This window comes from Aegilops tauschii, chromosome 6 (genome assembly GCF_002575655.3).
Source record: "Aegilops tauschii subsp. strangulata cultivar AL8/78 chromosome 6, Aet v6.0, whole genome shotgun sequence".
Taxonomy (NCBI): Eukaryota; Viridiplantae; Streptophyta; class Magnoliopsida; order Poales; family Poaceae; genus Aegilops; species Aegilops tauschii.
The window spans coordinates 157,989,497-158,061,585 of record NC_053040.3 but is presented as its reverse complement, the minus strand read 5'-3'; the positions used below and the strand labels follow the sequence as shown (position 1 = coordinate 158,061,585).

At 50.5% G+C, this 72,089-nt stretch overlaps 1 long non-coding RNA gene across 3 annotated transcripts; it reads right to left on the bottom strand.

The window, feature by feature from the left end:
* Positions 1-19,053: 19,053 nt before the first annotated feature.
* On the bottom strand, positions 19,054-23,728 carry LOC109770617 (uncharacterized). 3 transcript variants are annotated; one of them, XR_012187472.1, is made up of 4 exons: positions 23,124-23,635; positions 20,379-22,174; positions 19,501-19,688; positions 19,054-19,375 (listed from the first exon to the last, which is right to left on the bottom strand). It is a non-coding gene; the product is annotated as an uncharacterized lncRNA (long non-coding RNA). The 3 variants fall into 3 exon arrangements; XR_002234646.4 differs by lacking the exons at positions 19,054-19,375; positions 19,501-19,688 and having other exon boundaries at positions 20,262-20,611; positions 22,047-22,174; positions 23,124-23,632; XR_012187471.1 differs by lacking the exons at positions 19,054-19,375; positions 19,501-19,688 and having other exon boundaries at positions 20,262-22,174; positions 23,124-23,728.
* Positions 23,729-72,089: the final 48,361 nt, after the last annotated feature.

Genomic DNA, 72,089 nt, shown 5'->3' with positions numbered 1-72,089 from the left:
TGAGTCTGGGCGTCCAGAGCCGCCCGTTCTGCAGCCATCCTGATTCCTTCCGCTGCCAGATCTTCCTTGGCCTGCGCTATATCCAGCTTTAACTGTGCCACTTCTGCATCATGTTGAGCTTGATCCGCTGGGACGACCGTGGCGGTTAACAGGGCAGTCATCTTATCCGTGAGATCCATCAGCACCTGAGCCGGCGAGTGCATAGGGCCTCCTGCCCCAGCGGCGGAGTTTTGAACAGGTTGCGTGCCGCCCATGAAGATTCCAACCCGGCTTGGCGGCTCAAAAGGGTCCGGAATACTGTCGCCATCGGAACAACCCCCGAGTCTGCCGTCTTGAAGTTGATACAACGAGTCCGTCTCACCTGTGGACGATTCACCATCAGAGCAGATGGCCGTCTCATCGCCAGATCTAGATCCTTCAAAGAGTCCTCCGTGGATGCATCCCACGAAAGCACGCTTCAGGGCAGGCAGAGTTTGGGCGGGTCTCGCATGCTGAGCCGTCTCGATGAGGTCGACGCAGATGTCCGGCTCAGGGCCCGGCTCGCCGATCTTGCCAATGAAAACGTGGATTCCGCCGAAGGGGACCCGGTACCCGTACTCGATTGAGCCGGCGTCGGGGCCCCAGCCTGCGTCGTCGATGTAGAGCTTGCCGCGACGACTCTTGGTCATCCGGCCCACATCGTATCCCTTGAGCCCTTCGAAGCTGCCCTTCAAGAACTCAAATCCACCGTGCGCTGGCCCCACGGTGGGCGCCAACTGTCGTGGAATAGTCACGGCAGATGTCCTCGTGAAAGGACTTAGTCGTGGAGCCATCGCAACTAGGAAGCTTAAAGGGGTTAAAGCGGGACAAAGGACACGAGGGTTATACTGGTTCGGCCCCTTACGGTGAAGGTAAAAGCCTACTCCAGTTGAGGTGGAATTACTAGGGTTTCGATGACCAGGGAGCGAATCCGCTATGCCTGACTACCGATTTGATGTTACTTGCCCTAAGCCGCCGGCGGGTCGTCCCCTTATATACACGGGTTGACGCCCCGCGGCCTACAGAGTCCCGGCCGTCTCATAAACAGTGTCCGGCTCGGTGACTAGTTAATCTTGCCTTACAACACAAGTCATGCCATTACGGCGGTTTATCACTACGGGCCTTAAGTAGCCTACGGGCTTTAGGCCCTTTATTGAACCGCCATCTTCAAGCTTGATATTGGGCTTCATATGATGAATTGCCATAGCGTAACCCGGCCCCTCCTGGGCGGGTTACACTAGTAGTTATATCCCCAACACTACTATATTCTTTTCCTTGATCTTTTTTGACTTTGCCATGTCAAGGCATACCCACAACACAAAAGAATAAAATCGTTCTTCAGAAGTCATTGATGCATGATACAGACAAGCAATACTTTGATGTAAGACAACCGTATGAGGATGAAATATGTAAAAAAACAGGACGGCATGACATATGGACAGCTACGATGTGTAAACTAAGCAGAAGGATTGATACAGGGCTAACCCGGTGTAGGCCGATCTTTCACGATTGGAGTGGGTTCCCTCGAAGAACACGATGAACACGGGGAAGAACGGAGAGAAATCACAAGGGGAAACACTCAAGAACAAGTCCAATCACACATCCACTAGACAATCAAACACACAAGATCCACAAGGTACATGAACAACAAAGGGAAAGATACAAGGTAAAGTTCATCTCCATGAGGAGGTCTTGAAGGGGGCCACCCAAGAGGGGGTCTTGATGATATATCCCGCAGGATCTTCTCCTAGATGGAGGTCTTGGCCTCCAAAAGGAGTAGTAGTCTCTCTCTCTCAAGAGTAGAGTGGTACAAGGAGCAAAGCTCTCTATCAAATGAGCTATCACTTTGCTAACCCTAGAATGGAGGAGGGGGTGGTCTATTTATAGTCTAAGCCACGAAAGGGTAAGTGGGAAAGGGATACATGGGCCTCTGGCCCGACTCTGCACGCAGGAAGGCGCCGGATGTCCGGGCTGGGGGCCGGATGTCCGGGCTCTCGTGAGACGCCGGATGTCCGGGGCGGTTGGCCGGATGTCCGGCCCGAGCGGGGTGATCTTCTGTTGGCTTCTGTTGTTGATGCCGAATTTCTGGGAGGGATGCCGGATGTCTGGGCTATCAGGAGGCGCCGGATGTCCGGGCTGGCCGCCGAATGTCCGGCCGCTGATGCTCTTGGTCGTCTGTTGGGCAGCTCCTGCGCGGCTGCCCAGGCGCCGGATGTCCAGCCTTTGGCCCGGATGTCCGGCCGCTGTAGCTTCAGCAGCTCCGTCTTCTTCCGTCGTCGCTTCCAGGCTTCCCTCGTGGATGGTGTAGTTGTTCCTTGGCGCTCGCACTCCTCCTCGTCGTCCGTAGTGTTCCAACAATACCTATGCATGCACACGAGTGGAGTGTCAAGTAGTATACCATCCTCGAAGGGGTCAAGTGAGCACGTGTAAAGGAGATGATTCACCTTTGTGTATGTGAAGTAGATGTCGCACGTGTCACTCGCCAAACGGACTCTTGACTTGGTGATGTCCATAGGATGCTCCGCATCATCTCCCCTCCCTTGGGAAAGATCCGACCTCGGATCGAAAACCAAATCACCATGGGAAAGAGATGGCTTCGTCGTGTAGAAGTGGACGTTCACCAAGTACTTGTCATCTTGAAGCTCGAAATGGGCACTCTCCAATGTCGCACCGTCTTGTGATTCCTTCAAAAGGAGTAAGGACAACAAACACTTGGAAAAACAAATGTGGTTAGCGTTAGTGCAAAACCAAGCATTCAAGAGGTGAGTCACCAAACAAGTGTTGTCATCATGCAAAGAATATGGTGTGACAAAGGATTGTGACATGGCATGTAAGCATATCAATCGAGCACAAACAAAGATATCATGGGGACAAGCACGTAAATGTGAGGTAGTGATGCAAATATGTGTGTCAAGAGAATAAGCATCTGCCCCAAAGTCAAAGCAAGCATTCACAAATTGCTCAATGAAAGGTCTATGGTAGGCATATGAATCATTCACAACACCAAATAGAATGAAGTGTCTAAACACATGGTTCAAGTGCAAGACAATCCAAGCATAATGTGCATGGGGTGTAGTGAATATCGTGTGGCACTCAACACAATGGAAAGAGCAATTGTTCATCATGTGTGAGGCAATCAAGTCAATCATGTGACAAGCAATGGGACATGGCATATGTGAAGTGATGACATTGTTGCAACCAATCATATTATAGGAGCAAGTAATCCAAGAATTGGATGCAACACACAAGGCATATATATCATGATGCATGGAATGGTGAAAATGACAAGTCGAAGCAAGATCTCTAACATGTGTGCAAGCAAGTGATCTAAGATGAACAATAAGTCTCATGGTGCAAGCAACACAAGTAGTATGATCCACAATATCCATGCTCATGGTTTGGAGGTTCTCAAAAGAGAAGGATATCACCTTGAAAACATGTCCTTGTGCGTCCTTCACAATGCCGAAGCACAAGCAAGTGCGATGTAGAAGTGAGTCGTGGTCGAATGTATGAGGCTCGCTCTCGAGAGCTCGAATGGTCAACTCACGTGAAGCGGAAGTCGACACAAAGTTCAAGTATCCTACACATGCACAAAAGAAAGCAAAGAATGTATGCGCATGGTAGATAAACACATCATCCATCATGATGGTTCTCTTCTCTTGCACATAACCATTAGAAGCACAAGTGCATGAATAATATGATGCAACAATGGCTATATTCATGGCACTAGGTATATGGTGCAAAGAGGTAAGACAAACATGCTTCACGAGGAATATGTCAAAATCTCCAATTATATGTGAGAAAGCTATGGGGGCAAACTCATTATCAAGACTAAGGGCATTGTTGCACTCAATACATGTCAAATCATCTAGCATGAGAGAGGCAACACATGGAGATAAATGACAAGAAGCAATAACAATCATGTGCAAAGCATGGAAATGGTTGTCATCAACCGCATGAAGTGAGCAAGTATGAATCATCGGTGATGCAACATAAGCAAGCATAGTAATCAAGTCGTGCAAGCTAGTAGTGCGAAGGTGCAACATACTAGAGAAATCATGGCAATCATGTCATGTGAGCAAGTAATAGGCATAGACAATGCACATAACATATCGGAAGCACGAACACAAAGCAAGATGAAAGTATCATCATAGGAATGGTGCACAAAGCAAACATGGCAATAAAAATTTATATCTCCACCAAGCTTGCAAATACACATACAAGTAGTAGAATCAATCATCATGTGTAGTGCAAAGCATGGGTCACAAATGCGTGGCAAAGGCATAGGAATGAGCATATCATGCAAAGTGAACATGGCAAGATGGGCATAGAATGTGTAATGGACAATAACCCATAGCCAAGTGAGGGACATGTAGAAGAGATGCGCGAAGACTTCGCGTGAAGAGAGCGGTGGGGAAGGCAATCCATGGGATCCCAAGTCATCATTGCTCTCTAGAGCTCATTTTGTCAGCTCGTGGGATTGCGAGGTTGACAAGTATTCATGGGTACCTACACAACAAATACACAAACAAAAGAAATTGTGTGTGTGGTAAATGTACACATCATCCATCATGATGTGTATGTGCATGTGTGAGTTAGCACAAGATAAGCATCACTCAAAGAAATTTAATGCATGGTATAAGAACATGTCATCCATCATGAAAGAATAGTTTTTGTGTATGACACGATGGGAATGCAAATTTAGCATAGAAGTATATGGCACATCAATAGCATGTATATTCATGGGAAGCATATTGTGCACACAAGTATTGGGATCATGCAATGGATAGGATGAATCAAAATCTCCTAACATGTATGAGGAAACTATGGGGGTCTCCTCGTGAGCAATATTGGAAACATCATATGGAGAAAATGGACAACATCCAACACAATGCATATCCTAAGCTAGGTGGCCATGGCATGGCATATGAGATAAATGATGCAAAGGAAGCATATCAATATCAGCACAAGAAAAACAAATGCCAATAACCATGGGCTTGTCATCTATGCCATAAGTGCAAATTGGGTTAATTTTAATGGCATATGCATAGTCACTAAGATGAGATTGCAAATATGACATATTGTTGATCTCATGCATAGCATATGACAAGTCAAGCGGATTGTCAAACATGATGTGACCTAAAGAATTGTCACAAGAAATCCTATGTAACATGGCTTCACAACTAAGAGACTCCACATGGCAATCATCATACTCATCATAAATGGGTAAATCATCGCATGGGGAAATCATACTAGCATGAAGCATGGTAATAGGTTGATCAACATCATGCAAGCAATCAATGTTAAGAATGTCCACTAGTGGGACTAGAGCATCATCTTCACCTATGTTACCGTTCTCATTCCACTCAAGTGGTGTAGGTGAGGTGGCAAAGACCAAAGGGTGGTCATCTTCATCTTGATGGAACCATGTGGGGGGTGCATCATATTCCACCATGGCCATCGTCTTGTCCAAAGGAAGGACGTAGTCGTCGCGAATCGGCGCGTCATCATATATGGGACCTAGCACCAAATGAGAAGACACAATAGAGGTAGAGGTTAAGTCGTTAGAAATCGAAGTGGCCTCACTCTCTCTATGTGGTGGTTCACTCACTCCCTCAAGGTAGGTGCACTCAAAGTCACATATGGTGGAGTCACTCATCTCACTCAAGTGGTGGGGGTTGTGGCTCTCCTCACATGGGAATTGGGGCAACTCGTCATATATGGGGCTAGTGGTGAAGACACTCTCACTCTCAATATGGTGGCACAAGTCACTCAAGTCATCATACGTCACCGTGGTCGAAGGGAAAATCCCATGCTCAACCATCTCGTCGTTGTCACCGTGGATGAAGGCCGAAGATGGCACATCATCACTCTCGCCTCCTAAGATGGAAGCATCATCCTTGCTCGTCACCATGTCGCTCGCCTCCAAAGCATGGTCCTTGAAGGTCTCCATAGTCGAACTCGTCGCCGCACCATCTTGAAAAAGAGTCGTGGAGGACTCGGCATCATCAATGCCACAAAGAGGGATGGCGGTGAAGTCGTACTTGGGAGCATCGTCTTGGAGCTCATCGGGCTTGGACATCTTGGTGGTACTAGCCTCATGCTCGTCGTCTTTGAGCTTGGTCTTCGAGAAGTGTGCTTGGGGTGGAGAAGCCTTGGCCTTCATGAGTTCTTGTTCCGCCTTGAGAGCACCAATGTAGTTGTCGTCGAGGGACTTGTAGTTCTCGAGGAAGATAGTCTTGGAGATATCGTTGTTCAATCCCATCATGAAGTGGAACTTCATTGACATGGGGTCGTCCACGCTGGCTCGTCGCAAGGCATGCTTCATCTCCTTGAAGTACTCTTCGATGGACTTGGATCCTTGGATGGTGTTCTCCAGTTGGCGTAGAAGTTGTTCCGTGTAGGTTGGAGGCATGAACTCTCGCCGCAAAGCTTTCTTCGTCTTGGGCCAACTCATGTCGTAGCTCTCCGAAGGTGTGTGAAACCACCATGTTGAGGCGTAGTCGTGGAAGTTTCTTGTGGCGCACTTCACTTGATCTTCGGGAGGAACTTGATGTAGCTTGAGGTAGTCGTCCATTAGGTGCTCCCACTCGAGATACTCCTCGGGTTCTTGAGTCCCATAGAAAGGAATCTCATGGTCGGTGTCGAGGTCGTAGTAGCTCGTGGAGGTCGCGGACTTGAGCTTGGGGAGCTTCTCTTGAGCGTAGTCTTGAGGTGCTTGTTGGCGAAGATGCCGTATATCCGAAGGCGAAGATGCCTTGAAGTCACTTGGCGAAGATGCCAAGGGAGATGGTGAAGTCGTTGAGTGGTTGTTGGTGTTGAGCTCTTGACCTTCATGTTCGTGGTGGTGATGGTGTCGATGCCGATGTGACCTTGCCGGAGATGGTAGCTCGGAAGCATGTGCTCTTGAGCGTCTTCTCGAAGATGAGGAAGATCGCTTGTAGGACTTGATGAGGGCTTTGATCTCCTCCATTTGAGTGTTCATCTTGGCGTCATTGGAGTTGTTCGTGGCATCGAACTCGTTGTTGTTGTTGTAGACCGTGGGTGAAATTCCTTGCCTATCCATCACAAGACTCGAGTAGAGGTGAGTAGGAAATGAGATAAACAATACCAAGTTACCTTTTCCCAAAGTTGAGGATGTATCCCGTTTCACTCAATGTGAGATGAAAGAATAGTGGAATTGGTACCGGACTTGTTCACTCACACCTACAAACTAAAGCTTATGGAGTAGCTCAGTGAGGATAGTGGCACAAAAATTTAATGCAAAATGTTAGCAAGAGTCAATAATGTTGAAAGAGATTCACAAATTCGCAAGCGAAACAAGTAGACCAATAGCAATGAATGGCACACGGATAGATAAATGGGGTCGTGCAACCAAGGAATGAGCACAAAATGTGGAATCCACGGAAAACTCTCGTGTTGCACAACTCAAGAGAGACGCTAGCACGATTGCTCTATAGGCGGATACGACACTTGTGCACAACCTATAAGATGCAAAATGGATAAACTTTCTATCCCAAGTATGCTATGTATGTATGGTTCCCGGTGTTTCTCACACAATGATCCAAGATGATCAAGTATGATACCATATGATATATTGTAATGCACTATGATACGATGCTATGGTGCTTGCTTACAAGCTCTTTGTTCACTCTTTTTCTTTGCTTAAAAGCTTATTCTTTTTTTTTGGATAGCCACTATGCGAAATGCACAAACCAAGATAGCAATTGTGTATATGCGGGAACAATCTTGTGACACAAGTATGATGATACCAATATTATATGGTATGTATGCAATGGAAGGTGTGGATCACTAATGTGCACAAGTAACGTTGCCGGCAATACTCAAATGGCTAGTCTCGATAGGCAAGTGACGCAAAATGGGCTAGGGGTTATCAATGCAATTGCAAGGGGAATATACAATGGTGTCGTCGAGGTTACCATCCGTGTCGATGATGAGAGGCGGTGTTGTCTATGTGAACCCGTTCCTAATTAGCCGAAACACCTTAGGAAACGGAAAAACCACAACTCAAAATCTCAAGGACAAAAGTCAAATGTTGGTAGCGGGAATGCGGTGGTGGTTTTGCGGAAGCTCAATGGGATTACGAAAATGCAATGATGGGTTTTAGGACGCAATGCGGAAGTCGAGGGTGACTATACATGGTGTCGGAGTTGGAATCACGGTCCCTAAGTAGCCGAAACACCTTAGGAGACACAACTCACAACACAAACAAAATTGGGTTAGGTTGGGTTGGCGGAAGTGTATGGTGGGCAAGCCTATGCGGAAGTTATGGTGGTGGTTGATGAAGAAGCAATCGTCCCTAAGTATCCTAAACACCTTAGGAGACTCAAATCACAACTCAAACAACCACTAATGCTATAAGGAACGAAATGGGTTAGGTTGCGGAAGTCGGTGGTGGTTATGCGGATGATATGGTGGGAGCCCTAGGCAAAGATGCCAAAGTAACAAAAATTATATGGAGTCAAATGGTGATGAAACCTATCTATATGGATGGGGGATGTCAATAGCTACTCAACGAGCTAAAGAACGCGAAAATCGGACTCCGGATGTGAAAGTTATGGGCAAAACGGTGAAACACAGGAGGCTGATTTCTACAGGGGTCGGACATCCGGGGTTGGGTCCGGATTTCCGGGGGTGTATGTCCAGAACCGTGCAGATTTGGTGCTCCAGGAGCCAGATGTCCGGCTTGGGGCCCCGATGTCCGGCCGATGGCCCGGATGTCCGGCCTGAGGCCCGGATGTCCGGCCCGACGATTCCAGATCGGGATTTGGACTTCGAAACTCGATTTGGGGCGGAAATGGATGATTTCGGGGGCAAAATTTGCTGGATTTTGTGGATGGAAAGGGGGAAAAGATGGGGGAAAGCTATATCCACTTGAAACCAAGCAAATACATGGATCAAAATCAACAAAACATCATCAAACCAACAAATCACAAAAAAAATTGGGGGCTATTTTTGGTGGGGATTTTTGAATTTAGGACGAAATCAAGCAAAAGAAGGCTAGAAAACGGTGGGAGGGACTCCAAATACGTGATCAACGTGGCTCATGATACCATATGATACGGGGCTAACCCGGTGTAGGCCGATCTTTCACGATTGGAGTGGGTTCCCTCGAGGAACACGATGAACACGGGGAAGAACGGAGAGAAATCACAAGGGGAACCACTCAAGAACAAGTCCAATCACACATCCACTAGACAATCAAACACACAAGATCCACAAGGTACATGAACAACAAAGGGAAAGATACAAGTTAAGTTCATCTCCATGAGGAGGTCTTGAAGGGGCCACCCAAGAGGGGGTCTTGATGATATATCCCGCATGATCTTCTCCTAGATGGAGGTCTTGGACTCCAAAAGGAGTAGTAGTCTCTCTCTCAAGAGTAGAGTGATACAAGGAGCAAAGCTCTCTATCAAATGAGTTATCACTTTGCTAACCCTAGAATGGAGGAGGGGGTGGTCTATTTATGGTCTAAGCCACGAAAGGGTAAGTGGGAAAGGGATACATGGGCCTCTGGCCCGACTCTGCACGCAGGCAGGCACCGGATGTCCGAGCGAGGGGCCGGATGTCCGGGCTCTCGTGAGACGCCGGATGTCCAGGGCGGTTAGCCGGATGTCCGGCCCGAGCGGGGTGATCTTCTGTTGTTGATGCCGGATTTCCGGGAGGGATGCCGGATGTCCGGGTTATCAGGAGGCGCCGGATGTCCGGCCGCTGATGCTCTTGGTCGTCTGTTGGGCAGCTCCTGCGCGGCTGCCCAGGCGCCGGATGTCCGGCCGCTGTAGCTTCAGCAGCTCCGTCTTCTTCCGTCGTCGCTTCCAGGCTTCCCTCGCGGATTGTGTAGTTGTTCCTTGGCGCTCGCACTCCTCCTCGTTGTCCGTAGTGTTCCAACAATACCTATGCATGCACACGAGTGGAGTGTCAAGTAGTATACCATCCTCGAAGGGGTCAGGTGAGCACGTGTAAAGGACATGATTCACCTTTGTGTATGTGAAGTAGATGTCGCACGTGTCACTCGCCAAACGGACTCTTGACATGGTGATGTCCATAGGATGCTCCGCATCAAGGATTTTCAAGAAAATAGAAGTAATGCAAGCTAGACACCATATGAAAGATGCAACCAATATCACTCTGCCTAGTTAAAAGTGTCTTGTCATAAGTGGCATTTCAAAAAATTAGAAGCAGTACAACGTAGAAATCAATGCAGGATGCAACCACTATCAAACTGCCATGTTAAAAGCGTCCAATCGTGAGTGACTGATGCGGGATACACAATGTGACACCCAATTTTTTTTGGATTTTTCAAAAGATTTTATTTGACTTGAGGGAGGTGAATTAAAAAATTTCTTCAAAAGGACCCTCCCTTTCAAATATTTTTCTCATGACAAGAGTTTTATTTGGATTCACCCAAGACTTGCTTTGGTCTTAGAGGTCCTTGCCTTTTTATTTGAACTCAAGACAAAATACTTTTCACTTGAGAAAAATGCCTTTTGAAAATCTCTTTGAAAATGCACTATGGCTTTTGGATAAATCCTTTGCCACTTTCAACATTTCTCTCTTGCCATGGCCTTAGTGAAAATCCACTCTCCTAAACCTTCCCTCACCTTTGGATCATGATTTGCATCAAATCCAGCAAGTTGAACCTCCCCATATGATTATTTTTCCATTTAAATCATGTTCAAACAAATTTCTGTCTTCTATTCTAGCCATTGGTGATTTACAAAGGAACTCCACTTTCTGTTTTGATTTTTGCCCCCAAACCTTTTTCCCTTCCTAGTCCCTTGAACCCTCAACCAAGATCCATGAAGACCCACTGGTCTTCAGTTCAAATTTTTCAAACTACACTTGCTGCAAGTTTGGACCAGATTTGTCAAATTTGGTGAAGTTCATTCAAATCTTTCTCCAAAAATTCCAAGTAAAATCAGGCAGCCTCTGGGTGCATTGAGTGGTCACCTCACCAAGTCCCAGCCCCAGGAAATTTTTTCTCATTGCCAAATTATTCTGTCGAACACCTGCAGTGCATTGTCAAAATCAGGTTCAGTAAAGTTCAGAGAACATTTCAGTGCACTGTCGTTTTCTTCAGAACACGACGTCGATCTCGCCAGTGCCGCTGTGTCGCCGTGTTCCCTGTCCCCTCCCCCTTGTCCCCTGCACCGCACGAGCATCTGGCACCTTGCGGACGTCGGCGACGAGCAGCAGAAGGTGCGCCGCCCCGTGACCGACGCCAGCGGCGGCTTTGCGGCCGCCAGAGAGAGGCGCGGCGCTGACGGCGCCACCCAGCGCCGCCCAAGCCACCGGAGCTCGCCGCATGGCCTTCCACTCCCCAGAACACGCTGCCACTCTCATCGTGAACCGCAGGGCGCGGAGCGCGCTCTCTGCCGCCGTCGTGCCCGTGCGGCCACCCCACCGTGGACCGGCGCCGTTACGCCAAGACCAGCCGGGATTAGCGGGGGAACGACACCAGTAACTTCCACTGATGCTGCCTGGCCACTCAAACCTCCTGCCAATCCACTGCATCGCCGTAATTGCTCGCCGGAGATTCTCCGTTCATGGCCACCCCGTCGATCCACCTATAAATAGAGGCCCCGAGCTTCAACTCGAACCCACACCACCTCTGCACTCCACCTTGAGCACGCCTAGCCACTAGAAGAGCCCCGAGGAGGTCTCCTTCCTCAACTCCGGCCGCCGCGACCCGCCACGGGATCCAGCTCGATTCGCTCCCGTGCGTGCGCCTCTGCCTCCCATCTCTTGCCAGTAGCTTCACTATGCATCCCTCCTTCTGACCCGCGCTTCAATTCGAAGTTTGCAGCCCTCCACCGGAGTTCTCCACCATCACCCGAGCCGCCGTCCGCCGGAGAAAGTGTCGCCGTCGACGTGGTGCTCCCCGTTGGTTGAGTCCACCACCCAGCGACGCGGAAGAACACGCTGAAGCTCTTGGTACCCTCCGATCTTCCTGACTCGCCGTGGTTCGATGCCGGCGTCCACCGCAGTCTTCGGGCGCCGGCGAGCTTTTTGAACCTGACATGTGGACCCCCCATGTCAGCCTCTGTTCTATTCTCCCTCGAACCGTTTTTTGTTCGCGCCTTCGGGCAAAATACGCTTTCCCTCTTTAGCTAGCGCATTTCTTTCCGAAGCGTTTTCTGGTTTCTCAGTTTAAACCCTGGAACTTTTCTGTTTCATTACAGATGAGTCCCTGGACAGAAACCTTTATAACTTTTTAATAAAAAGGGATTTTTGAGTGATTCTTTTTCTGACAGTCTTAAAATTTTGTCTAGTTTTTTATGAGATTTATTTGGAAAAATTTTGGAGAGATTTTTATGCACGCGTTGGTTTTCACGTTAGTGCCCGTTTTCGTTATTGCCGTAGGTTCCGGAAGAGGTGACGGAGCCGCGAACTTCACCGAGCTAGACTCCGACTTCTCTGAACCAGGCAAGCATGTTTGAACCTTTGATATGATAGGTGTTTTGCATGTTTGCGTGAATGTTTGTGCGTGGCATATGAGTATCGGTGAGTTCCCCGTTGCTTGCGAGGCAACTACCCGTATGTTCCAAAGTTGCGATGATCTCTGGTGAGAGATGGCCTAATCATGTGGTGACATGAAGGGCAGCAAGGTGGTACTGTTGTAGCATACCAGCCTTGCGTCATCCGACAAATCCCGACGTTAACGTGGACGGAGCCACGTTATCGTTCTTTTCCCTTCCGTGCTACCACATGTTTCTTTTGCCAGGATGCGGTTTAGTAAGTTGGTAACCTCTTTCCGTGTACACACCAAACAGAGGGGCCGGGATGATGGTACCTTGGCCCAGGATTAAAGCCAGTCATCCGGTCAGGGGGCATGGGTGTTTCCGGTTGGGACCGAGAGGGGGGGCACCCCCTTAGAGCGCGCGTATAGAAATTTGATCCCATGCTACGCGAGGTTGTAGCCTCCCCGTCTCAAGGTTTTTCTTGAACGTTGCCGAGGGTGATCCCTGGCTTCGGAAGATTGAAAGGGTGTGTACTGGTTAGACGTGTTTCTTCCAAACACCGTAAACGGAACTAGTCCCTGTGACTACTGAAATCCGTTGGCTGTGGTTAAGTACAAACTCTGCAGAGTCAAATTCTTCCAAGTCATCGTATCCATGATCAAGTAGTGAAGTCAGTATATCCCTATCTATCCGCGTGGAAAACTTGTCTCCCGGTGAACAAGCTCAAGTGGTGAATCCAATTTAATTATTATTACTGTGGATGGACTAACCTTATATTTGTCTCGTACTTGTAATAATTTATAATCCCGAGCTACCGAATTATTGAGCTACAATATAAGCCCTTTATGTGATGTCGCTCAGACGTCCGACTGTGGTGTGTTTTTGTTTCTTACTTTAAATATAAGCCCTTTATGTGATGTCGTTCAGACGTCCGACTGTGGCACGCATTGCCTTTATTTTCTGTTATAAGCCCTTTATGTGGTGTCGCCCCGACGCCCGACTGCGGCATTATTATTCTTGCAGTTTCCTCTCGATGAGTCATTCAGACCCTCGTTTGGCACCAGTATTACTATTCTTGCAGTTTCCTCTCGAGGAGTCATTCAGACCCTCGTTTGGCACCCAGTATTTATTATCTCTATGCCTGAACGCACTGGTTAATCTGTACATATGCTCCATGTTTACATTTGTTATATCTTATGTCCGAACTGTCTTGCGAGTACTTTCATAGTACTCACCTGGCTTGTTGTTTTGGCCAGATGTTGACGAAGGCGATCTCTTGGATGAAGGGTTTGATAGTACGTCCGACGCCTAGAGGAGTCCCAGTCAGTCCTGTGCGATCCCGGATATTGGTCACTTGTATTATATACGCTTCCGCCACCCGTAATAAGTCTCCTCGAGCCTCACTCCGACGCTCGAAGAGCTGTAGTCTTCATGAGTCATATCACTCGCTTCGCGGTGATATTTCCGCCTCCGTTATTATCGTGAGTTAGTAGTTATGCCACCCTATCCGTCGTCTTGTTTTATCGGCGTGCATGTAATAAATTGTTGGGCAGTCTCCGCTCAACCTTGTATTATATTTCAGTACTCCTGATATTTTTCTTCTGTGACCAAGATATTGTCTACCAGTGAGAAGGAATTCTTCCTTACTGGTCCGTAAAAGGGATTGGTCTCTCAATAATTATTTTATTGAAAAACCGGTCGTGACACACAACAGTAGTACTTTGATGTAAGAACATGGTATGATTGATAGATGCAGTGTATTCTAGACACAGAGAGGCATGTCATATGCACATGTATAACGTATAAACTCAGCAGGTGCAATTTAATCAAAATAGAAGAAATACAGGCTAGACAACATATGCAACACGAAACCAATTATCACACTGTCAACTTAGAGCAAGCACCTGCGATGGTGGAGTACGGGAGATGAACTCATCATGTAGACTTGGGACTTCAACTTCATTAGCAGTGGCAGCGGCAAATCTAGAGAGTCTCTGTTTGCGTCGGTTCGGAGGACCACCAACATCCCCTAACTTACTATTTTCCTTCCTATTTTCTGATATTGCCTTATGAAGTCAAAACCAAAAGAAGATGAATAAAATTAGCTCTGCATAACTGGTTGATGCATGATACAGACGAACACTACTTTGATGTAAGGCAAGCGCAGGATAGGAGGATGGAATATATACAAAAAGAAGACAGCATTGCATATTCAGACATACGATAGGAGGAGGGAATATGTATGAAAAATAGTAAGCAGAAGGCATTTCCACAAAATTAGAAGAAATGAAAGCTAGGCACCATATGAACATGCAACCAATATCACTCTATCAGGTAAAAAGTGTCTCGTCGTAAGTGCCATTTCAAGAAATTAGAAGCAGTACAACCTAGAAGACAATGCAAGATGCAACCTACATCACACTCCCAAGTTAAATGTGTCTTATGGGTAAGTGATCGTTGTAGGTATAAGTTGTAAGCTACGCAGATGCAATTCAACAAAATCAGAAGCAATACAAACTAGACATCATATGGAACACACAACCACATATAACAGTTCCAAGTTAGAGCAAGCACCTGTGATGGTAGAGTAGGGGAGATGTGCTCATCATCTACACGTATGTTCTAGAAACAGGAACATGTGCCATATTCACAGGCATTATGTGTAAAGTAAGCAGATGCAATTCAAAAAAGTTAGAAGCAATACAAGCTAGACATCATACGCAACATGCAACCACATATAATAGTGCCAAGTTAGAGCAAGCACCTGTGATGGTGGAGTAGGGGAGATGTGCTCATCATCTACACAGCTATGTTGACTGTCCAGCCTTGTGTTGTCTTGTGAATCTTGTTGGTAGGATGGCATAGTAGAATCTGTAGAGACCCTCCGTTTTAGTTGCTCGGAAGGACCACCATCATCCAATGCCTTACCAATTTCCTTCCGCTTTATTGATTTTGCATTGTGAGGTCAAACCGATAAGAAAAAGGAATAAAATTCGCTCTTCAGAACTCATTCATGCATGATACTGACGAAAACTACTCGGATGAAAGGCAAACACATGATACGAGGATGGAATATGTACGAAAAACAGGACGGCGTGACATATTCACACCTATGATGTGGTAACTAAGAAGAAGGACTTTCAACAAATTAGAAGCACTGCAAGCTAGACACCATATGAAAGGTGCAACCAATATCACTCTGCCAAGTTCAAACTATCTGGCGTTTCAACAAATTAGAAGCAGTACATGCTAGAAATCATATGCAAGACACAACCAATATCACAGTGGCGACTTAAAGGTGCCTTATCATAAGTGACTGATGCGGGATATGCAAGAACAATAGTCTGATGTAAGAACATGATGTGATCAGATATAGTATGTTCTAGAAACAGGAACATGTGTCATATTCACAGGCATTATGTGTAAAGTAAGCAGATGCAATTCAGCAAAGTTAGAAGCAATACAAGCTAGACATCATACGCAACATGCAACCACATATAATAGCGCCAAGTTAGAGCAAGCACCTGTGATGGTGGAGTAGGGGAGATGTGCTCATCATCTACAAATCTACGTTGACTGTCTAGCCTTGTGTTGTCTTGCGAATCTTGTTGGGAGGATGGCGGAGTAGAATCTGTAGAGACCCTCCGTTTTAGTTGCTCGGAAGGACCACCATCATCCAATGCCTTACCAATTTCCTTCCGCTTTATTGATTTTGCATTGTGAGGTCAAACCGACAAAAAAAAGGAATACAATTCGCTCTTTAGAACTCATTCATGCATGATACTGACAAACACTACTCTGATGAAAGGCAAAGTCATGATACGAGGATGGAATATGTATGAAAAACTGGATGGCTTGACATATTCACACCTATGATGTGGTAACTAAGCAGAAGGCACTTCAACAAATTAGAAGCACTGCAAGCTAGACACCAAATGGAAGGTGCAATCAATATCACTCTGCCAAGTTAAAACTGTCTCGTCATAGGTGACGTTCATCAAACTAGAAGCACTACATGCTAGAAATCATATTCAAGACGCAAACCAATATCACACTGCCAACTTAAAGGTGTCCCATCATATGTGACTGACGCAGGATACACAAGAAGAGTAGTTTCATGTAAGAACATGGTGTGATAGACAGATATAGTATGTACCAAAAACAGGAAAGTGTGTCATATTCACACGTATCATGTGTAAGCTAAGCAGATGCAGTTTACACTAATTAGGAGCAATACAAGCTAGACACCATATGCAACACCTTAGATGGTGGAGTAGGGGAGCGGAGACTTGGAACTTGTAATGCACTAGCAGTACAAGGAGAACCCGTACAGATGCTCCGTTTACGTTGCTGCAGAGGACTACCATCATCGCCTTTCTTACTCTTATCCTTCCTCGATTTTGCCTTGTCAAGTCAAACCCACAAGAAAAAGGAATAAAATTTGCTCTTCAGAACTCATTGATGCATGATACTGATGAGCACTACTTTCAGTAAGACAGACGCATGATGGGAGGATGGAATATGTATGAAAAACAGGATGGCATGACATATTGACATGTATGATGTATAAAGTGTAAACTAAGCACAAGGTGTTTGAACTGGTTAGAAGCAATGCAAGCTATAAACCATATGAAAGATGAAACCAATATCACTCTGCCAAATTAAAGGGTGGCCTAACAAATGTATTTGACCAAATTAGAAGCAATACATTGCAATAGGCTAGAAATAATATGCAATATGCAACGAATAAAGGTGTCTCATCGTAAGTGATTGATGCATGATACAGAAGAGAGGTAGTTTCATGTAAGAACATGGTTAACACATAGATGTAGTGTGTACCAAAAATAGGAAGGCATGTCATATTCACAGGTATAATGTGTAAACTAAGCAGATGCAATTTACCCTAATTAGAAGCATTACAAGCTAGACACCGTATGCAACATGCAACCACATATCACACTGCGAAGTTAGAGCAAGCACCTGCGATGGTGGTGTAGGGGAAGTGCGGTCTTCAAGTACAGAGCTACGTTCAATATCTTCAATTAGGCTTGCTGTTTCTTGAGAATCATGTGGTGAGGATGAAACTGCACTCTTTATAAGAGTAGCGCGTCTCATACTAACCCACGGGCGTGACTGTCTCATCATAAGCGATAGATGCAGGATACACAAGAACAGTAGTTTGATGTAAGAACATGGTGTGATAGGCAGATTTAGTATGTACCAAAAATAGGAAGGCGTGTCATATTCACATGTATAATGTGTAAGCCAAGGAGATGCAATTTAACAAATTAGGAGCAATACAGGCTAGGCACCATATGCAACATGCAACCAGATATCACACTGCCATGTTAGAGCCAGCACCTGGGGTTGTGGAGTAGGGGAGATGAGATTTGGAACTTGCACTGCAGTAGGAGTAGCAAGGGAATCTGCAGAGATCATCTGTTTCGGTTGCTCCAGAGGACCACCATCATTCCGTGCCTTCGTCCTTTTAGATTTTGCCTTGTCAAGTAAACACACAAGAAAAAGGAATGAAATTCGCACTTCCAAATTCGTTGATGCATGATACTGATGAACACAACTTTTATGTATGGCAACCACATTGTAGGAGGATGGAATGTGTACGAAAAACACCAAGTAGAAGGCATTTCAACAAATTGGAAGCAATGCAATCTAGACACCATATGAAAGATCCAACCAAAATCACTCTACCAAGTTAGATGTGTCTTATTATAAGTGGCACTTCAACAAATTAGAGGCAATACATGTTTGAAATGATATGCAAGATGCAACCAATATTACATTGTCAACTTGAAGGTGTCTCGTCAGAAGTGATTGATGAGGGATACACAAGAAAAGTATTTTGATTAAGAACATGGTTAATACAAAGACGTAATATGTACCAAAAACAGGAACGCATGTCATATTCACAGGTATAATATGTTAACTAAGCAGATGCAATTTACCCTAATTAGAAGCACTAGTCGTCAACCCGTGCATTCGCACGGCTAGTCAATAAGTTGTATGTAATTATTTTGTTGAATGAAAACATATAGCATGAAGGGGAAAAGAGTGAAACGCCCATCCATCCAGTGAAATTGCAAGCACATATGATGTGTCTCATTTTTTTATTACTTTAATTATAAGTGACTTAAAAGGAGTCAAATAATTATTTTAACACTTCTGATTTTATTTTATTTCATTATCCTTGCTTTTATGTATATCCGATATGTGCCCGATAGGATCGATTTTTATAATTGTTTTCAGTGATAAACTCATTCCATAATATAGAAACTTGAAGCAAGAGAACATATGTGGCCGAAAAGAGTGATTGATTAGTTGAATTTAAGTTACATGAAAGGATCCAAAGAATTTCTTCTAACATTTCAGATTTTCTTTTTTTTCATTAACCTTGCTTCTATGTATATTGGTTATGTGCCCCACAAAACATTCCATAACATATTTTGAAGCAAGAAAACATAAGAGACCAAAAGAGAGAAGATTTATTGAAAATCAGTGTTTTGAGGCTCGTATAAACTACTTGTAGAAATATATATCAGGATGATATAAATCCCTATATAATCTGGTCGATCAATGACATTGTTTCCTATTGCACCAAAGAAGCATGACATATGAACATGGAACTATTGTAGAAAAATCATCTATTTATTAAAAAGACAGAATGCCAAATACTTGTCAGCCTATATATTCTAGACCTATGAAATAAATCATTTCTCTAGTTAGTACACAGTTTATTTAGTGCCATTCCTATAGTCATGGGATCCTTCCATCCCCTAAGGATTGTTGGGCCATCAACCATGTATCCTCGCCATGAATGGGCTCCAGCAACGACACGCGTGAGGCCGATACATGAATATCTGCAATTTTGCCACAAGCATGAACAGACAAAGAGAAAACAGAGATCAACTCTAAATAAATAGAAAAAGGAAATTATAGATCGATGAGTAGATAAAAACATTGGCGTAAATGTTGCTACAATAACCTGGTCTCCACGCATCAATGGATGGTAGTCCACACGTTCATGTGTTTGCATCACGACAAAATGAAGACCAAATGCTCATTAGAATTAATTTTAAGTTGGCTTCAAGTTGATCCTGCTTCCTAGCCCCCATAGTAGCCCGCATCAATGTTTGGCTCGTGAATTGAGTGCCCGCACCGAGAAAAATTTCTCTAGAGTTCAAGTCATACACAATTTATGCAATTAAATTAAAATGTGAAATTGAACATGTGCATCTACAATATGACAATATTCACCAGTTTTTTCATACGCCTATTGACTTATTGGATCTCAGTATGCCCTAGTTTATTATTTAACATGCCTTACTCTAAAAATAATTATTATATTTTCATCACAAAATATACTATCTTTCTCCTTTATTAACGGTGTGATTCAAAATCTTGTGTGCTTACCAAATCCACGATCTAGAACTCTGTGACATTAATATATCATGATATATCATGATATTTCGTGAAAACCCTGAATGGTGCGTTCTTGAAGTTTCAGAAAAATTATACATGTTGATTTGTACGGTCTACCTTTAAACGTTATTATAAAATCCTTTTTTTGTATGTCACATTCAAAGACCAATGTGTGCATCACTTTTATTTACTGTTTGCTATTTCAGATCCAGAGATAAGTATTTTTTGTCTCGGCAGCAGAATATTTGCACTCGATAGCAATCAACCACACCAATTACCTTGGAAAGAAACTAAGAAAAAGATCTGATGGACAATGTTACCATCTTTAAGAAAATAGTAGTGGTAAAATTCATAGATGAGGCATGCATGTAACATAGTTAGGTTTCATCCATAAAAAGCTACAGAGATCAAAATGCAAATCTATTAAGAAAGAGCGGGCACCTATGGTGATTGTCAACAAAATAATAGACATGGATGATATCATCGCTGGACAAAACGGTGCGACTGTTGCCATTGTTTCTCCGGCAATAGGACATCAATCCTAGCAGCAGTCATTGGAAAAATATGGCTTATCCCTGGCCGCCATGTGTGCTTGCCGACCGCTTGTACGTCCCAATAAACAGGGTTTAACTTCAGCAGCACAATGGTGCCATCTCAGTATCCAGCCAAAAAACCTGGAGAAGATCATCATAGTTAGTTAGTTGCAGTAGTAGAGAGAGAGAGAGCTGACTTAGCGGATGTGGTCATTAAGAGGCAAACATGACAGGCTTTGCATGAAAACAATCTGGATCAACGTGCAAAGCCATTGACGAAGCTAGTCACATAGCATCGATGGATAAGACGGCACCACCATCTCGTCGACAACGTGGCAGCATGGTGTGCACTGGTCGACCCATGCGACGTCACTGCCAATCTCATCGACAACGGCAGCAATAAGAAACGGTGGCGGCGTGGCATGCACTGATAGATCCATGCAGCGGCACCACCGTCTAGTCGACAACGGCTGCTGCGTGTCATGTGTGCGCTGCTTTACCCTTTATATCAAGAACAGTAGTATATATCGACTAAAAGACGGACGCGGCTAATCTGCACCCGAGCTCAAATGAGCTCGGGTGAACAGTAAAATCGAAAAAAAATCGAAAAAAATTCAAAAAATTCCAAAATTTTTTTGAGAGAAACATTGACAAAAGTTCTAAGTGCCTGCAAAAATTCGTCATGAAATCACATTCCTAGAAGGCGTGGCAAAAAAAAACAAAAACAGTACTCTGAAAAAGCTACTTTCAAACGCATTTTGAAGCACTGAATTTGTTTTTTTTTGCCACGCCTTACGGGAATGTGATTTCATGATGAATTTTTGCAGGCACTTAGAACTTTTGTCAATGTTTCTCTCAAAAAAAATTTGGAATTTTTTGAATTTTTTTCGATTTTTTTTCGATTTTACTGTTCATGCGGGAGCATATGAGCTCGGGTGCAGAATGTATATATGTACCGACTAAATAAAGTAGTATACTGGTTCACAAAAAAGGTGTTATATATTGCCTTACAAAAAATGATGTATATACTGCCGTGCACAAAGAGCAGTGCACATACTACTTGGTTGTAGATGTATATAGACAAAATATAGTACAATAGTATATACTTGAAATTAGTACCTTACATACTCCCTCTGATGGTAGCATATACCACAAGGAAGATAAAAAAGGCGTCAGCTATTCTAACCAGTTCAAAAATGCAGTATAGAGTCCATGGCAAAAATGTGGTAAACACTCCATTATCACTAAGTTAGTATATACAATACCACAAAAATATTGTCCTGGTATATACTGCTTATTGACACCATACTCTGTCCCAAGCTCCCCAAGTTCACGGAAAAAACAGTAAAAAGACCGCATATTTTCAAGATTTTGCAATATAAGCTAACATTTCAAAATCCTTTCTATATACTATATGGTTGGTTTAGCACACACAGTTTAGTAAGACATCATATAGAAAATCACAAATGTATTTAGAACTGAAAGTAAATATAAGAAGCATGACCGTATTGTTGGAGATTATAAATCCATGTCATGTAGGAAAGAAATCTCAATGAAGTAGTGTGGTGGCCTTAACTATGGTTGAAGGGATAAATCTGATTGAGCAAACTATCAAATACATGCAGGTCCATATGGCTGATGCCATGAGTTCAACAGGAGCCTGAACCCCTATCTGGCGTTGATGATGAACATCCGGCACAAGCTCTGCATCGACAGCTAAAATCATAAGCCTGCTTGGTAAGAAGAAATTCTTCAAACAACACCAATCATATGGCACACACATCAGGTTGTGGAATTTCCTTATTAAGAATTCTTCAAACAACACTAATCCTATGGCACACACATCAGATTGTGGTCACATGGATGCTTTCAGATTAGTAAAAATCAAATGTCATGCTATGTCAAGCAGCTTTGAAGCCGCATTAATGATCACATCCTAAAGTGGTCCTCAAGAATCAGGATTAGATATCGATGCTCATAGTCATCGGAGCAATAGTATTTCTTTAGTGAATTAACATGCTTTTGTAGTCATCGGAGCAGTAGTATTTCTTGAGTGAATTAACATGCTTTTGCCAAAAGATGCTAATCATCCATGTGACCATGTCTCTGCACCATAAACAGATGAAGCATCAATGATCAGAAATAAATACATGGACGTGGAATTAATTACTCCTTGTGGGAATTAGGACAGACGTTTTCATGGCAAAGAAAGCTCAAGTTCTGCATATTAAATTGTAGTACACTGGGCAACAAAAAGCAATGCATTGGGTGTTATTCATGAGCGACAATTCACACAACTATACTGTAGTAAGCTAAATAGCAGTTGAGACCATGAACCATTTTTTTAACTAACTAAACCACCAATTATACAAAATTGTATTGTCCTCCACAGAATTGAATCTTATCGATCACTATGGACTATTAGTCCTAACTGAAGCACCTGTTAAGAAACTAACTAAACCACCATGATTGTAAAAAAACTATCTAAATCACCATTGCAAAGCCGAAGGACAATAGTATTGACTCGGTTCCTTGCCAAACCAAAATTTGTGTGTACTGCCCACTAACATGGCAATCCAGTGGCACTCCACCTAACACACCCGTGAATCCATTCCACCAAGTTGCATGAGAGAACTTCAGAGAAGAAAATTACCTTGCCGAGCAGCCACTTAGAACACGGACGAATTTGCTAAGCGGAGCGCGATCTTCTCTGCGTACTTCCGTGCATCAGCGGTCCGAAGAGTGGAGGGGCACAAAAGGACATTGTTGTCGCCATACGCATCGTTGCCGCAGGTAAGCAGAGCGCCTGTCGCAGACATGACGATCGGTGGGAGAGGAGGAATTGGAGCTGGAGGAAGATCAATGAATGGGACACAGTCCGCCTCACCCTTGTTCCACGACCAGCCGCATCACCACCACGCGACCGGAAGCATCCGTCACCGCATGTTGATCCAAGAGAGGACCAAGGAGAGAGATGGTCCACGGTGGCTATGGAGGTGCTGGGATGCAACAGAGGGTGAATGCGGTGAGCAGCGGCGGTGGATGGGGCAGAGCGCGGCGGCGGATGGTCGGGATCAGGGCGGCGGCGGATCCATTGCAGGCGATGGGTGGGATGGTGGGGATGAGGTTAGGGATACGGGAGGGCTATTTTTTTAGCAGATCGGGAGGAGGGCTTCTATTTCTACAACGGCGGGCGTTTTGAGTTTTTTTCGTGGTTAATCTCCACTGTAATAACTTGGTCCCATCAGATGAACGGCTCGTAAATTCTAATTAACATGGTAATTTTTAGAGAGTCTGTAATTAGTATAGGTAGGTATAGATAGATAGATTACAATGTAGACACCATATGCAACATGCAACCACATATCACACTGCCAAGTAAGAGCAATCACCCGCGATGGTGGTGTGGGGGAATTGCGGTCATCAACTAGAGAGCTACTTTGACTATCTTCATTTAGCCTTACTGTTTCTTGAGAGCATTAGTTTGATGTACGAACATGGTTAATAGACATATGTAGTATGTATCAAAAACAGGAAGGCATGTCATTATCAAAGGTATAATGTGTAAAGTAAGCTGATGCAATTTAACCAAATTGGAAGCAATACAAGCTAGACACCATATGCAACATGCAACCACATTTGACAGCGTGAAGTTAAAGCAAGCACCTGGGATGTGTGTGTGGCAATTGAGGTCATCAACTGCAGAGCTACGTTTACTGTCTCCATCTGCTGGCACTGCACCCTTTAGAGCGCTGAGACGCTTAGTGCTTATCTTTGAATTACACTGGAGCGACTTCTGTCTTTTCTTTTTTGTATTCATCAACACTGCGTCAGAGTCTGAAATACCCATGCATAAAAAACAATAGTGTGAGTATGGGTGAAGTGTGTGCACAAGTAGTACAGTGTAAAGGTAGCAGAAAGCAAGTCGGTGAGAAATAAATGACGGGAGACATATGATAGCTCTACAACATGCATGGCACACAAAATTACTAGATTCTAGGATTTTGAAATATGAGCACAGGGATGGCTGGTAAATGCAGATGCTCCTCCGGCACACCACAAGGTGTGGTCCTATGAAAATAACAGTTGACTGAAAACAAATAGGTTAGTCCATTTTTTCTGCACCGTCCGATGTTCAAAGAATGGGCAGATCGCCTTCATCTACCTCCACCCAGTCAGTGTTACGATCTTCCTCGAAACACCAGCGACCACCGGCCCAGTCCCCTGCCTCCGCCCTTCCCTCGACCTCACCGCACCGTCGTGCTTGGCACCGCGCCGGCCACCCCTTCAAGCCCCGCCGACCTCCAGATCGGGCGCAAGCAGCTCCTGCGCCCCACACCCCTATGATAGACACCGATGCGCCGCTTCCCCGGTGAACAGGCGGGCTAGGTGCTCCGCGCGCCTAAGTGGGTGCTGCTTCTTTTAATTGCGATTTGACTGACCCTGAATTGAAATCCAGGTAGGCTACTGACCTCTAGCAAAGGTGAAATAGTAAATGGGAGGAAACCTTGTGCATTTAGTATCACGAAGAAGATGCAGTACGAAGCGCTCAACTAGTTTCTTTCGTGGGATGAATACGGTGTGAGCAGAGACGTAAGATTTGCACGAATATGGGAAGAGGAGTACCTCTTTCTGCTGGCAGTGCTGTGTCCTCCTTCTGTTTTTCCAATGATCTTCTTGTGGTTCGCTGGAAACGAGAAGTTGTGGAGGACGGTGGAGCCTTGGACGAACCCATGGCCAAGTTGTTGAGTGTGGTGCGGTGGCTGTCTGTCGGCGGCGGGGAACCAGATCCGAGGCGGCGAACGACGACGTAGCGGGAACAACTCCGGTGCTGTGGACGGTTGCGACAGTGGAGCGGCAGCAGTGAGGCGCAGGACGGCGTGGTCGAAGTGGTTCTGGTCCGGCGCACGTCGGCGTGGGCGTCGTGGAGGCAGCTCTGCCTCGGCTTCAGCTGCTAAGTCCTTGAGGGCGTTGCGGTTGCGGTTGCGTTAGACGACGACGTCGGGGTACCGGCTCCGGCGTGATGGAGGAGGGCGGCGGTGGATTGGGCGTGATGGGGTGGAGGATGGAGGAGGCTGGGGTTTCGCGGCTGGTGGAGAGGGCGTTTTGGCGCCCACGGAGTATGAATGGGGAAATGGAGGGAGGGGGAACTAAGGGTGAACAATGTTTCGGTTTGGGACACGCTTGTTTGAAATTTGGGGAAAGTTACAAACTTTGCCTCCATCTAAAATTTTGGACATATTGTGGGTTGGGGGTAGGACAGTAATCTCAGGTGTCCCAACTGGTGGGCGGGATAGATTTTGGCCGAGCGCATGGGTGTTTAGGCGCCCACGGCGTATGAATGCTTCTAGGAGGCGGTTGAGACTGGCATGTTGGTGAAGTTACAAACCTACCCCGGTTTAGACCTTTGGACATCGGGCCGATAGGCTACACGTGCCAGAGTCAGGATAGTAATTTCCTACCACCAAACATTAGTCTCGCGCGGTTTCGGGTGACCAGAGGCTTATTTGGCGCTTCGTTCAATATTTGGGAACAGAAGCATTAACGTTTTCGGTTCTCTTGAATTGAACTTTCAGGATTTGTCAAACTTCACAAATCTTTACTCTTGAAAGTCCTAAAACTACGATTATTTTCGAATGGATGGGGTACATTTGAATATACATTGTACACGAGTATATATTAAAAAAATATGCAACTTACCTCAGTTCATGCATGGTTCCAGATATAATCTCCTTGGTTGCAAAAAAATAGTTAGACATGCGTATGAATATATAGCATGTTCAAACGCACAACAAAGATTGATGCCCCCTTTTAGATCTGATTTACAAATGCCATTATCTCGGGTTCAAATAGATGAATGCACTTCCTATGAATTCGAATCTTCGAAACCCCCTTTATGTTGAATTCAACATGTATTCTATTTCATAGCTAGCAATTTGGAATGTATCCATGTAAGTTACAAATGTATAAAGTGCTTCACACTAACAATATGGAGTGCACTAATTAATGTTTACATATGAATTGCAAAAGCAATGCATTGCCTGTATTTCAAACCGCTCTCACTCTATGGATCGATAATATGAAATAAACACATGCACATGTTAGAATTCAATAGAGTATGGGTGTCTGATAGACCAATTTTCATTCATACGCAAATTGCAAAATTCATGATCTCATCCAAAAATAATAATGCCATTTATATTTTAATTTAATGCGTAGAACCGCCTTTTACACGTAGATGCACTATGCCTCGGCCCGTTCTCACAAACGTGATATATATCTCTCTATCTAACGCATAAGTGCACACACTTTATATACATCGGCATTTCTCTTTCACACATGCTCACAATCTCTCCCGGGGTGTCTCATGCACACACTCTCTCTGTATCTCTCTCTCTCTCTCTCTCTCTCTCTTTCTGACTACTATGTACCACTCTTTTCACTAATCTCAGTTGGAAAACACTATTTCTCTCACATGCATATATACACACGCACGGTCTCTACTAGCCCTCTATACGCACATATATGTGCCTACGTGTCTCCCGCACGCACATTATCTTTAGGCCTCTCTCGCACACATCCCCCCCCCCACAGACACACCTCTCTCTTAGTAGTTGGCAGATATGATTCCATCAGATCATTCGGTAGGATATCCCTGACTGTTAGGCTGGATGGTAATACGAGGCAAGGTTTTACCCAAGTTCAGACCCTTGCAGTTGAGGAAAAAGCCTACTCCTGGTACTGTATATTAGTGATAGGGGTGTGTACAAAGTACATGTGAATACCAGGCATTGTGCGTGTGTGTATACTATTGACGAACTAGCCCCCAGGCTTCTATAACATACTCGGGGCCTAGGGTTACAAATCATATATAGTCGGCTTATCACCAGTGGGGATAGAGTCCTCACGACTCTGGTAGCTTCGTGTTGTACGCCGAGTCCTCCACATGGGTCTTCGTTGGCGCAGGATGGAACCGACCCATGAGTCCTCATGTTGACCCACCACAACTAGAAATGATGTGCCCACCCCAACTAGAAATGATGTGCCCACCACACCACACACGCAATCGGCCACTAATACATGAAAGTTAATTGCATGGTGCATCCAAAAATATTTGTTCTGCATTATGAATGTTTATATTTTCTCCTAAAATATTAGTCACGGGAAAGAGAAACGAAGGGCATATCTCTCCTTGTCTCCACCGGACACCCCCTCTTTCTACACCACTTTCACGTACGCACACAAACTATCTCTCGGCCCTCTAAAAGTATGCATGCCCAATGACACATTCACGCGTGACGGTCCCTATATTTCAAGCAAAAGCACTATACGGTCGGTGGACTTCAGAATATGCTCATTACGGTCACAGTATATATTCTCGTGGTGATCATACGGTATCTAGCTCACGACACGTCTCCGTATTTTGTTGATGACACTGACATACATTGTATTTGATGCGTGCTCCGTATTTTGTTGACGACACTTACGGTCATTGTATTTGAAGCGAAAGCACGATATGGTCACTGGACTTCAGAATAAGCTCATCACGGTCAGCACATACATTTTGTGGTGCTAACCAACCTTTGGTTGGATCGTTAGGAGGACAGTGGTTTCTCGAGCCCACCAGGGTTAAAGTCCTGGTGCTCGCATTTATCCAGGGTTAATTTCAGTATTTTTCCGGCGATATGCGTTCAGTGGGAGGAGACGTTCCACTCGACTACGAGGCACCTATGGTGACTTCGTAAAATCTCAAGATCATATGCTGGCTCGCTCTCTCGAAGGTGCTCATAGGGGTAGGGTCTGCGTGTGTGCACTTATAGCGGTGAGTGCTTGCGCGTATATATGAGCGCTTTGCGTCTGTACCGTGTTAAAAAAATACATGTCGTGATTATACGGTCACTGGCTCACCCGTACAACTCCGTATTTTGTTGATGACACAATCAATTGACCATTCAAACGTTCCACGTGGCGCAACTAGTGTTGCACCATCGGGGCGCGTAACCGTGGGGCCCACCTGTCAGCGCGTATATGAAAGAAAGAAATGGTAGTTTGAGTCTGTACTGTGTTAATAAAATACATTTTAGGGTGATCATACGGTCACTGGCTCACCATACAGCTCCGTAATTTGTTGATGACACGATCAATTGACCAGTCAAACGGTCCACATTCAGCAGCGCACATTACCATAGGGCCCACCCGTCAGCGCGTATATGAAGGACAGAAATGGTAATAAATTACTGGTCGGTGGGGATTCGAAGTCGCGAGACCTCTGGTTGGCAGTCGCCGACGGTGGGGGGGCGGTGATTGGGCGACGGCGTGGGGATTGCCGGAGAAAAAGCTCGGCGCGGGGGGGGGGGCTAGAGGGATGGCCGGGGCGGCGGCGGACCAGTGGTGGGGAGTGGTTTCAGGGCGGGTGGGGCGGCGTGGCTGGCGGCTCAGGGGGTGGAGGTTGAAGATAAACTGCAGGCCCTTGATTTCGTATCCAACGGCTAGAAAATCTACTGACCAGAGATGAAAAAGTCAGTCGACTGACGTGTAGCCTCACCCCGCATGTACACATGCACGCACGCAACACTCGCACGAACACATGCACGCATGCAGGCGTGCAACACCGAGACGTACACATAACGAACACACGCACGCATGCAGGCGTGCAACACTGACACGTACACATGCACTCACGAACACACACACGTACGCACACATGCATGCAACACTGAAACGTACACATGCACGCATGCAACACTCGCACGCCTGCATGCACACCGGCGACACCGCACACGACGCAAGACACACCCTCAACCTATACGTGCATGCACCCTTTGTTAAGGACATGGATTGTTACGGGTATTAATCAATCTTATATTTTTTTGCAAGATTTAATCAATCTTGTCTGTGATAAGCAGAACATTGATGTTTGCAGCGGTCTTTATGAATCATAACGTATCGAACGGGCTATCAACGTATATATCAAAATTTTAAAATTCTATTACATTATATAGTAGGCTTATCTAGATGAAATAGATGACGTCACACTCAATGAACAATCATCGGTTTATGAAATGCCCGCTTCTGACCGCCCTGGTCCACCAAAAGTTCCTCTGCCGTGCGCTGCCTGCGTTGGGTCACTGACATGCAGGCCATGTACCCGAAGAGCCCACACGTCAGTGGAAGAACGGCGCGGTGTCGTACGTCAGAGTCGAGGGCGCCACTTGATGCACGCCCGGCTGAACACGCCTCCTTGCCGCATTCAAATGCCTCCATGAAACCCGTGTGGAAGCCGAGAAACCCACTCTGGACACACGTCCATTCATGACCAGGCCGGCATTAAACGCAACACCGGCCGAGCTCCTCCCGTCTGCCGTCTATTTAATCTCCTATTTAAACGAGGCCAAACGAGGCTGCAATGCTTTCCATGTCTGGAGAAGTTGTATATAAAGGTGATAATTTCACGCACATTGGAAGCCCGCATATAGTGTACTAGAATTAACCGTTCAGCTGTTGCTCTTTCCACACTGTTTTTTTAGACCTTAACTGTTTTCAATCTTCATGTCTATTTAGGAAGCAGGATGGGGTAAGAAAGTTATAACCAATCGGTGGATTCGTAAGCACCGGGATTTTCTCACTTCTCATGACATTCGATTGAAGACAATAACGCTAGAACGATATGTAGCCAACCATGCAAACACTAGATTTGTCACATTCTTCCTGCTGAATGCGAGGTTACTATTGTCCATCAGGCTTAAGTTTATCAGCAGCATGGTTTTGACGGATGGGTATGTTGAAGAGCAAAAAAGGAGTTTCAGGTGGGCAAAAGAGATTCTGAACATGTCGGGCTTCTATTTACAACATATTGTGGTCATAATCCAGTAAATTTTACGACCCAAGATGTTCATTCTATGGACCTGACCGATCCATTTGATTATGACTGCCGAAAACAGTGCTGGAGTTAGATGTTGTTGCCCTTTTCAACCTGGGTTTTGTCTAAACCTGATGAACAATTAACCCTCGTGCTTTTGTATAGTTTGTAAGTTGGAGTTAGATGTTCTTGCCCTTTTCAACTCGGCTGTGACTGTCATATTTTTTTTGAAACAAGGCAAATGTCTTGCCATTCGTTTAATTTAGAGTGAAATATTGTAACAAATCCCAACCAAGGGAAATAACATCACTCTCGCCGGCTGCTTGAGCTCATTGTGCATTAAGAAGCCAAGTGATTAGCCCCCACCAGCACCCACAAATTTATTTCGAACTAGCACACCAAATGGGCTGTAAATTTTCATAGGAAAGGCTGCATGACCATGACAGATTTGGATTCTGACATTTGGGACCCACAAGCAAATAGCCTATCCAAGGTGGTGTCGACTTACTAGCTAGTCAACAAACGTTTCTGCCGGCCAGCCATTGGATTGACATCCAACATCTGTCATGTATCTTCTATCTCTGGTCTTCTTCCTCCAGCCACCCAAACTAAACCACCCCTTTAGCTCCGCCTGCTCCCACCTCCCATGGCTGGTTGCGCCTCCGCCGCCCTACCATACCCTCCAACGTTGGCCAGTCCCTCCTTCTATTCCCCCACACGTCCTGTTATTCTCCGGAGACGTCAGCCCCAACACGCACCCGCACCCGAACCAGCCAACCCTCGTACTCCCCTCCGCCTGTGATTGGACCGGCGCATCTTCCACCACTCCTATTCGTTCCGTCCGAGGCCTCGCTGTCGTCCTCGGCCTTGGTTCGCTCGCCGTGCGTGGTGCGCCGCCCTCTTGCATTTTCAACGCCGTCAAACAACCGAGAGGAACAAGGATATGACTGTACGTGGAGAGTATGACAGTAGGGACCCACCAGCGTCATGGCAGTATGCAAGTAAGTGTGCTTCGTTATTACAAGCCCCAAAAAATGGTTCCTCCTAATGGTTGGACATCTAGGGCTCACGCCATTGTCAACATAGTCAATAAACGAGAGAATTACACAACGAGCGGCTGACACCAGGGACCCAGCAGGTCGCGCAGTTGTTATTTACTTTTTTTTTGAGGAACAAGCAGTTTTTATTTATACTAGTTTTAACGACGGATCAGGGTAACAACGGGGCTGTGCGGGGGCTGTGGGCCGTCTAGCCAGGGTTTTATTTATGTTTACCACATCATGAGCCCAGTTGTGTTTTTTTTCTTGCTGAAAATGGCTAGCCCAGTTCTATTTTTTTAAAGAAATACCCAAACGAGGCCTACTTGCTTTATCAGCCCTGCTGGGCTGCAAATCTTTCAAGACGATGAGAGAGTTTCATTCGGTTTGCCCAGAAATGGGCTGTACATTTTTAAAACACATCAAACCGGGAATTAGTTTCATTTTTTTAATTACAAGATTTTAAATTCCATTAATTTTTATGCCTGGACAATTATTTGGATTTTATTTTTATATAAATTATTTTTCAAAATAGTTTGAATGTGACTCGATATTTCGGGATTAAAAATAGTTGACCGCACCGAAATATGCAAAATTTCGTATAATTTTTAACCGTGGCCACAATATGGGGTGTAATGCTAACAAAAAGAATATGGGCTCCAAAAAAATTCTTAAGAATTGGCAAATGGGTTGTAAATTATTAGAAATAATGGCAGATGGGCTGTATGCCGTTTTCCACAGATTTGAGGCTGACTTGTGCGCCTACTACACGTTGACGCGTATGCTTTCCTAAAAAAATAAGGTTGACGCACACGCAACACCGTATCAACTTAGTCAACACACGAGAGCAGTGACTGTTGGATGTCCATCCAACGGCCGTCGTGCTTCTTCAATCTCTGCTCTTCCTGCTCCAGCCGCTCAAACAAGCGCCGGCGGGACTGCCTGCTCCCTCCTCCCATGGCCGGCTATGCTGCCGCGCAGGCCTCACCACCCCATCGTTCTCCCATCGCCGGCCTAGCCATCCCTCTACTCACCCACACCTGCTGTTATTCTCCGGCGATGGCAGACGAACCAGTAAACCCTCGCACTCCCCTGCGCGTGGGAAACAACTGCCGAGTTTTCCCTGGCTCCGTGTCGTTCCCTTCCTAGGCCTCACCGTCGTCCACCGCCCTGGTGCTCTCGGTGCGGCGTGGTCAACGTGGTCAACGAACGGCATGCATCAGAAGTGGACTGTACGTGGAGAGGCCGACAGCTGGGTCCACGGCCGCACGCAAGGAAATGCCTCCTTATTACGCGCAAAATAATGATTCCTCCACCTGACAGCTGGGACCCACCGGAAGGGCCTCTGTATTACGCAAAAAAAGACGTTCCCCCACTGACAGGTCAGACCCATCAGCTATATCTTCGCACGTAAGGAAGTGCCTCGTTATTACGCACACAAAAATGAATACCCCCTGCTAGCTGGGACCCACCATAGTGGGAGGCTAACTTGTGGGCCTACCAAGATGACGGGGACGGAGGGCTTTGTCAACTTAGTCAATATGAACGATTCTAGCCCAGTGACCGTACGATGTCCATCCAACGGCCGTAGTGCTTCTTCAACCTCTGGTCTTCTTGCTCCAACCGCCCAAACAAGCGTCGGCCGTGCCGCCTGCTCCTACCTCCCGTGTCCGGCTGTGCTGCCACCGCTGGCCATGCCATCCCTCTATACTCACCCACACCTCCTGTTATTCTCCGGTGACGGCAGCCCCACACTGCAGCCGAAGCAGTCAACCCACGTACTCCCCTCCGCGTGGGCATCCACTGCCGCGTCTTCCCCGGCTCCGCGTCGTCCCCTTCCTAGGCCTCGCCGTCGTCCACCGCCCTGGTGCTCTCGACGCGGCGTGGTCAATGTGGTCACGCGTCGAAAGAGTACTGTACGTGGAGAGGCTGACAGCTGGGTCCACGGCCGCAGCAAGGAAGTGCCTCCTTATTACGCGCAAAATAATTATTCCTCCACCTGACAGCAGGGACCCACCGGACGGGCCACCGTATTTCGCGAAAAAAATGTTTCCCCCTGACTACTGGGACCCACCAGCTACATCTTCGCACGCAAGGGAGTGCGTCCATATTACGGGCAAAAAAGTGATTTGCCCCCCTGATTGCTGGGACCCACCAGCTACATCTTCGCATGCAAGGAAGTGCCTGACAGTCGGGACCCACCTGGTCGAAGCGTGCGTAGCTTTGTCATTCTGGTCGCGAACATGTACGTACATACTGGTCGATGTAGAGGCGCGCACGTGTCGTAGTAGAGGCGCACACGTAGCATGTACACGGACGTACAGGGGCCAGGGTGCAAGAAAGAAAATACGGCCACATGCGTACATACGGGCGGGGTCTCGAATGCCTACTCGCGCATACGTACGGCTAGGGCTCGTGTACATGGTTGGGTCGGAACGGAGAAGCTGCGCCGTCATCGTGTTCATGGGGAGGCAACAAAATGCGTCTTGTTCATCGGGAGGCAACGGAACGTGTGGTGTTCATCGGGAGCCAACCGGCTTGGACGGAACAGGCGATGGAAACGAGGCCTGGCATACCGCAGAATGGAGGAAACGGCCTTGTGTTCGACCGGCCACGGTGGAAACGGGATCCTGTTCATCTAGAGGGGTCTAGCATACCGCAAAATGGAGGAAACGGACCTCCTACGGTCGAAATAGGGTCCTGTTGATCGGGAGGGGTGTGGCGTACCGCAAAACGGAGGAAACAAACTTGTGTTGGAGCGCTACGGTCGAAACGGGGGTCCTGTTCATCGAGAGGGGTGTGGCGTACCGCAAAACGGGACTCCACGGGATACTGTTCATCTCCACCGTCGACTGCCTCCACGGGCTACTGTTCATCCACCGTCGACCTCCTCCGGCCTCCACCTGCGACTGTTCATCCACAGGCTCGTGTTCATTCAGCCTCCACCGCGCTCCTCCACCGGCTACTGTTCAACCAACCCTCTCCACGGGGTCCTGTTCAACCACCCCTCCACGGGCTACTGTTCATCTAGCCCTCCACCGGCTACTGTTCAACCAGCCCTCCACTGGCTACTGTTCAACCAGACCTCCACGGGGTCCTGTTCATCCAGCCCTCCACGGGGTCCTGTTCATCCACCGGCTCGATCGATTGGGGTACTGTTCATCCAGCGGCAACGGCCTCTACTACCACGGGGTCCTGTTCATCCAACCCCCCACCGGGAACTCATCCAAACCCCCTCAACAACGCTCACTGTTCATCCAGGGAAGGAGGCAGCAGTGTTCGATCGGCTTCAGTTAGCAGCAGTAGTGAATGAATCACTCGGGTTCAGCTAATAGCAAGGGATCGATCGATCGCTCGGCTTCAGTAACGCGTAGCCTGCAGTGCAATTGCTCGGGTTCAGTTAGAGCCCAACGCCTCGCTCGGGTTCAGTTAGAGCCCAATGCCTCGCACACACGCGCGTACGTACGAGAGAAACGCGCATCGCTCGGCCCCCGACCAGCCACCGTAACCGGGAACTCCTCGATATTTTCCTCGCCCTCGCTTCTACCACGGTTTTTTCCGTCATGGACGGCCCAAAGAATGTCATGCAGCTACGTCTCCGGCCCGCCCAGGACGAAAAGCCCATTTTCTGTCATGATTTTTTGTCATAGAAGTAGGACCCCACCACATCTATGATGATACTGGGTTTTGTCACAATTATTGTCATAGAAGTGTCATAAGTATGACGGAATTTTTTTTGTTCGGCCCAAAATATCACGGATGTGTCTTTTTTTTATAGTGCTATCTGTTACCGATAATTTCAGTGCTTGCAGAGAGTACCTTACTAAAAACTGCTTGTCATTTCTTTCTGCTCCTCGTTGGGTTCGACACTCTTACTTATTGAAAGGACTACGATATATCCCCTATACTTGTGGGTCATCACTCGACATGTTGGACGATCCATGACAATATAACTTCTATTCGGATATAAGAAAACATAACCCATTATGTTGTCTTCCTTGTCCAACATCAACTTTTTAGCATGTCATATTTTAATGAGTGCTCACAATCACAAAAGATGTCTAAGATAGTATATTTATATGTGAAACTAAAAGCACAAGTGCTCCCTGGGTGATTTTGGTAATTAATGTCAACAGATCTCGTGTTGGACTAATATTTTCATCTAGTGTATTTCAGAAAGTTCAACAATGGTGTGGCATGGACAAGAGGATGTGGAACCCCTTCATGATGCTAAGGACAAAGATTGGCTAAAGCTCAAGACTCTTCATTTCTATTTTAGTGATCCAAGATCACATTGAGTCCATAGGAAAAGCCAATACTATTAAAAGGGGATGAGGTGTTGCTTAATGCTCTACTTGCTCAAAGTGCTTAGTGATATGCTCCAAAGCCCTCAACTACTTTCTCACTTCCAAATATGTCCAAAACCTAAAGTCAAACTCGGCCCCACCGATTTGATCTATCCGGCGCCACCGAGTTCCTTTGACATAGCCACTGCCAGACCCTAGAGAATTCGGTCTCACCGATCGGGATCTCGGTATCCCCAAAATGGCCCTGCAAACTCTCTGTTGCCTGTTGCAATTATTCCAGTCTCACCGAAATATGCAATCGGTCCCACCGAGTTTGCCTGACCAACTCTCTGGTTCTCCCATTGCTGAAATCGATCTCACCGAGTTCATGCAATCGGTCACACCGAGATGAGGTTTTTCCCTAACCCTAGCGCATCGGTCCCACCGAGTTGATCATGTCGGTCCCACCGAGAATCCTAACGTTCACATTTTGAACTGAATCGGTCTCACCGAGTTCGCCTATTCGGTGTGACCGAGTTGGGTCAAATGTGTGTAACGGTTAGATTTCGTGTGGAGGCTATATATACCCCTCCACCCCCTTCTCTATTCAAGAGAGAGCCATCAGAACGTGCCTACACTTCCACTACTCATTTTCTGAGAGAGAACCACCTACTCATGTGTTGAGACCAAGACATTCCAATCCAACCACAAGAATCTTGATCTCTAGCCTTCCCCAAGTTGCTTTCCACTCAAATCATCTTTCCACCATAGCCAAATCTGTGAGAGAGAGTTGAGTGTTGGGGAGACTATCATTTGAAGCACAAGAGCAAGGAGTTCATCATCATCACACCATCTATTACCTTTTGGAGAGTGGTGTCTCCTAGATTGGTTAGGTGTCACTTGGGAGCCTGCGACAAAATTGTGGAGTGGAACCAAGGAGTTTGTAAGGGCAAGGAGATCGCTTACTTCGTGAAGATCTACCCAGGTGAGGCAAGTCCTTCGTGGGCGATGGCCATGGTGGGATAGACAAGGTTGCTTCTTCGTGGACCCTTTGTGGGTGGAGCCCTCCGTGGACTCACGCAACCTTTACCCTTCGTGGGTTGAAGTCTCCACCAACGTGGACGTACGATAGCACCACCTATCGGAACCACGCCAAAAATCTTTTTGTCTTTAATTGCGTTTGCACACTCCAATCCCATCCCTTTACTTTCTTGCAAATTGCATGCTTTACTCTTTCCGCTGCTCATACTCTTGTCATGCTTGCTTGAAATGTATTTTGAATGCTTAAACTGGTGCTGAAACTCCACCTCAACTTGAAGAACTTAAAAACTGCTACTTTTGCTTGTTGAGGGTCTAATCCCCCCCCCTCTAGACACCTCTTCTCGATCCTTTCGATTGGTATTAGAGCATTGGTCTCCATTGCTTTGGTTTAATCACCATTGGAGGAAGATGGATGAGTCTATGATTGGGAGTTTTAGACGTAGAGTGCCTATGCTTGATGGAGAGTTCTATAGTGCTTGGAAAAATGAGATGCTTGAGATTTTCAATGAATATCACTTGAACAAGTATATTACTAGCCCTTGTGCGCCTCCTATTGATCGCTTGCATCCTACCCCCAATGTGTCTCTTGACATGATCCGTAATCTTAGAACTATTGATCTTATCATTAGAGGATTGCCTAGAAACTTGATTGTATGCTTGCCTACATTTGAATGTGCTTATACCACATGGATATATCTTGAGGAACGCTTTCCAAATTATTCCTTGAAAAATCTAGATGAGATTCTTCAAAATTCCATAGCTTTTCATAAAATGAAACATAGTGATCCAAAATTTGATGATTGTCTATTGGAGCTTCATGACCTTATGCGTGCCAAAGGAGATGTTGGAGTCATTAGTAGCATCATCTCTTAAGTCATTAGAATTCATAAAGATGCACATTGTCATGATCATACATCTAATGAATCTCTCTCTCTCTAGGTGATGATCAATCACAAGACGACGTTGAACATCGATATTATGATGAGGATGATGATAGTGACTTTGATCTTGATGAGTCTATGAGACACTTTGGTCTTATGGCTAACCTTCGTGGTTACATGGCTGGAGGAAAGGAATGGGCTCTTAATAGTGGATGTACCGATCACATGACCCGAGACAAGGATATGTTTCGCGAGCTTGCTGAAAACGACGACCCTCGAAATCATGTCACTTTTGGTGATAACTCAAAGGGTAAGGTGGTTGGCCTTGGTAAGGTGGCCATCTCACATGACAGCTCCATCCAAAATGTTATGCTCGTTGAGTCTCTTGCCTATAATTTACTTTCTGTATCTAGACTAGCCGATTTCAGTTTCAATGTCCTATTTACTGATGTAGATAGCCAAGTGTTTCGGAGAGATAATCATAATATGGTCTTTACCGGTATACGTAGAGGTGATCTATGCATTGTTGATTTCACTAAAAAGGCTTAACCTAGAACTTCCTTAATTGTTAAATCATCTAAAGGTTGGTTGTGGCATAGAAGGTTAGGTCATGTGGGCATGCGAAATCTTGATAAGCTTATTAAAGGTGATCATATCCTTGGTGTTAAAGATGTTATATTTGACAAGGATAGACTTTGTAGTGCCTGTTAAGCAGGAAAACAAGTTGGAGGAAGTCATCTCATGAAAAACATTATGACCACGAGAAGACTGCTCGAGCTACTTCATATGGATCTTTTTGGTCCCAATGCCTACAAGAGTCTTGGTGGTAACTCATTCGGTTTGGTCATTGTTGATGATTTTTCAAGATTTACGTGGGTGTTCTTTCTTGATGATAAATCGCAGGTCCAAAAGATCTTCAAGAACTTCGCTAGGAAGGCCCAAAATCAATTTGAAGTGAAGATCAAGAAGGTCCGAAGCGACAACGGAACGGTGTCGCGGGATATCCGCGGCCACCTATGGGACCGGGCGACCCCTTGCTGGTTCGGCGGGGGACGTCGCGCTGCACGAAGAGAAGACCAGCACGCGGCACCACGACAGAGAGCACACAAGAAATTTACCTAGGTTCGGGCCGCCGCGAGGCGTAAAACCCTACTCCTGCTTTGGTGGATTGATGGTGGAAATGAACGTGGTGGTGTGTGGTGCACTTGCCCGGCAAGGCCTGCCTCAGGGCTACAGTGACCACAAGCGTATGGTGGCTTGGGTTTGTCAAGTTTCCAACCCTCCAACCCCTCCTACGATTGCCATGGGCCTCCTTTTATAGATTAAGGGGTCACCAAAGTGGCAAAACAGTCATTACCCACTGATATGGTAGCAAACGGTGCTATCATACCTAAATCTGCGGGCTGGCATGGTGCATTAAATGCACCGCTTAGTGTCACATCACTAGCTGCCCGGCAAGGTCTGCGGGGCTTATCTCGCCAGCTCCGCACCCGTTCTCTTGACACGTCGCTGGACGGGTGTCACCTGTGGGTTTCTTCTATAGGAGATGGCTGCCATGTGGCAAATGCTGCCACTTAATCACCTTGCGGCTTGACACCGCACTGGTTGACGACGTGGGTCATACTTGAGCGGTTGGCGGGGTGGTTCAGGCCCCGCAACCCCCGGCAAGCGCTGTTGGGGAGTCTTGGTTGCTTTCTTCTGGTGATGGCCTGGCCCCTTGCCCGGCTCGCCTGCCCGGCGAGGGAGGCTCTTCTCTTGCCGATATCCTGTTCCTTTGGCTCGATCTCGATCCCTCCGAGCTGCCTGTTGGCTCTTCAAGCCTCTTGGTTCTTCAATCTCTGTCTTGAGCTGGTGCTTCAATCTTGATCTTGTGCCTGTGCACAGTTGGGTAACATACCAGGGGTCTGTTGCACCGACAGAAGCCCCCGGGCCTACCCCAATGGCTCCGCGGAGCGTCAGCGGGGTAGGGCCTAATAAGTGCATAGGCAGGGCTGCTGAAGGAGTTGGCCCCTTTGAAGTTTTCCGTTGCTGCTGTGGTAGTCTTGATTCTAGGGCAGTTTCCAATTTCTCCGTGTGTGGTGCAAAGCCAATAGTGGTGGGGCCGCGGCAGTGATGGCCCGTGAATGACTTTAACGCAGGGGGTAGAAACCACAAAATTACTCTTCCCACAGCGCTCTTATCCTTAGCCACGTATGCCGCATGCATAGCGTGGGGTAGGTAACGGAGGCGCGTGGTGCGGAAGAGCATCTTGAAGCGGGTCCGTCCACCTTGAATTGGCGGAGGAGGGCGGTGGTTGCCTGTTGATGGAGTGGCTGCCCTTCCCCACCTGGCCTATAAAAGGAGGGGCGGAGGAGGACGAAGTCATAGACCTCTACATCCCTCTCTTCCTTCTTTCTTGGTTCTCTGCTTCTGCTTGAGGTCTCTCTCGGGTCTGAGAGGAGGGTTCGGGCGGCGCGGCGTTGAGGCCGGGAGCGGCAGTCCCGGCGCATCTGTCGCCGTGTCACCCGTAGCCTTAACCTTAGTGAGAGGGGACGCGGTTGGCACCATGTCACGGCTTGAGGCGGACACGGCGCGTGGTAGCCGACCGTTTCTCGTTCTTTTTCTTCGGCTGGCGTTGGGGAGGAGTTGTAGGAGTTATTCGCCGCTAACGGGGGCGAACCTGGCTCCTCTGGGGTGTGATCGCCCCGCCGATCAGGGAGGCTTCTTATTTTCTCACGCGTCTTCAAGACGTGCGGTAACTTCAAACGCCAGGGCTCCAGGGGACGACCATGCTCTCTGTGGAAGAGTATAGGGAGCATGGTGTCCGGCGTGGTGGCCGCGCCGAGGTCTTCGGGTGGTAGTGATGCGGACGGCAGCGGCAACCCACAACGCGTCAAGAACGGGGACGACCGTTCCGACGAGTCGTGTTTGCCGGTGACTCCGTGCCTCCCATCTGGTCCTCCGGTGGTGTCACCATCCACGCCTGCCCTCCGGTTCTTCCTCCTTGCCGGGGAGCAGCGCCGTCCTGATCCTGGGGAGGCGCCGAATCCCAGCGGTGTCCATCTCCGGCCCCCTCGATCCTTTCCTACGAGGGATGGACAGGGGCAAAGGCGTAATGGGGCACTTATCTTTTTTTAATCTTAAAACTGTGGGCAATCACCAAATTTTAATTCAAATAATGTAATCTCTCGAGTCCATCTTTGTATTCTGTAATGCTTGTACTTGTAACTGCATATGAACGAAAAAGATGTATCTTGTCGGGGACTCGTGCATGTGTATGTCCATGCAGAGGAAAGGTGCCTCTTTAATAGAATAAATGAGTTTTCCCCAGCAGGATATCCCGCCGGCACCCTCTTTTGTCTGCCGGGGAACAGACAAAGGGGCCAGCCCCCCGCCAACTCCTTTTTCCCAAAGGCCACTGCGACCACCTTGACCGAAGCAGCGTTCGAGTCATGGATGGGAGCACCTAAGTTTCAAAGAGGGAGGCGAGGTTTTCTCATGCAAAGTTGTAGCTTTACAGAATACTAATGGACAAGAGGTGAACTTATCTGATTGGCTTGCCGGGGATCGCCGTGTCATGCAATCTTCTCGTCCTTCGTCGAAGCTAGGTTCACGGCAAGAACCTGCAACTCCATGCAGATGAGAATGAATGCAGGATGCAATCCTATCTATATGCATATGCAAATGCTCATGAAGTGCTTATGCAATGATCTGGGTGTGCTTGTGCATGCATGCAATCTTAGTTGGGCCCCCCTACAGCTCTTCTTTATTTTCTCTTGCACGGGGTCATCGCCCCGGCTTGTACAAGGGGTTACATGTAACTTCGGCAATGCCATGTACAATGGGTGGCTGCCGGGCAGGGCCCGTCAGCCTCTGCGCCTTACGGGTAGAACTTACGGAGATGCTCAATTTTTCATGAGTTTTGCAAGGGTGTGCTATCTCCGGTCTCCAGATGGACTGCGCCGGGTCTGGAGACTCGTACTACCCGGTAAGGGCCTTCCCACTTTGGTGATAACTTGTGTGTACCCTTGGCGGACTGAACGCGCCTAAGGACAAGGTCACCTTCCTCAAAACACCGGGCACGAACCCTGTGGCTGTGATAGCGACGCAGGGCTTGCTGATAGCGTGCAGCATGCGTAGCGGCCCGGAGATGGTTCTCCTCGAGTAGCACAGCATCGTCACGCCGGTGCTGATCTTGCGCTACTTCATCGTAGGCAAGCACCCAAGGAGACCCGTAAATGAGTTCTGTGGGGATAACTGCTTATGCCCCGTAGACCAGGGATAAGTGAGTCGGCCTGGTAGCTCGATTAGGTGTCATTCTGAGGGACCGGAGAACTACCTGCAGCTCCTCGATCCACCGCCTGCCGTGCTTTTGTAGCGTATCGAAAGTTCTTGTTTTGAGTCCACGAAGCACTTCAGCGTTCGCCCTCTCAGCTTGTCCATTGCTCCGGGGTGTGCCATAGAGGCAAATGAGATCTTGCATCCGAGGGTCTGAACATATTGCATGAAGACGTGGCTCGTGAATTGGGTGCCTTTGTCAGTGATGATCCTTGCCGGAACTCCTAAACGACACACCAATTCTTTCAAGAACTTGATAGCTGACCGAGCAGTCACCTTCCTCACGACAGTCACTTCCGGCCACTTTTTAAACTTGTCGATGGCAACGAACAAGAATTCAAAGCCCCGATTGCTTCAGATCAATCGATCCTTCCTTCCAATCGTGGCTTGATAGATTCAAGAAAGACTTTGAACTTCTGCAGCATAGGGTCAAAGAGGCAAATAGGCCTCTAGTTCTGGATTTTGTAAACTCTTTGCAGTAGACCCCCCTTTTTTCTAGTTCTTCTGGGTGGGACCCAAAGTGGTCTAACCTACCCTCTCCCCTCCCCCCATGATGTAAATACTCACCTTGTACAGATCCTTTTCTTTAATATATTTACACAGTAGGATCTTTTCCTACTGTTTCTGGTCAAAAAAAGCCCCCGATTGCTCGGGGGAAGGGGCCGAGGATATCGAGCCCCCAAACCGAAAATGACCATGACAGAGGGATTGTCTGAAGAGCTTGGGCAGGCAGGTGTGTTTTCTTGGAATGGAACTGACAGGCTTCACATGTCATGATGAGCTCAACTGCATCTTGGAGGGCTGTGGGCCAATAGAATCCTTGCCGGAATGCTTTCCCAACTAATGCCCTTGATCCAATGTGTGAGCCGCACATTCCTCTGTGAATCTCAGCCATCAGTTCCTTTCCCAACTAATGCCCTTGATCCAATGTGTGAGCCGCACATTCCTCTGTGAATCTCAGCCATCAGTTCCTTTCCGTCCTCCCGACAGGCATACTTCAATTACACACCGTTGGGCCTCCTTCTGTACAGAGTGTCATCGACAAACTGATACATACTGGCCCTCCGGGCTACTTTCTCGGCTTCATCTGGTTCGCCGGGGAGTTCCCCGGTTTGGAGGAAGCGGCCGATGTGCCTTGCCCAAGTGGGAGCCTGAGGCTCGGCAACGAGGACTAGCGGCACCTCCTCGGTTGCGGGAGCACCAGCCTTGTTCGCGGGGTCCATAGGCCCGGCTGGAGGGGGTGGTGCGGTAGGCTTTGAGGAGTTGTTTCCGGCAGGGTCTCTGCCGGGAGCGGATGGCTCGATCGGGAGAGGCTTACCATAGTACAACTTTCTCCTTTTTCGGGCCATTGTGGTTGGTGATACAGAGGGTTGAGAGAGGTGGAGAACAAAAGTTCCTGGTTCCACAGGAAGCTTCTGCGCAGCACACTTTGACAGGTGATCAGCTATGCTGTTTTCCGCACGGGGTACATGCTCCGTTTGCAACCCGTCAAAGCGCTCCTCTAACCTCCTTACTTCCTCAATGTATGCTTCCATCAATGGGATTTGGTAATCCTTGTTGACTTGTCTCACCACTAACTGTGAATCTCCTCGAATGATCAGCTTCTTGATTCCCAATTCTGCTGCAATCCTGAGCCCGACAAGGAGCCCTTCATACTCAGCTGTATTGTTGGTGGCTTCTTCCCGGGCAAAGTGCATTTGGATGACGTACTTCAGGTGCTCCCCGGAGGGGGCAACAAGAAGCATGCCAGCTCCTGCACCTTGTAGGGAAAAATCACCATCAAAATACATAATCCATTCTTGGGGTGATTCCTTGCCGGGGAGAGCTATTTCTGTTGTTTCCTCATCAGGGGCTGGCGTCCATTCTGCAATAAACTCTGCCAGCGCCCTGCTTTGAATGGTTGAAGTGCTCTCAAACTTCAAACCAAAGCCGGATAACTCCAAAGCCCACTCCACTATTCTGCCAGTAGCCTCAGGGTTTTGGAGTATTCCCTACAACGGAAGATGAGTAACAACCGTGATCTCATGGGCTTGGAAGTAGTGGCGCAGTTTCCTTGAGGCCATGACGAGGCCAAAGATTAACTTTTGCACACCAGAGTACCTCGATCTAGCCCCTTGCAACAAGGAGCTGACGAAGTACACTGGGCGCTGCACCACTTTCTTCCTTGCCACGTCCTTGGGGTTGCACTTGTCGCCGTGCTTACTACTTTCTAATCCTCTTCTGGCTCTGCCATGATCTGGCCGCTCTCTGCTTCATCCACTTCTCGCTGTGCTACGAGGGCTGCACTGACCACTTGGTTGGTTGCTGCCAAGTAAAGCAGTAACGGCTCTTGAGGTTTGGGTGCAACCAAGGTAGGCACATATGACAGGTAAGCCTTCAACTCTTGCAAGGTTGTATCTGCTTCCGGGGTCCACTTCATAGGCCCTACCTTCTTCAAAATTTTGAAGAACGGTAGGACACGCTCGGCAGACTTGGAAATGAATCTGCTTAGCACGGCAACGCATCCCGTCAAGTGCCTCACATCCTTAACTGTCCTTGGCGCTTGGATCTGCTCAATGGCCTTGATCTTGTTAGGATTGGCTTCAATCCCCCGGTGGTACACGAAGAATCCAAGTAGCATGCCGGAGGGAACACCGAATATGCACTTCTCCGGGTTAAGCTTCAGGTTGATCTTGCGCAAGTTAGCAAATGTCTCTTCCAAATCCTGGATAAGGGTGGCCTTATCCTTGTTCTTGACCACAATGTCATCCATATAGGCTTCTATGTTTCTGTGTAACTGTGGCTCAAAACCAATCTGGACTGCTCTTGCAAAAGTGGACCCGACACTCTTTAATCCGAAAGGCATGCGGACAAAACAGTATGTACCACATGGAGTGATGAATGATGTTTTCTCCTCATCTTATTTGGACATGAAGATCTGGTGATATCCGGAGTATGCATCCAAAAAGGAGAGCAGATCGCACTCTGAAGTAGAATCCACAATATGATCGATGCGCGGCAAGGGGAATGGGTCCTTTGGGCAAGCCTTATTGAGATCTGTGAAATCAATCCAAAGCCTCCATTTCCCATTCGCCTTCTGAACACCACTGGGTTTGCCAACCATGTAGGGTGCAGTACTCCTTTGACCAATCCAGCTGCCTCTAACTTCTTGATTTCCTCGGCAATGAGCTACTACCGCTCCAAGGCTTGCTTCCTAACTTTCTGCTTGACGGGTCGGGCATGTGGGCAGACAACAAGGTGGTGCTCGATTACCTCCCTGGGAACACCGGGGATATAAGATGGTTGCCAGGCAAAGACGTCGATATTCGCCCGCAGGAAGGCAACGAGCGCGCTTTCCTATTTGTCATCAAGGGTGGCGCTGATGGTGAAAGTACCATCAACACCAGCCAGCCCTGCCGGGACCTTCTTCACTTGGGGTGTTGCAACCTTGGATCTCTTGCTGTTGGAACACTCCGGCACGTCGACAACGGGTGCCGTGCACTCGGAGGGGGCACGCTTCCCGGACTCCTTGCCGGAGGTCCTACAATCCCTCTTTTTTCCTTTGCTTTCCTTGGCGGGGACCGTTGCTGCCGCAACCTCTGCTGCGATGGCATCCCGATACATCCTGTCCACACAGATAATCGCATCCTTCTCATCTGAGGGGATGGTGATGACTCCCAACGGCCCAGGCATCTTCAAAGTGTTGTAAGCATAGTGGGATGCTGCCATGAACTTGGCCAAGGCCGGTCGTCCTAGAATCCCATTATAAGGCAGGGGGAGCTCAACCACATCAAACACAATCTTCTCAGTCCTATAGTTCAACTCTCCCCCAAACGTCACCGGCAACGTAATCTTTCCCTTGGGACAGCTCCTGCCGGGATTGACTGCTTGAAACGTGCTGGTAACCTCCAACTCTTCCTCTCCTATCTGAATCTTGTTAAGAACTGCTGGGGAAATCAGATTCAACCCAGCCCCACCATCCACTAACATCTTTGTGACCTTGAGGTTGCGAATTGTTGGGGAGACCAACAACGGCAAACACCCTAGCGCGGTGGTGCGGCAAGGGTGGTCCTCCTCATCAAAGATGATGGGCGTGCGGGACCATTTGAGCGGCTTTCGGGCCTCTGGCACTGGCTCCACAGCATTGACCTCTCGTGCCCATTGCTTGAGCTGGCGATGGGAGGAGTGCAAGGACGCACCCTCATCAATGCATAGGGCGTCAGTGGCCCTCTTCATTCCTGCTCATTGGTTTCCTCTTCATTCCCTCCATCACTCAAATCATCCCAGGTTTCCTTCTCTGGGCCCTTGGCGGGTTTTCCTTGGTTCCGAAAGGGTTTGCCGGGGTGGTTTGCTTCACCGCCTCGGCCCTTTCCGCCAACAACATTCTGACCTTTCTCCTTATCACGCTTATCATACTCTGCTCTCTATCTCTTGACAAGTTGCTCAACCTGATAACATTCATGGAGGTCGTGGCCCTTGGTCCGGTGGATCTTGTAGTATGGCCCATCACCTTTCCCGGCTTTTTCCGCGGTAGCGGCTTCCCGGCAGGCAGTGCACGCGGCAACTTCCTTGCCGGGGGCCTCAGCCTTGGCCTTCTTGCCGGTACTAGGCATGCCAGAACCTTCCACATTCATCACTGTCTTATCTCTTGGCTTCTTGTTGCGCTTCTTGCCCTTTCTTGGACTGGTTGATTCATCTTCATCCTCTGAATCAACATTGATGCAATCCTCCTCCCGGGCAACTTCCTTCCTTCCTCCATCCGAGCACACTTATCCACTAGTGTGTACAACTCCTTCACAGTCTTGGGAAACCGCACATTCATCTTAGAATGAATGCGACGGTTGCGCACATTGGACTGGAAGGCTGCTATAACAGCTGCAGGATGGATATTCAGAATATTCCTATGAATTTTACTGATTCTTTGTAAATACTCACGGAGAGTTTCTCCTTCTTTCTGCTGGAGAAGCTGTAGGTCGCTGGGCCTGCGGGCTCCTGGTGGCCACTGGTGAAGGCACCGATGAACTCGTGGCACAGGTCTGCCCATGACGAAATAGAGTTCTCTGGCAAGTGCATGAGCCAAGATCTCACATTGAACTTGAGAGCCAACGGGAAGTAGTTGGCGAACACCTTCTCGTCTCTTCCCCGGCAGCCTGAACAATGATGGTGTAGATGCTTAGGAACTCTGTCGGGTATAGTCTCCCGTTGTACTTCTCGGGTATCTCTGGCTTGAACATGCGGACGGACGGCCAAACGGACTTGGCGCAGCTCGCGTGTAAAGGCAGGGCAGCCGACCTCGAAAGGTAGGCACCCGCCAACACCAAACGCATGCTCGTCGACGTTGAGGCCGCCGCACCCATCGGTCTGGCGGGGGTCGTCGAGAGGCCGTACCACGACGACGCGCGCGTCTCCCCGTCGCCTATGCTCCGAGGTTCACGATTGGCCCGGACGTGCTCGAGGGTCAGAAGAGGCCATCGAGACGTCGTCGGGATCTTGATCTTGCTGCACCCGCGTCTGCTGCCGTGGTGGGGACTGAACAATGGGGACAACCCCCTCCGTTCGGCCAGCAGTACGGGCAGTCATCGTCACTTGGGGAGGTCGTGGCGGGCCAGCGCACCGCGAGCTCCCAGCCTCAGCGAAACCGAGCAGACTCTGGATGGTGGCACGCCATTCATCCATTTGCTCGGCTGCTGGCGGGAACCTTAGTAGCAACTGGGCCCGCGCCATAGCCTCCGTGGCTGTGCTTGGCATGGAAGTTGATGATCTTGACCGCACCGTCGCCTGGCTCCTGACGGTGCCCGCGGCGGCGGTGGCGCGCCCGCGCTGTGATGGGGCGGCCACCTGGGCAGCAGGATCGCACGGTGATGGCGCTCGAGGGTCCGTGGCTCCGTCGGGTGCAGTGGTTGGGTCGGCTCGCCCGAGAGGAGACAGACGTGCCGTGACCGCCCCCGTGGCAGGGACGGCCGGAGGGCGGTGGTCCATCCCAGACCGAGCGCCGTTGTTGTGGCTGCGCCGTCGGTGGGAGGAGGGGATGTAAGCGGAATCACCCTCCCGTCCATATCTTGCGGAGCTTGACCGTCGAAACGCTGTTGCAACTGTTCTCCTCTGACGCCTTCAGCCCCCATGTCGGCCACAGGGGGAGTGGCGATGGCGCCACCTGCTCCTGCCATGCCCCCAAGAGCGCTCACATCCTCACTTGTCCCCACACACCCCGCGGCATCAGAGGGTTGCGGGAGGTAGAGCCTTCGAGGTAGATGGCTGGGCCGGACTTCTTCTTCTTGGGCGCCATGGTTGATGGCATCGTTGAAGACGAAGATGGCAATGAAGATGACATGATGTGCACGCTTTCAGGTTCGCACAAGCAATTTACCCAGGTTCGGGCCGCCACGAGGCGTAAAGATGTCGCGGGATATCCCCCTACCTGGCGCGCCAAAGATGGCGATGAACATGACATGCTGCGCACGCTTTCAGGTTCGCACAAGCATGCTCAGCACGTCATCTTCATCCCCCTACCTAGCGTGCCAAAGATGTCGCGGGATATCGGCGGCCACCTATGGGACCGGGCGGCCCCTTGCTTGTTCGGCGGGGAACGTCGCGTTGCACAAAGAGCAGACCAGTGCGCGGCAGCATGGCAGAGAGCACACAAGCAATTTACCCAGGTTCGGGCCGCCACGAGGCGTAATACCCTACTCCTGCTTTGGTGGATTAATGGTGGAAATGAACGTGGTGGTGCGTGGTACACTTGCCCGGCAAGGCCTGCCTCAGGGCTACAGTGACCACAAGTGTATGGTGGTTGGGTTTGTCAAGTTTCCAGCCCTCCAACCCCCTCCTACGATTGCCATGGGCCTCCTTTTATAGATTAAGGGGTCACCAAAGTGGCAAAACTGTCATTACCCGCTGATATGGTAGCAAACAGTGCTATCATACCTAACTCTGCGGGCTGGCAGGGTGCATTAAATGCACCGCTTAGTGTCACATCACTAGCTGCCCGGCAAGGCCTGCCGGGCTTATCTCGCCAGCTCCGCACCCATTCTCTTGACACGTCGCTGGACGGGTGTCACCTGTGGGTTTCTTCTGTAGGAGATGGCTGCCATGTGGCAAATGATGCCACTTAATCACCTTGCGGCTTGACACCGCACTGATTGACGACGTGGGTCGTACTTGAGCGGTTGGCGGGGTGGTTCAGGCCCCGCAACCCCCGGCAAGCGCTGTCGGGGAGTCTTGGTTGCTTTCTTCTGGTGATGGCCTGGCCCCTTGCCCGGCTCGCCTGCCCGGCGAGGGAGGCTCTTCTCTTGCCGATATCCTGTTCCTTTGGCTCGATCTCGATCCCTCCGAGCTGCCTGTTGGCTCTTCAAGCCTCTTGGTTCTTCAATCTTTGTCTTGAGCTGGTGCTTCAATCTTGATCTTGTGCCTGTGCACAGTTGGGCAACATACCAGGGGTCTGTTGCACCGACAAACGGAGTTCAAGAACGCCAACATGGATACCTTTCTTGGTGAAGAAGGGATTTCACATGAGTTCTCGGCTATGTACACACCTCAACAAAATGGAGTTGTTGAGAGGAAGAACCGGACACTTATTGAGATGGCAAGAACGATGCTGGATGAATACAAGACGCCAAAACACTTTTGGCAGAAGCGGTTGAGATAGCTTGCCATGCAACTAATCGACTATATCTTCACAAGCTTCTCGGCAAGACGGCATACGAGCTTCTCACCGGTAACAAACCCCAAGTTGGATACTTTCGACTATTTGGCTCAAAGTGCTACATTCTTGAAAAGCATCATCGTTCGAAATTTGCCCCTAAATCTCATGAAGGTTTCCTACTCGGTTATGGCTCAAACTCTCACACTTACCGTGTCTACAACAATTTCACCCGAAAGGTTGAAGAGATGGTAGATGTGAAGTTTGATGAATCTAACAGCTCGCAAGTAGAGCAATTGCCAATTGATGCAGCAGACAAAGACCCCCCGTAAGCAATTCAAGACTTGTCTATTGGCAAGATTCGCCCAACGGAGGTGAAGGAGAGTACCTCGTCCGTTCAAGTGGAATCCTCAATTTCACGACAAGGTGACCCACAAGTTGACTTGGAGGAATCCACAAGTGGAACATGTCAAGATGAAGGAAACAAGTACAACAAGATGAACCTCATCAACCTCCTTCTCCACCTACACAAGAGAACAACAACACCAACAACAATGAGTAAGAACAAGATGATGAAGAGGATGTTCCACCCCGACCCAAACAAAAGCTCTCACGAGTTAGAGCAAGAGTTTCAAGAGATCATCCCGTTGAACAAATCTTTGATGATATTCAAACCGGGAGAATTACTCGCTCTAAAACTTGTTTGGCTAACTTTTGTGAACATTACTCATTCATTTCTAGCATTGAACCTATGAAGGCTGAAGAAGCTCTTGATGATCCGGATTGGGTGAATGCTATGCATGAAGAGCTACACAATTTCGAGAGGAATCAAGTGTGGACATTGGTAGAAAAGCCGGATGTCGGGGGTTTGGTGCGACATATGCCAAGGGATGGCTTATCATGGTGGGAGCGAGTAGAACGTCGCCGGTGCCTGGAAGCGGGATGAGGCGTAGACACGAACGCCGGCGTACTTTACCCAGGTTCGGGGCTCTCCTAGGAGATAACACCCCTAGTCCTGCTCTGCAGGGTCTCCGCATGATCACTAAGAAACTAGTGAGTACAATGGTGCTCCTCGAGCTGTATGCTAGAGGTAGAAGAAAGCAGGGCTAGCTCTCTCCTCTCTCTATGTGTGAGTCTAGGTCTAACAGGTTGGGAACCCTTTGTATGGGCGCCCTGGGGGGGTTTATATAGCCCTACCCCCCAGGGGTACAATAGTAATCTGGCCGGGTGTAGGACCCGGCTTCTCCGCCGGCTGCTGGGCCCCGCCGACTGGTCTGGTACGGGGCCGACAGGCCACTCCCGCCGCTTGCGGGTCTTGCCGGCTGCTTGTTACTGTAGCCATGATGCTAATGACACATGCTTGGTCGGGGGGGGGGGGCGTGGCTATAGTCCCGCCATTTGGTGGGAGATCACTGTAGCCACACCGTGTCTCATCTGGTTAATGGCGCGCGGACTCCGAGGGAAGAGGGGGCCGCCTGCTAGAGGCCGGCCTCCCTCCGGTCCGACTGGTCAGGCTCTGCCGCCCTCCGGTCTCTCGCTGCCTGGTAGGGCCCGCCGCCTGCAGGCCGTACCGACAGGCCGTCGTGGGACCAGGGCTCCGCCTGACAGGAGTGACGTCAAGGGTGGAGTGGCAACAGTGCCGCTTCGTGCGGAGATCTCCGCCTGTACGGGGCATTGTGGCCGCGCCGTGCCCTGGATATGGGGGTGATGGGCTACACTGTAGCCACATCCTGTCTTGTCTTCTTAATGGGGGCGCAGACTTTGAGGGCATCGTGGGCCGCCTGCTAGGAGCCGGCCTCTCTGGAGGCCGCCTGCGAGGAGTCGGCCCGTCTTGGGGCCGTCTTCTGGTGCTTGGTCGTCTTCTGGCAGCCGGCCATATGAGCTAGCCGGCCACCAGAAGGCGGCGCTTCATCCTTGATGCTTGAGGGGCGCAGCCGGCCCAATGTCTTGAAATGCTTAGGGACTCGAGTTAGGCTACCCGTGGCCCATTACTCCGATAGTAGTCCCCGAAGCTGGTGAGGCGTCGCGGCTGATAAGTCGAGGTGCCTCAGCAGTTTCCTTCTTCGAGTGCTCTTGTTGAACGCTTTGTCCGTCTCCTAGTATGCCGCCTGCTGGGAGCCGGCCGCGACCGGGCGGGCCCGTCTGATAATTTTTGAAACGCCAAGGCGGGAACGAGGTGGCATGCTTGCTAGGCCTCTAGGCCCGCCGCCCGCTGCGAGCACGCCACCCGGTGCCAACTAGCCGGGCAGCCTGCCGGCCCATGCGCACGATGGGACGCGACTGCAGGCTGGGCCCGCCATTACCGGGCCTCGGCGCATGAGCGGGTCCGCTGCGGCCGAGGCGGGCGGTTGCGATTCTAGGCGGAGTTACTGCGCACAGTAACTCGCGCAATAATCTTGGGGTTGTGGGGTCATGAGTGCAGTTAATCCCACGATCCCACTCCCCGCCCCCTCGGCTCCGCAGCCCAGGGGCTATAAGCAGGGGGAGGAGGGGGAGCGGCGGAGCACGCGCGCCCTCCTCTCCCTTTGCCATTTCCATCCTTCTCCTCCTCTTGCCGCCGCCGCACTCCTACGCTTTTCCAAAGCGCTGCCTCAGCTCGTCACCGTCGATCTCCTCCGCCCGAAACCTCTCGCTTCGCCGCGGTCTTTGCCCCACCGCCGCGCCATCTCTCCGTCCAGCTCGAACTCCATGGCGCGCAACCGGGGAGGGGATTGGGATGGCTCGCTCGTGATCGACGACCATCTCGCCTTCCTTCGCGCCACACGGCGGTTGCCCGGCGCGGGCTTCGTCAAGGTGCGCGTGCCACCGAAGAAGGAGATCTCGCCGGCACCGGAAGGAGGCGAGCGGGTTATCTTCCGCTCGCACTTCCTCCACGGCTTCGACCTCCGGCAAGTGGGTTCCTCCGTTCCTTCCTCGACTCCTACCATCTCCAACCACATCATCTGACGCCCAACACCGTGACATTGCTGTCCGCCTTCATCACGATGTGTGAGGGCTACCTCGGCATCCTCCCCACCATCGAGTTGTGGGGAGCGTTCTTCTACACCAAACTGGGCACCTCTGCCAAGGAGAAGGCGACCCAGTGCGGCGCCTTCGTCGCGGTGCGCCGTCCGTCTGCGAAGAATGCCTTCCCCGCCATCAAGCTGTCACAGTCGGTCAAACTTTGGTAGAAATCATATTTCTACGTCGAGAATGTCGACCCGGCCATCGACTTCATCAACCTGCCGCCCTACGAAGCCGACCCTCCAGCCGAACCTCGGGCCAACTGGGGCTACAAGCCGAAGCCCATGTCGGCCGACGCCATCGCCGCCGTTAACCGGCTCCAGGTGCTGACTGATGAGGAAGGCCTCAAGGCATCCGACCTGCTGGTCGCCTTCGTCGTGCGCCGGGTTCTCCCGCTCCCAGGCCGGCCTCATCTGATCTGTCGGATGAGCGGGCACCGCGACCCGAGCCGGATGTGCACGACGGACATGCCGACCGCCGAGGTTGCCCGTATAGTGAACGAGATCTCCGACATCAAGCTGTCGGAAGGGTCTTGGCGATTTGGCAAGCGGCCATACTGCCGCGCCAGCCCGCCGCCGGCTGTAAGTTTCTCAACTCTTTCCTTTTCAGTACCTCATCTTGGTCTTGCTATCTTGAATAGTTGCTCTTCGAAACACAGATCTACATGTCTCCGGCGACGGCTGCCGTCATGGGGCCGGGTGGAGGCTACCAGCCAGACTGGGAGGTGAGCGATGTGGACGACCCCGACTTGGGGGCGGCCGCCCTGGAAGACGACGCCATAGGCGGCGGCGACGGAGCAGGCGGCTCCGAAGAAGGAGGCGGCCTCGGGACCTGGCCCGATGATGATGAGGAGGAGGACGAGCCGCGCCATGCGCGAGGCGCCGGCAAGGCGGACGTGGGCCCCTCCGCCAAGCCGGCTGCTCAGGGCGGCACGCGCAAGCATAAACAAGGTGCCGTCTTGTTCGGCTGCGCGCCGAAGAAGACCAAGAACCTGACCGCTGCGACCAGGCGGAAGGAGGCCGCCGCGAAGGCGGCTAAGTTCCAGAAGCTTCCGAAGGCGCCTCCTATGGTGTCGGCGTAAGTGTCTTTTCCTTGTGCTTTCTTTTCTTGTTGGTTACGTCTGAACTTCCTTGCTTTATTTTTCTTGACTTAGGGCCCCGCGTCTGAACTTCGGCTGCCACCTTCGTCTTTGGGTCGGCGGAGACCTCTACGACCACCCAGCGAATCGACTCTGCAGCCGACCTCCGGGAGGCGCAGGAACGAAACCCGCGGGAGGCGCGCGAGGAGCAGGAAGCCGCCCACAGGGAGAAGGCGGAGGCGGACAAGGCGGAGGCCGCCGCGTTGAATAAGCTGGCGGAGGCTGAGCCCGATGCCGCGGCGAAGAAGCTGGCTGAAGAAGCCGCGCACCGTTAGGCGCCGCTATTCGTCATTCCCTTGAACTCCGCGCCGCCACCACCAGAGTTCACGGCGCCGACTGGGGGAGCCGGCGACGAACAGCCGATCATGGAGAGGGAAGGCGGCGATGTCGTCATGCCGGAGGTAGTCGTGCCTCCGCCACCGCCGTCTGGAGGAGCGCGGGACAAACAGCCGGCTCCCCCGCCAGTGCCGCTGGCCGGAAACGAGGTGGTGATGGGCCCGACTCCTGAGGCCCGCACACCATCGCGCCGCCGAGGCGCGAAGGCGGCTTCGGTGCCACGACCGCTGGAAGCCGGCACTGCGATCTCGTCCATCCCGGATGCCGAAGCAACCAGCGCCACACCCCTTGAATGGGTGCGTGGAGGCGGGACGGGCGCTTTAAACCAAGCGATCCTGGATGTCCAGGCCAAACTCCTAGCTGAGGCCACTGCTCTTCAGCAGTGCAACAGGGTGTTCTTGGATTCGCGAGCGGCCATTCGGGTACGTCTTTTATTTCTTCGTCTTTGATTCTTGTATTTCTCTGTGGGGGTGCGCCAGCGCACCCACTGGGTGTAGCCCCTGAGTTTCAGGTCAGCTGCTGAGCAGGCAGCTCGGAACTTTAATTGGCAAGCTCCGAGTGCTAACTTTATCTGCTATCCTCATTGTAGGATTATCATAAACTTCACGCGATCACCTTCAAATCCAACGTCCGAGATCTGGACTGACAGACCGCCGACTTGTTGGAAAGCCGGAGTAAGTCTTAGTTTTCTTTCTCTGCGGGGGCGCGCCAGTGCACCCGCAGGCTGTAGCCCCTGAGATTCAGGCCGAGTTCTGAGCAGTCGGGCCCGATCTCCCCGACAACTGCACTTCCTTTTTTGTTGATAACTTCTTTCTCTGCAGGGGCGCGATAGCGCACCCGCGGGCTGTAGTCCCCTAGATTCGGACCGACTGCTGAGCATTCGGGCTGGATCTCCCCGGCAACCGTACCTCTTTTTTGTTGATAACTTCTTTCTCTGGGGGGGGGGGGCGATAGCGCACCCGCGGGCTGTAGCCCCCGAGATTCGGGCCGACTGCTGAGCAGTCGGGCCGGATCTCCCCGGCAACCGTACCTCTTTTTTGTTGATGGTTGACATTTTTTCCTTTCTCTGTTCTTGCAGAGGCCAACGCTGCTTTTCAGCAGCAGCTGGGAGAGGCTAACACCGCGTTGCGCACCAATGAGGCAGAGTGCAACGAGCTGGCCCAGGAGCGTGACCGACTGGTCAAGCAACTAACGGAGCAGGCAGAGCTTCTCCAGAAGGCCCGGAAGGAGGCGGAGGTGAAAGAGTCCAGTCTCCTCATCGAGTTCGAGACCGAACGCTCCGCCTGGACAGACAAGGAGGCGCTGCTGAAATCCGGCTTCGGCAGGATTGAAGACATAGTTGATGGTAAGCTTTCTTCTTTTTCTTTCTTTGAGCTGCCGGCTGTCGATCGAGCCGGCTTCTAGCTTCTGACTTCTGACTTCTGATTTCTTTGCTTTCTGCTTGAGCAAACTTCTTCCTGGCCACTCTGACGCCGCCAACCAGGCTATTGAGGCTTATCGTGAAGAACGGAGGGCGGAAGGCGTGTAGATCGTTGCCGACGCCCCCCGGACCCTTAGCGAACAGCTTCTCAGCATCCAGGCCCGCCTTCGGCCGGCTCATCGGATGTTGCGCCGTCTTCAGCGTGTCGGGGCCCAAGCGATCTCCGCCCTTTGACCGGACATGCCGGATCCGCGCACTCCCAGTCGGACTGCCGACTGGCTGGAGGTGGCGGCCGGCCGACTTGAGGCTTGGAAGGGTTCCTCGGCCCGGGCTGGAGCACGCCGAGCCTTGGAGTTCATAAAGGCGTGGTATCCTGGGCTAAATCTAGCCCAGTTGACCATGTTTCGGCAGGAAGCCCAAGAGGAGCTGGTGGCGGTGGAGCGCGATCTTGTCAAACAGGCAGCGGCGATCGCCGAGTACACCAACACCAGCATCTTCGTTCCTGAGCTGGCTGAGAATGGTGCCGAGGCACCACCGGAGTGGTTCGGGCTGAACCCGGAGGACGACGAAGACTCAGCCGAGATGATCGACTCCAGCGACGAGGGAGAAGACGAGGAGGATGAGGAAGGCGAAGAAGATATGCCAGAGGTCGGAGCAGACGGCCAGCCTCAGCTTGACTGTGCCTCAAACAATGAGCCGCGCTCGAGTGCGCCGACTGCTACTGGAGGCGACCAAACGGAGACTGACCAGCCGTCCACTCCACCAACCGGCACTACTGACTCCGCCAACCAGCCGGACCCCTCTGCTGCGCCCTAGGCCGCCGACTTATCTTTATTTTTTCTGCTTTATCAGTCTCGACAAACTTTGTTAAATTTGCACAATTCCACCCGCGAGGTGTATTTCAAACTCTGTTGAATGCTGGCCAAGGGCCTTTTGACATGTAAATATTCTTCCACACAAGTTGTGCCTTTGCCGAGTTCTGACTTTTCTTGGTTTCTGCTCCTTGGCTTTTTTCCTTTGCCGCCCTCCCTTGGCTGCCGTCTTGCTAGCCAAACAGCCGCTCTGCGGACTGCGGCTGGGTCAAGTACTTAGCTACTTTCAGGAGAGCAAGTACTTAGCCGACTAGATCGTTAGCAAGTTAAGTAGAAGCCGGCCGGCCGGCTGCTCAGCAGCCGGTCGATGAGGCGGGATGCCGGCCTGGACTATGTGCGTGCTTTGGGTCCTTAGCCGTTTTTCATGTGGACACCCTTTCTGCAACTCCTGCCCACCGGACAGTCACGCTGCGAGCTGCGGCTTCTGGCAGGAGAAGGTTTAGGTGCCAACACACTACTTGTCCGACTGCAGGAAGCACCATATAGTACAAGGCGGCGAGCCCCCGGGCCGACTGGTCGAACCCAGTGCCAGGAGGAATAATGAAATGTCACATTTATAGGCGTAATACTTATCTTATAGATAAAATAGGGTAGTCCCCGAACTCTTCTCTGGGGACCCGGAGTCTTCATACTTAATACAAAAGGCAGCGTGATACATACTGCATCAACTGTAAAATCTTCGAAGGAGGTTTGCATTCCACGGCCGCTCTGTCTCCTTGCCGGAGTCATCTCTCTTGCATGCTCTGGGCTTCTGAGCATCGATCAGGCAGTAGGAGTCATTGCCCAGAACTTTGTTGATGATGAAGGGGCCTTCCCAAGGTGCCGAGAGCTTGTGCTAGCCGGCTGTTCGCTGGATCAGCCGGAGCACAAGGTCTCCCTCTTGGAAGGATCTTGGCTTGACCTTCCGATTGTAGTATCGGCGTAGACTCTGCTGGTAGATGGTGGACCGGCTGAGTGCCAACAGCCGGCCCTCTTCCAGCAGATCGACGCTGTCTTCTCGTGCTTCTTTTGCCTCCTCCTCAGTGTACATGGTGACTCGAGGGGAGTCAAATTCTATGTACGTTGGGATGACGGCTTCGGCACCGTAGATGAGGAAAAAAGGCGTGAAGCCGGTTGACTTGTTTGGAGTTGTGCGCAGGCTCCAGAGGACGGCCGGCAGCTCATCGAGCCAACAGCCGGCCGAACGCTCTAGAGGCTCGACCAGTCGGGGCTTGATGCCGGACAAAATGAGGCTGTTTGCTCGCTCCACCTGGCCGTTTGACTGCGGATGGGCAACAGACGCTATGTCTAGTCGGATGCCCTGCGTCGTGCAGAAACGAGCCAAGGCGCCTTTGGCGAAGTTTGTGCCGTTGTCGGTGATGATGCTGTGTGGTACGCCATACCGGGTGGTGATGTCTGCGAAGAAAGTCATAGCAGTTGGACCATTCAACTTCTTGATTGTTTTTGCTTCTATCCACTTGGTGAACTTGTCCACGGCGACAACAGATGAGTCATGCCGCCGCGTGCTGTCTTGAATGGTCCCACCATGTCCAGCCCCCAGACGGCAAAGGGCCAGGCAATGGGGATGGTCTTGAGTGCAGAAGCCGGCAAATGTGGCTTGGAGCGGAACTTCTGGCACCCCTTACATTTCTGGACCAAGTCTTTGGCATCTTCTGGAGCAGTCGACCAGAAAAACCATGGCAGAAAGCTTTGGCAACAAGTGATCCTGAAGCCGCGTGGTGACCACACTCGCCTTGGTGGATATCTTTGAGGATTGCTTGGCCTTTCTCCGGCTCCACGAAGCGCTGGTACACACCAGTGACACTGTGCCTCACAAGTTCTCTGTTGACAATGGTGTATGCTGCTGCCCGACGTTGCACTTGTCGGGCCGAGATCTCATCAGTCGGCAGCTCTTTGTTCACCAGAAAGTTGAGGATGGGATGCGCCCATGAAGGTGCTGCTATTTCTTCGACTGTCAGAACTGCAACTTGCACGAGGGCGGTTGGGCTAGGAGGTGGCGGGTTGGAGTCGGCTGCCGCTTGCTGTGCCGATGAAGTCCCTGGGCTGACTGCTGCAGCCCCCGGGCCAGGTTCTGAAGTCCCCGGGCCAGGTGCAACTGCTGCAGTCCCCGGGCCGCCTGTTGAAGTCCCCGGGCCGACTGCTGGGATCCTCCAGTCGGATCCGACTGCTTCGGGAGGAGCCGGCATGAAGATGGAGTTTGATTGTGGTGACGGCATGACAGACGGCTTGAGGAGGCGTTGTAGGGCGACACCGGCTGGTATTGCTTGCCGGGTGGAGCCAATCCGTGCCAAGGCATCGGCTTGCTCGTTGTCATTTCGTGGCACATGGAGGAACTCGCACCCTTCAAAGTATCCACTGAGTTGCTGGGCGAGGAAGCAGTAGCTTGCCATGTTTGCATCCTTGGCGTCCCAGTCGCCTGACGACTGCTGGACCACCAAGTCGGAGTCACCATAGCACAGGATCCGGTGAATGCCGAGTTCCTTGGCAAGCCGGAGTCCGTGTATGAGTGCTTCGTATTCAGCTACATTGTTGGAGGCGGCGGAATGAATTCGCAACACATATCTGAGCTTGTCGCCTTTGGGAGAGGTGAGGACGATGCTGGCTCCCAAACCAGTGCACATCTTGGAACCATCAAAGTGCATCCGCCAATGTGTGGAGTCCGGTGCTGGCGGCAGGTACTGGGTCTCGGCCCAGTCGACGAGGAAGTCGGCCAGTGCTTGGGACTTGATGGCAGTGCGAGGCTGGTAGTAGATGGTGTAGGGGGGCCAAATCTATGGCCCATTTGGCCACTCGGCCCAAAGCATCTCGGCTTCCAATGATCTCGGCAAGTGGAGCAGTGCAGACAACAGTGATTGGGTGCTCTTGAAAGTATGGCTTCAGCTTCTTGGCGGCAAAGTGCACGCCGTAGCACATCTTCTGATAGTGGGGGTAGTTCTGCTTGGAGGCGGACAACACTTCGCTCAGGTAATACATCGGCCTCTGGACTGGTAGTGCTTTGCCATCTTCCTTGCGCTCCACAACTATGACCGTGCTCACCACCCGGCTGGTGGTGGCGATGTAGAGAAGCATCGGCTCCTTAGCAGTCGGAGCCGCCAGGACAGGCGGAGTGGTCAACATCTTCTTGAGCTGGAGAAAAGCTTCGTCCGCCTTGTCATTCCACTCAAAAAAAGTGGTCTTCTTCATGAGCTGGTACAGGGGAAGAGCCTTCTCGCCCAGCCGACTGATGAAACGGCTGATGGATGCCAAGCAGCCGGTGAATTTTTGCACATCCAGTAGTCGGGTGGGTACCTCCATCCTCTCGATGGCTTTGATCTTCACAGGGTTGCACTCTATGCCGCGCTCTGAGACCCGAAACCCTAGGAGCTGGCCGGCTGGTACTCCAAAGATGCATTTCTCCGGGTTGAGCTTGATTTGAAAGCGGCGCAAGTTTTCAAAGGTTTCCTTGAGGTCTTCTAACAAAGTGCCACGCTTCTCCGTCTTCACCACAATGTCGTCCACATAGACGTGGGTGTTTTTGCCGAGTTGCTTGAGGAGACACTTCTGCATGCAATGCTGAAACGTGGCGTCGGCATTCCTCAAGCCGAACGTCATGGTCAGGTAGCAGAAGGCTCCGAATGGTGTGATTGTCGGTGTCAAAACCGGCGGATCTCGGGTAGGGGGTCCCGAACTGTGCGTCTAAGGCGGATGGTAACAGGAGGCGGGGGACACGATGTTTACCCAGGTCCAGGCCCTCTCGATGGAGGTAATACCCTACTTCCTGCTTGATTGATCTTGATGATATGAGTATTACAAGAGTTGATCTACCACGAGATCGTAGAGGCTAAACCCTAGAAGCTAGCCTATGGTATGATTGTTTTTGTCCTACGGACTAAACCCTCCGGTTTATATAGACACCGGAGGGGGCTAGGGTTACACAGAGTCAGTTAGAAGGGAGGAGATCTACATATCCGTATTGCCAAGCTTGCCTTCCACGCCAAGGAGAGTCCCATCCGGACACGGGACGAAGTCTTCAATCTTGTATCTTCATAGTCCAACAGTCCGGCTAAAGGATATAGTCCGGCTGTCCGAGGACCCCCTAATCCAGGACTCCCTCAGTAGCCCCTGAACCTGGCTTCAATGATGATGAGTCCGGCGCGCAGATTGTCTTCGGCATTGCGAGGCGGGTTCCTCCTCCGAATACTCCGTAGAAGATTTTGAACACAAGGATAGTGTCCGGCTCTGCAAAACAAATTCCACATACCATCGTAGAGAGAATAATATTTCCACAAATCTAATCTGCTGACAACTTTTCATAACATGACATCACACCACGGCCTGGTCATTATCCGAACTATTTTTCTCAACCAGCTACTGCACATATTGCGAGGCGGTTTTCTTGGCACGTCTTGTCGAAGCAGAGATCGTGTCCCCTTATCACGGGATTCTCATCAATACGAGTGTGGGTAACCCAACCGCGCCATCAATTATGACGCTTGGGGAATAAGCGAGTTTTACCAGGCAGGTGGGGAGGCGTATTGTTTCTTCCGCCTTTATAAAGGGACAAGGATTCTTCTTTTTCACCCACGCCTTCTTCCTCCTTGCTCATCCATTCTTGCGCACTCGAGCTCGAGCACCCAAGTTCGCATTTTCTCCTCAAACCACTCCAAGCATGTCCGGAGCGGGAGGCAAGTGGATGGTCTCCTCCGTTACAGAGGAGGACATCACCAAGCTACGGAGAGCCGGATATCTGGCCGCGGATATCGCACACCGGTTGCCAGACGCGGGGCAGATCGTCCCTACTCCAGAACCCCATGAGAGGGTGGTTTTTCTTACCCACTTCGTCCGTGGATTGGGATTTCCTCTCCACCCGTTTGTCCGCGGGCTCATGTTCTACTACGGGATGGACTTTCACGATCTGGCCCCCAATTTCATCCTCAATATCTCGGCGTTCATCGTCGTGTGCGAGGCCTTCCTCCGCATCAAGCCTCGCTTCGGCCTGTGGCTGAAGACCTTCAACGTTAAGCCGAAGGTGGTGGTCGGCCAGCAAGCGGAGTGCGAAGGCGCCATGGTGGGCAAAATGCCCAATGTCACCTGGCTCGAAGGCTCCTATGTGGAGACCATAAAGGGGTGGCAATCGGGGTTGTTCTACATCACCGAGCCGCGACACCAACTGGGTGGCGGCCCCCGAATTTCGATCCGGAATCCCCACGCGGCTCACCTCCTGGAAAGAGAAGGGCCTATCCTGGGGTTCCTCGGTGGAGCTGACCGGACTCTAGACCTGCGTCAAAAACATGATGAGCAAGAAAATCAAGCTCGTCAACGTGGTCCAAGTCATGCTCTTCCGCCGGATCCTCCCGTGTCAAAGACGGGCATTCAATCTGTGGGAGTTCCACCCGGCCGAGCACCAGACGCAGCGAGAGCTCTTCGACACGAAGCACAAGGACGTCTGGAAGGTGCTATTCAAGGGCGCCGAGGTACCTCCTCCCCTTACCGAGGATCGCGGACTCTGCTCAAAGCGCCCCGCCAATCCGGTAAGTCTTCTACATCTCATAAGATGTTATTTTCCCCAGTATAACCACGCGCGGGATCTAAGCCTCCATGCCATTTTAACAGGACTGGGTAGAGACAGCGGAGCAGATCGATTGTCCAGCCCCCCTGCCCGAAGATCCAGCAGACGCTCTCCTAACGGAGATGTTGGTTCCGGCGCCTTACGAGGTGTCGGCGAAGAAGGCCAAGAAGAAGGCCACTGGGACCCGTAAGGTTCTCCGGCGCAAGGTTATATCGGACTCATCGTCCGAAAACACCGAGGAGCACTCCTCCCACGAAAACGAGGAGGAGGAAGAGGAAAGTTCCCCCCACCTGCCGGGGGAGACAAGAAAAGGAAGGCCGCCCCATCCGGGGAGGCCGAAGGGTCCAAGAAGGGAAGGACCCTCCTCCCGGACTGCTCCACGACATCCGCCTATAGCGACGGCGAGTGGTTGCCCAGGGACAAGCCCCTGGCGAAGTCGTAAGTATCCAGATACCATAACAATTCGTGGTACGTCTTATTGCATTGTTTCTTATCACGCTGCACATGATTATGCAGCCCCTCCCGAGCCCACATCGACGTATCTTCGTCGGATGATTCTTTGGGCCCGTCGGACCTGAACAGTGATTCACTTCCGACCGCCTCCTCCCCTCGCCCTACGGACAACATTGAGGTGTTGTCTCAAAGGGCACCGAACCAAGGGGAGGTAGTCCTGGAGGCGCCTCAAGGCGACATTCCGGACAATGGGCGCAAGGGGAGCAAGACTCCCATGGGCTCCGATGGCGGGGGCAGCAAATTCGGCCCCCAGCCGAATACTGTGCCGGAATCTCCAGTGGTTCTGGACTCTGTCAGGCGACCCCTCGCTAAGAGGGGCAAGCCGCCTGTGCCGACGGCCTCTGTCCATCCAGAGGCATCGGACAACTTGCTGGAAGCGCTTCACGGCGCTTCCATCGACGAAGAGCACCGCACTATCATGAGTGCGGTGATTGAGAAGGTTCAGTCCGCCAAAAGCGGACTGACTGAAGCCTGTGCCAGCCTCCTAACATGCTTTGAGGTAAGTAATCAAATTATAAGAAAATGTTACAGCATAGACAGTAGTCCCTGATGCTTTGTTTGGCGTTCGCGAAGAAAGGCCGAATAGAGGATCAAATAATAACCACAGGAGTCTAATCGGAATATGTCTATGTGCATATGCAGGCTTCAGTGCTAGCCGCTGCCGCACATACTGCGGAGGTCGCTGCACTGAAGTAGGACCTTGAGCGGTCCAAGGAAGAGCTCGGCCTTACCAAGAGGCAGCTCGAAGAGAACAAAGGTAAGCGATACCCCGTCTGGATGTTGAAAATTTTGGTTTTAGAATAATAAGATTGTCATGAATTTTGCTAGGGGCCACGATCGAAGTAGCGGCCCTGAAGAAGACGCTATCCAAGGCCGAAGACAAAGCGTCCAAGGAGCGCACCGAGCGCGAGAAACAAGAGGCCCGAGTTGGCGAGGTGCAGCAAGAGCTCCAGGTTCTCGCCAAAAAACATGAGTCCTTGGAGCTTGACTCTAAGACGCAAGAGTTCGAGCTTGCGAAGGCCCTCGAAAGCGCACAATATGCCAAGGCCGAAGCCCAAAAGGCCCTCCAGGAAATTGAGGCGGTTGAGAAGATAGCAGCGGGTAAGGCATTCATTATGCAAAGCAAGCATGTGAAGGAAACTTTCCTTTTACTTACCCGAGTTCGGAGCTCTCCAGGAGCATTCGCAGATCTTCCCCGCAGTGTGTCAGACGCCGCGGAGTTCTACCGGGCTGAGGAGGGGAGCTCGATGGAGAAGTTGTTCTGGTCTCAGTATACTGGGACTGAACACCCAATGCCCTTGAGCGACCATCTGAAGCAACTGGTCGAGCTCCACAAGGCGGCCGAACAGGCCATGAAGGGTCTTATAGTCCGTATGTGGCCTGGTGAGACCCTGCCTGATAGCTACTTTGGTCTGGTGAGGCGGCTTGTGAATGCCTGCCCACGGCTCGAAGTCATAAAGCGGTCCGTCTGCATCGAGGGTGCGCGCAGGGCTTTTGCCCGGGCGAAGGTGCACTGGGCGAAGCTGGACGCCGTAAAGCTGGTGAAGGAGGGGCCGCCGGAAGGCAAGGAGCATCGCCACCCCGAAATGTATTATGACAGTGTCCTGAAGGGTGCTCGCCTTGTGGCGGAGGAATGTGCTAAGGATGTAATATTCGAGTGAATGTACTCATGTGATCCTGTAATATGAAACGAGTTCATTTGCGCTATACCACGCTTGTTAATTTAAAATATTACCTTTTGTGCGGCCGTTTATGAAATCTGAGAGTTGGCCAGTCGTCGGCTTCTGCCCCCATGTAACTAGTACTGGGGTGTTCGGGATAAACCTGAGCACTCTTTATCCCAATTTTGGGTCCTTCGAAGGAGGTGTTCAGCACAGCGAACCAGGCAATCGGACTATAAAGCTTTATCACTCTCACTTAGCCATAGAAGTCTACAATTTTAAATTTTGGCGAAGCCCCTAGTATTCGGAAGGCCGAATTTGGGGCGCTATATACGCCTAAGTCGGGCAAGGCCGACTCCTCGCCCGAAGCGGAGAAAGTCTTTAAGGACTTGAGACCTCTCGAACAGCGACCAGCTCTCGCCTCATCATGACAGTCAGTTTTCGGCTTTCTCTACTGAGGTGCTCATCCGGAAGAACCGGGACACAATCGCAGTAGTTCTCCCAGCGCTACCTTAGCCGATATTGCGGAATGTAAGGTACCAAAACATGGGAGCCGGGCAAACCCAACTATTGACCCAAGACATGATTCGGAGCTGATGCATATAATGCTACAAGTTCAGGGTGCCGCACTGTCGAAAGTGTTCGGACTTCTCACGCCGTATTATGGGGTATACTAAAGCCCCTGGCGTACTGGTCGTACCGGAATGTACGGGTGCAATCTGTCGTAAATAAGCAGACAAGAAAAAAAGAAAGGGTAATGCAATAATAGACTGACGCTATGCATTGTTATTAAATAATACGTCGAAGCATACGGATACAAGTATTGCGATAAGCAAAAAATAGGACTATTTGACATGTCCTATCCAAGGGCAAGCTGCGTATGGGTATTTAAAACAGGTATTTCGATCGTTATCAGAGAAAACCTGGGGATTCCCTTGCACGTCAGAGCTTCTTGCTTCCTTGGTATTTCCTTCCCGTAATGCGTCCAGCAATCAGACTGCCGAAAAGGGCTTCCAGAGAGTAAAGTCCTGAAAGAGAGAAAATGATGAAAGTATACAGCCCCTGGGGCGGTTGAGCCGCATTGTGGGACGTGCCGTAGTGGTGCCTCCGCCCGTGCCCATGGTATCTTGAGTGCGTAGTTATGTACGCGTGGCACGAATTTCGCCACTTGACTGGGACTAGGACGGAGGCCGAATTGCTAGTCAAGCTCCAAACATGCCTGCCGATCCGCCTGCGGGGTACTCCAGACTCGCTTGAAGGTGTCCGAGGTCTTTTTCGCCGAATTGGCGGTTTGCCTAATAAGGCTGCTTTGCGCTTCTACTGCGAGGGCTGCAGTGTGCTCCTCCGTGCGGAGCGAGCGCTCTGTGTTTCCATTAACTGTTATAACCCCACGCGGTCTTGGCATTTTGAGTTTGAGGTATGCATAATGTGGTACAGCATTAAATCTGGCAAATGCGGTTCGTCCGAGCAGTGCGTGATAGCCGCTGCGAAAGGGGACGATATCGAAGATTAACTCCTCGCTTCGAAAATTGTCCGGTGACCCGAAAACTACTTCTAGTGTGATTGAGCCCGTGCAACAGGCCTCTAAACCTGGGATTACACCTTTAAAGGTGGTTTTGGTGGGTTTGATCCTCGAGGGGTCTATGCCCATTTTGCGCACTGTATCCTGATAGAGCAGGTTCAGGCTGCTGCCACCGTCCATAAGGACTCGAGTGAGGTGGAATCCGTCAATGATGAGGTCAAGGACCAATGCGGCAGATCCGCCATGACGGATACTAGTGGGGTGGTCCCTTCGATCGAAGGTGATAGGACAAGAGGACCACGGGTTGAACTTTGGGGCGACTGGCTCCATCGCATAGACGTCCCTTAGTGCACGCTTCCGTTCCCTCTTGGGAATGTGGGTTGCGTATATCATGTTCACCGTTTTCACTTGTGGAGGGAATCTCTTCTGTCCTCCTGTGTTCGGCGGCCGAGGCTCCTCGTCGTCGTCGCTATGCAGCCCCTTGTCCTTGTTTTCGACATTCAACTTGCCCGCCTGCTTGAACACCCAGCATTCTCTGTTGGTGTGATTGGCTGGCTTATCGGGGGTGCCGTGAATTTGACACGAGCGATCAAGAATGCGGTCCAAACTGGACGGGCCCGGATTGCTTCTTTTAAATGGCTTTTTCCGCTGACCGGATTTAGAGCCACCGAATCCGGCGTTGACTGTCGTGGCTTCGGCGTTATCACCGTTGTTGCGGCGCTTGTGTCTGTTACGACGTGGTCTGCCATTACTATCTTTGGCATCTGAAGTGCCAGGATTCCTTGATGTGTAGTTGCTTTGAGCCAGCCAGCTATCCTCGCCCGCGCAAAAGCGGGTCATGAGTGTCGTGAGGGCTGCCATAGAATTCGGCTTTTCCTGGCCGAGGTGTCGGGCGAGCCACTCGTCACGGATGTTATGCTTAAATGCTGCTAAGGCCTCTGCATCCGGACAGTCGACAATTTGGTTTTTCTTAGTTAGGAACCGGGTCCAGAATTTCCTGGCTGATTCCCCTAGCTGCTGAGTTATATGGCTCAAGTCATCAGCATCCGGTGGTCGCACATAAGTGCCCTGGAAGTTGTCAAGGAATGCATCTTCCAAATCCTCCCAACTGCCAATGGAGTCTGCTGGCAAGCTATTCAGCCAATGCCGAGCTGGTCCTTTGAGTTTTAGTGGGAGGTACTTGATGGCATGTAGATCATCACCGCGAGCCATGTGGATGTGGAGGAGGAAATCCTCGATCCATACCGCGGGGTCTGTTGTACCATCATATGATTCAATGTTTACGGGTTTAAAACCCTCTGGGAATTCGTGATCCATTACTTCATCAGTGAAGCATAGGGGGTGTGCGGCGCCTCTGTGCCGGGCTATATCACGACGCAGTTCATACGAGTCTTGTCTGCTGTATTCGGCCCGGCCGGATTTGCTTTTAGTGTATCCGGCGTGACGATCATCGTCACGCGTTGGGGCACGACCCCGTGATCCGTAGATTGATCTTGTATGCCCTGCTTTGTTTTCCAATACATCTCGCAGGTCCCGCGTGTTGCCCCGGGCCTTGGTGTTTTTGGTTGTCTGGCGACGGGGTGCGGGCTGGACTTCGGGCTGATATGCCCCTCTGTCTCGGCCACGAGGTGGCCGATCCGCCGCATCATACGCTGGTGATGTAGGTTTTAATGCTTTCTCCTCGAGTTGGGGTAGCAACCTGCATTTTGGGTAACTCTTGGTTGGGCGTTCGAGTTCGTATTCCTCAGCCGCTAGGACTTCAGTCCATCTGTCCGCTAGCAGATCTTGATCAGCTCGAAGCTGTTGTTGCTTTTTCTTCAGGCTGTTTGCTGTGGCTATAAGCCGGCGCTTGAAGCGCTCCTGCTCGACGGGATCCTCAGGTATGATAAATTCTTCGTCACCGAGGCTCACCTCGTCTTCGGAGAGAGGCATGTAATTGTCATCCTCCGTTTCTCCGTCTGCTGCATGTTCTGGAGGGCTAGCTTGTTCATCCTCCCGCTCTAAATCTGGCTGGAGGGGATTGTCGTTGTCTTTGGCACTATTCGGAGCGTTATTGTCTCTTGTGCCGGTATCGCTACTTTTGCTATGGCGGGACTTAGAGCGGCGCCGCTGACGTCGGTGCTCGGATTGCTTCTTGGAGGGGTTATCCTCCGCTGTCTTACCGCCATCGCCTTCTTTGGGAGTGTCCACCATGTATATGTCATACGATGAGGTGGCAGTCCAGCGCCCTGTGGGCGCTGGTTCTTGTTCGTCTCCGGCAGCACCGTCCATACCATCGATGTCTTCGGAGCTGAAGTCGAGCATGTCGGTTAAATCGTCGACAATGGCTACTAAGTGGGTGGTGGGTGGGGAGCGAATTTCTTCGTCGTCCGCATCCCATTCTAGCCGGACATAGTTCGGCCAAGGGTCTCCTGACAGGGAGAGAGACCTCAACGAGTTTAGTACGTCGCCAAAGGGCGAGTGCTGAAAGATATCCGCGGAGGTAAACTCCATGATCGGTGCCCAATCGGATTCGACAGGCACGGGCGCAAGCAGCTCGGAGCCCGTGGCCGGGGACGAATCCAACGGTTCGGCAACGCGGCTCTCGTAGGAGGTGAAGTCAGTATTCAGCTCTATCGCCACTGAGGGTGCGGCCTCCATGGCGGGGTCTATCCACCCGTCCTCAGATGACGCAATTTGTTCCGGATTGAGGGCCGGAGTAGTTGCAGGTGCGATCTCCTGAACATTGTCCGACGACAGAGCTAAGTCATGCTCGTCGTGACTGTGCGGCGCACTTGACATGGGCTCAAATCCGTCGAAGATCAAGTCTCCGCGGATGTCGGTAGTGTAGTTTAAGTTTCCAAACCTGACCTGATGGCCAGGGGCGTAGCTCTCGATCTGCTCCAGATGGCCAAGCGAGTTGGCCCGCAGTGCGAAGCCGCCGAACACGAAGATCTGTCCGGGGAGGAAAACCTCACCCTGGATCGCATCATTGCCGATGATCGAAGGGGCCATCAAACCTTATGGTGACGGCACAGTGGAGCTCTCAATGAAAGCACCAATGTCGGTGTCAAAACCGGCGGATCTCGGGTAGGGGGTCCCGAACTGTGCGTCTAAGGAGATGGTAACAGGAGGCGGGGGACACGATGTTTACCCAGGTTTGGGCCCTCTTGATAGAGGTAATACCCTACTTCCTGCTTGATTGATCTTGATGATATGAGTATTACAAGAGTTGATCTACCACGAGATCATAGAGGCTAAACCCTAGAAGCTAGCCTATGGTATGATTGTTGTTGTCCTATGGACTAAACCCTCCGGTTTATATAGACACCGGAGGGGGCTAGGGTTATACAGATTCGGTTACAAGGGAGGAGATCTACATATCCGTATTGCCAAGAGTGCCTTCCACGCCAAGGAGAGTCCCATTCGGACACGGGACGAAGTCTTCAATCTTGTATCTTCATAGTCCAACAGTCCGGCTAAAGGATATAGTCCGGCTGTCCGAGGACCCCCTAATCCAGGACTCCCTCAGTGATGAAGGCGGTCTTCAGCCTGTCGGACGGGTTTAGTTTGATCTGGTGATACCCTGAGTATGCATCCAAAAAACTTAACAGCTCGCATCCGGCTGTGGAGTCTATCACTTGGTCGATTCTTGGCAAAGCAAATGGATCTTTGGGGCAACCTTTGATGAGGCTGGTATAATCTATACACATGCGCCACTGCTTGTTCTTCTTCAGCACAAGGACTGGGTTGGCTAACCACTCTGGGAAGAACACTTCCATAATGAAGCCGGCAGCTAGAAGCCGGGCTATTTCTTCTTCAACGACTCTTCTCTTCTCTTCCGACAGGCGGCGCAAGGGCTGCCTGACCGGCTTGGCATCAGGTCGGACATGTAACTTGTGCTCGGCGAAATCCGTCGGAACACCCGGCATGTCCTTAGGAGACCATGCAAAGATGTCCCGATTCTCACGGAGGAAATTGACGAGCTCACTTTCCTATTTGCTGTCAAGGTTTGCACCTGTGAGAGCATGCCTCTCCGGGTGCTCCGGGTCTAAGGGTATCTTCTTTGTTTCTTTTGCCGGCTTGAACGAGCCCTCAGCTTCCGACTCCTTGGGGTTGGGCGACATTTCCGGCTACTTGCCTTCCATTGCCACAACCCGGTTAAGGAGCCACTTCTGTGCTGCAATCACGAGGGACTCGGCTAGCCGGCTGCTGTCTGCTGCACAGGCGGACGACTTCTTGTAGTCTCCTACTATGGTTAGGATTCCCTTGGTGCTTGGCATCTTCATCTTGAGGTAAGCATAGTGGGGGACCGCCATGAACTTGGCCAGAGCAGGCTGGCCAAGTAGTGCATGATAGGGGCTCTCAAGGTCCACCACCTCAAACCAGACTGGCTCTCGGCGGAAGTGATCTTTGTCTCCAAAGAGGACGTCTATCTGGGTCTTGTCGATTGGTGAGCAGGAAAGGCCAGGGACTATGCCATGGAATACAGTCTGACTGGGCTGGAGCTGCTTCTACTTGATTCCCAACGTATAGGATGTTGATGCTACTGCCGCCATCTATCAGAAGTCGGGAGAAGCGAGCAGCTCGCCTCTCTGTTGCGAAGGTCGCGTCCAAGACCAGGGCATAAGAACCAGGAGAGGGCATCACCTCCGGGTGGTCAGCTCTGCTCCAACTGATAGGCTTCTCGGACCAATGCATGAACTCGGGGGTCTCTGACGCTACTGCATGTACTTCTTGTTGCCGCTGCCGTCTGCTGTGCTTATCGTCGGCCACGCTGGTGAACACGACATAAGCTCCATGCTCTTCAGGATATTCATCTTGTATTGCGCCTACTTGTCGAACCGCCGGCTGCTGGAGAGGACGAGGCGGCGGGCCGGCAGGCAGAGGAGGCAGGAGTCCGTCGCCCTTGGCGATCTTGGTGAGCCAATGGCACTTCCGAGTGGTGTGGTTGGACGGCTTCGCGCCGCTGTGAAACTTGTAGGGTGCATCGAGAGTCTGCTCGTATGAGAAGGAGGGCAACCAGTTGGGCTTGCCGCCCTTCTGACGCTTGGGAGGAGGCTGCCCTTCCGGCTGCTGGTCTTCGACTGTTGCCACCTGCCGGCTTGTAGAAGCCGGCTGTGGCGCCTTGCGCTTGTTGTCGTTTTGCTGCTGCCGCCGACTGGTGTCACCAGCCGGGGTCCAAGGAGCTTGAGGAGCCACTTTGCCGGATGCATCAACTTGAATCTCCGCCTTCATGGAGGAGTCGGCCATGGCGTATTTGTCCGCTATGATCAGCAACTCGTCGAGGGTGGCCGGCTCATCGCAGAGAAGCTTGTGCTTGAGGAGGGTGCCTTCTCTGCACCCGGCTGTGAAGTACTCGATAGCCTGCACCTCATGCACGCTTCGCAGGAGTTGCGTAGCTCGGCCCAGCGCGTGAGGTAGTCGCGAGTCGACTCGTTGGGGCCTTGGACGCAGAAGGAGAGCTGGCGAGGCTTGGGCGGCCGCTTGTACGTGCTGGGAAAGTTGCGGATGAAGGCTTCGGTGAAATCAACCCAGCTGTTGATGCTGCGGGGCTTCAGGCTATTCACCCATGTCCGGGGGGTGCCTTGGAGCATGAGCGGAACATACTTCACGGCAACGCGCTTGTTGCAGTTTGCGATGCTGACGGCCGTGGAGTAGTCGACCAACCAGTCTTCCGGCTTCACGGAGCCGGTGTACTTGGGCGTATCTCTTGGAGCGTGAACCCTTTGGGGAAGGGCTCATCTCCGATGCGGGGGCCAAAGCAAGGCGGACCCAATGCGTCTTCTTCTTCTTCTAGCGCCAGGGACCGGTTGAAGCGGTCGATCCGCTGGCGGGCATCGTTCTCTCCGACTCCTTCTCGGCGACCAAGGCGGTCGCCGAGTGTCGGGTGGTCAACAGGCGGCGGGGAAGCGCGCCTCCTCCTGCAGGGAGGAGGGGGAGGCGGACAGTCGTCCTGTTGTTCCACTGCTCTTGGGCGGCCGTCTTGGTCGCGCACGATGGTGATGTGAGTCCGGCTGCGGCTGGCAGCCGGCTCCTTGTCTTTTCCATCGCAGACGCCACCAGTCGGCGTCCGGGATGTTGCGCCTTGATCTCGGCGAGGAGGCGGGTCGTCGTTCCGCCGGTCGGGCGCTTCGGTGCGGCAGCCGGCTTCTTGCTGCTCGATAGCCACGCCAATGAGCCACTGGACGCGCTCCGTCATGTGGCGACGCTCGTCGCCCTCGAGCTTGTCCAGCTCGTCTGCTGCCGCTTGGGCAGCTCGTATATTCTCCGCGGGCGTGGCGTAGACAGGGCGATCTGCCCCGAACATGCTGGCAATGGCTGGCCGCACTGCTGGACCGTGCTGATGCGGCTAGGCCCGCCAGGAGCTGGCGTGCCGCCAACGGTGCGGTCCATCTCACGCTGGTAACCTCCAAAAGGCGTCTCATGCTGGCTAGCTTCTTGGCGCTTTCGACGAGCTGGACGCGGCGTGCTTCTAGCGTCTCGGCATCGGCGTCCTCCGGGATGGGCGCAGACAGGTCTTGCAACACCGCCTCGAGCGGGTCTCGAGCACCGTCACCGGAAACTCCCTCATGGATGATGACGGGC